Below are 72,089 nucleotides of genomic sequence, written 5' to 3'. Positions count from 1 at the left end.
GCACTTACACTGTCCTAAGGGCAAAGCTGTAATTGTACATGTACCAAAAATATTGTACTAAATTATTACTAAAATTTTTGTCTAGTAACTATCGCATGTTTATATTCAAATTAATCATTATCTGATAAGAATTCCAGCAATGTAAATTATATTCTCCCCAGTCACTTCTGTGACATTTTATAAGCAAAAGACATAAACTCAACCTAAAGGACATAAAAAAACAAATAAATACTTCACTAGACCTTTGGTGCCAACTGTCAATCAAACATGTCACTGTCATTTCCCCCCCCCCTTCTTCCCAGCCAGGGTTTGGTGTTTTAGGCTTGAAGTTTTTTTATCTTATATAATGTAACAGACTAAAATTAGGTGAATAATTTGATTTCTAACTTGCAAGACAGTAATAATTTGAATATAAACGCTATATATTTTGCAAAGAGATAAAGTATAGTTCTTGTAATAAAATTTCTTAAATTAGAACTAGAATTTTATGTCTAATGCAAGCTATAGCATGTTTATATTCAAATTAATCACTATCTTATAAGAATCTGTTAAATGTTAATTATATTCTCCCATGTCAGTTCAGTGATATTTACAAGAGAAAAGTTTAGTTACTTTTCAGGACAGATAAATAAATAAGCAGGACCTTGGCATCAATGTCAAACATATCACCTCACCTCCTCCCTCCCTCATCTCCCAGCCAGTAAAACATCAGTTGCATCCATTAATTTTAGCTGTGTTGATTTATGAGTTTTTTTGTTCTAGGAGATGGACTGAAGTGCATCTTGGTGACTCTTAAGTTTTAGTATTTTGTGTTTCAAGTACCAAACTAAATTATTCCATTGAAACAACACTTTGATTTAGTGCAATTAGGTTTAAAAGCTTAATTCTCTTGGAATATTCCCTCAGAGTAGACAATCTACTGTACTGTACAATGTACAGGGTACATATAAATGTCAAAATGTGAATGAGATCTATTTCAAGTCTTTAAAATAAAAATTCATAATTATTTATATAGCTTATTGAGGTTTGTTGTAGACTTTGGTAGAAATTAACAGTAAATGATTTATCATTAAAAATTGATTCATTTGTAAACAGAAGTTGCCCCATGAAATAATTTTCAAACTAAATATCCTTTAATTGCAAACTGTTGAAATTTTAATGAATTCCACAGATTGGACAGTGTGTGAGTGACTCTAAGGCAGAACGTATAAACAATGTGTATCCCATGAAAGAAATGAATGGTAGCGAACCCACTTCACCCAGTTGACAAAAGGACAGACTCTCCAGTAAGTGCTTCTAGTGAATGGATAGTGTTTCAGTACTGAATTTAATTGAATATACATTTTATAAGTTATTTCATGAGGGTTTTATCTTATTTATTTCATGCCTTCTTCTCACTTGAATCTAACCTAAAGTAATAGTCCCAAAAATTCTGCTACGGTCTTATTTTCCACCTTACTTTCACCTCCCTCTTCTCATTCTCATTTGCTCTTGTTATTACATATCCTCTACCATACTGCATAATGTCATGCAGCAAGAAGTTTACATCTGTGGGGTTATCAGAATCAACACAGAATAGCTACAGTATTACTATGATCATAAAATATCAGTACAGTATATAAATATCATAGATTAAATACAAAAGAAATGTAGTGATTTTCTTGTGTTTGTCTACCAGTCAATTGGCTGCCTTGCTACAAACTGTCAGTAGCAAGGTTTGAGTGAACAGACTATAATTCATGTTATTTTTATCTGTTTACAAGTGTTTTTGTGCTAGAAAAAACAACTCGAGTGGCTCCAAAATTCCACCAGGAATATTGTGCTTCTTCCTAGGTTTCTTGTAGGAAGTGGTTTACCATCTATCTGCATATATAGGGTTTCAGAATTCGTTATTCCTCTAAGGACTGATTGTATTTTCTGGATTAAATAAAGGTTTTGTTTCATATTTGGAAGAAACTAACCTTTAAGCAAGATAAATTACCAGAAATCATTTTTGCAGGTCCTGGGAATACCCCTGGCATGAAACTTATAAGGCTTATGGGTTTTCAGTTTCTATTAGTGCCACTTTGATTAACATTGCAGATTTCAGGAACAAAACCCTGACATTAAGTGCAGTCTGCCAGTAGTTTATCATCATTTACTTTGCTGTTAAAATTGTGAATGTGAAACTATATATTAGCTGCCTTTTTCAGTACTGACATAGAATTCTTTTTTTTTTTTCAGGGTAGAGCTTTTGGTGGCAATACTGGCTCTTTATTTCTTCATCAATTGGTTGATTACTGCAATACTTATTGTCATCGTTGCTGTAGGTGAAGAAACCCTGAAGGACTGGGGTATCATCTTTTGGGAAGAATGAAGTTGACTGATGATCATTGCAGTGAAGTAATGCAGTGACTAAATGATATTCTAACAAAGCCTGCAACCTAGATCCTCCTGATGTAAGGGAATAAGCATAATGAGAATCCAGTGTATGATTGTAAAATAGGTGTATATTATGTTGCAGTTTTATTCTGGGTTTCATAGGTAGGGAACTATATGGTTGTATACAAACAACCTCGTTGTGAAAGTGTTGTGAATACTATTATACTTTTTTTCACACCTTTTATAAGTTAACCTATATGTCTTGAGGTTTTGATTACCGAGTGACACAAACTTTTAACTACACAGTTATTGACATCATGCCTCAATGATGTATGCCAGTGAAATATGTGTTACTTTTAATATTGTCAAGTTTTTTAATGGAATACTTAGTGTGAAAGTATATACTGTACTGTAGTGAATTTTAAAACATTTAACAACATTCAACAGTATACAGTACAATGATGTTTAATATAAATTTTATTTGAAAAAAAAATTATGCTTGTGACCTCGTATGCACTGATTTATATTCATGTTGTATTAGTAGAAAGAAAATTACTGTACTGAGAATATGAAGTGTAGTACAGTATGTGTAAAGCTGTATTAAGTTTACAAAGAATTTGCACAAAACATTTAGGTCCCATTATTATTCACACTTAAATTCTTATATATCGAGCAATTCTCATGTTAGCTGTCTTAAACTTTGACTTTTTTTTTTAAGTTTTATACAATTATGGATGGATATTGTTATTGAATATGCAGAATAGCTTTGAAAATTAAAATGGGATTTTTTCTGTGTACATTTTGGTAAACATTTATTTTAAGTGTTCATGATGCTATAGAATCTTTAAAATCGTAGATAAGCAATATGTTTGGCTTTGTTGGGTGTGTCTGTCTATAGACATAAAAGCACAATAATTTTTTTTTTTTTTTGTAAACTTTGTTGGTAGAATTTTTCTGGAGGTCATGGTGGATTTGTTGGAATTTAGACCTTTCTAGTAGTGACCAGTCCATTGACATTATCATGGTCATTTTGGGATGAAAACAGTCTGTCAGAACGTTTTGTTACATTTCTTTTCCTTCTTCCAAATTTTGGGTAGGGTTGTTAGACTTGGTTTCTTCAGTACGTATTTGTAATTTCACATATGTTTAGAGTTCATCATAATGGTTGGCAATCAAATGAATTGAGTAGTTGTCAAATGGCTGTAAAAAAAAATAAGTTCATGTAGTACATAATGGAAAAAAGAAGAAGCAAGGAAGTAGGACATTACAAAGCTGAAGATGAAAGTAATGGAGATGATGTGGAAGATATGCAAAAAAAAAAAAATAGTCTCATGTGAAAGTGAGAATGTTTGAGGACATGGTATTGTTTATATCGGTAGCGTTACTGAAGAAGAGAACCATCATAGGAAGGAAATTGCAATATTTCATAGTGATGCTTCTGTGTATACTTGTGGCTAAACCCATGTGATTATACCAGTTGAACTTTCAGTGTGCTTTACCATACAAAATAACTGAAAATGATGTGCAAGAGTATTTGCAAATATAAATATAATAGTTGTTTTAACAGATTTTATAAATATTTTGTAAAAAGTAAGCTTTGTCATAGTTTGTGAGTAAATCACATTTTCTATTTTTTAACTTTAATACAGTATAAAAAGCAATCTTTTAGTACAGTGTTTCATTTTCACCAAATATCTTATTATTATGACAAGAAATGTGGGTTAGGTTGGCACTTTTAGAATTCTCTGTAAATAGTTTGATTTAAATTTAAGGTACTGTACAATAATATTAATTGCAAGGTTTCCTAAATACTGTGTGTATATATATATATATTATATATATATATATATATATATATATATATATATATATATATATATATATATATATATATATATATATATATATATATATATGTAGAGAATCATGCGTGTTTATTAGATACTGTGTTATATATATATATATATATATATATATATATATATATATATATATATATATATATATTTCTTTACCTCTTCGCCAGGATTGAACTGGCAGGCCTTGACTGTGGCCGAACACTAGCAGCTGGACCACCAGGATACTAAAAGCAGTCCTAGACTCTGTTATATTTCTCAAAAGCCTGTTCCTTGAGATATGGGTAGTCCCATTAGAGGTTCGCCAGCACCGAAAACAAGTTAACAGCCAACAGACCTGCCTGTCGATGCAGTCACATGTACGAGCAATCTCTAGCCAGTATATAGAATCCGTTTTTTATAGTAATAAATATATACGGATGCTCGTGTTTGGCTTGATTTGGTAGTACTCTGACCTTGATGCGGGTAGTCCCATTAGAGGTTCACGGCGCCATAAGCTGGTTGAACAGGCTTTGTGTAATATAACAGAGTCTAGGACTGCTTTTTAGTATCCTGGTGGTCAGTGGTTAGTTCCTCCTGTCCGTAGTCGTGGTTGGAATCCTGGGATTGAAATTTGATTGTGTGTGTTATATATATATATATATATATATATAAATATATATATAAATATATATATATATATATATATATATATATATATATATATATATATATATATATATATATATATATATATATATATATATATATATATATTTTATGTAAATAAATTCTCAGACTTTTCAAAATACAGTACACTAACATGAAACACATGTCATATATAAAGGCTTTTGTTTTGCTGATTGTAACCATTAGTAAATATATTCATTATTATTATTTAATTTATTTTTAATATTACCTACACCCAAATTAAATTAGAACTGAAGTAAGTTGCATGTTCATAACCTAACAATTAGATGCATATCTACCTAGCATGCACAGTGTGTTTCTGTGACCTGGTGGAAATCTACCTGCCTGTTGTTTGCCTGTACACTGATACCGTTAGGGGAAATCACCAGTGGTAATTCAGTGTACTTGTAATATATCTACTGCTTTTGTATATCGACCATGGTAACCAGGTGATACTGGTTAGCGCGAAAAAGGTTATGTACTAGTGTGACACTTCACATAGAAGTTATATTAGCTGTAATCTATATCAATCCAGCAACCAACTTTATTTTTGTATACTAATACATATATAAAACCGAATATAGCCTCTTATAATTAATCCTTCAGATCACTTACATTTTATGACTTATCAATATTGATGAGAAGACTTTGATAACAGGTTCATATATATATATATATATATATATATATATATATATATATATATATATATATATATATATATATATATATATATATATATATATTAATATATATATATATATATTATATATATATATATATATATATATATATATATATATATATATATATATATATATATTGTATATATATATATATATATATATATTTATATATATATATATATATATATATATATTTATATATATATATATTATATATATATATATATATATATATATATATATATACATATATATATATATATATATATATATATATATATATATATATATTATATATATATATATATATATATATATTAATATTATTATTATATATATATATATATATACATATTATATATATATTATTAGTGCATAACGGCATGCATATATAGCAGGTAAACCATAAGGGCGTATAAATACAATATAAGGCAAGCATATATAAATTCCATAATATATGGCCCGCCTATATATATATATGGCATATTACCATATTAATAAATATAACATAATTTATATGAAGGCACATGCACACAATTAATACTATAGAGAAATACAAGTTAATGTCCATTCAAATAATGACTCAACTTCCTCCCTCTCACACAATCCACTGCCGCTCTTTCCTCTCAGAGAAATTTTTGGGGAAAACCACTAAATTTTAATAAATAATACCTCAAACTAAAGTTAGATAATACAATTGACATTGCTGATTCCTTGTAAGACCAGGAATATTTTGAATATAAATGTCATATATTTTGCACAAAAGAACATAGTTACCTAGAGAAAAATTTTTTATCTAAAATTTGTATGTTTAATGCAAAATATATGATGTTTTATTCAAAATGATCACGAAATTATAAGATTCAATGTAAAATTATATTCTGACCGGTAATTTGTATGAATTTTATGAGCTAAAACAAATATCTTCAGTTAATAAAAATAATCTTCACTTACACTATCTGTCAATCAAAGTACCCCACCTTGCTCTTCCAACTAGCGCGTCAGTCCCAACCTCCCCCACCAACCTCCTCTCCAGAGTTTTAAATATTAGTATTAAATAATACCTCAGATTGTTAGATAATATAATTGACATTGCTGGATTCCTTGTAAGACCAGGAATATTTTGAATATAAATGTCATATATTTTGCACAAAAAGCAATATAATTTGAGAAAAATTTTTTATCTAAAATTTGTATGTCTAATGCAAAATATATGATGTTTATATTCAAAATGATCATCAAATTATAAGAATTCCAGCAATGTAAATTATATTCAGACCGGTAATTTGTATGAATTTTATGAGCTAAAACAAATATCTTGAGTTAATAAAAAAATAATTCTTCATAACAGAAGGTCGGTCGGTCTCCTCCTCTTCCCCCACCCCCACCAACCGTCCCCAAGGAGATGTGTGGGATAACCACTAAATTTTAATAAATACCTCAGATTAAAGTTAGGATAATATAATTGACATTGCTGGATTCCTTGTAAGACCAGGAATATTTTGAATATAAATGTCATATATTTTGCACAAAAGATAACATAGTTACTCTGAGAAAATTTTTTATCTAAAATTTGTATGTCTAATGCAAAATATATGATGTTTATATTCAAAATGATCACCAAATTATAAGAATTCCAGTAATGTAAATTATATTCTGACCGGGTAATTTGTATGAATTTTATGAGCTAAAACAGTAGTCAGGTGTGGGTGGCGGTGGGGCAAATTCCAAAAATAGCTGCCTTTCGAGCCGACGCCAATCACAGATATTGGAAAAAAACTGTTAAATGAAAGTTCATTTACAGGCACTGCCAGATATGAAAAACGCCATAAGTGAAAAACCAAGAAGGGCAACAGTATATATATATATATTCTGATATATATATATATATATATATATATATATATATATATATATATATATATATATATATATATATATATATATATTGTATATATATATATTATATATATATATATATATATATATATATATATATATATATATATATATATATACATACTGTATATGAGCTAAAGAAAGTCCGTAGTAGGATGGAAGTGCTGGAAAATTATCTAACAGCAGGATATCAGCCAAGATCTAGCGACTCCAACAATTGTGGTGGCGTGCGTGAAACATCGTTTGTGAATGCTCAGAGTGGAGTGAACGATGTTGAAAATTATGGAAAATACGATGAGCGTGTAGAGAAAAGAAGTATCGAGTTAAACTGCAGAGCACTTGAGTTGAGACCACAAGCTACGTCAAGTGAAGCGGTGAATTATCCAAGAGTGCCAGTATCACATGTCGGCCCACACCGCTGTTTATGACTGGCTAATTAGGTGATGCCCAAGAACAACCAATGTCAATGAGGGTAGTTCACAGCCTGTATGCTTATATAGATTCTCTGAAGTTTTGATTTACGATACTCCTCATCCCGTCGTAATTTCCATTGTAATATTTGAACTTGGACCTGTTCCATCGCGGCATCTCTGATAATACTCTGAAGTACTTTACATATTATGCTGGTCAGGCTCACTGGTCTATAGCTGTTCATGGAATGATAATCACCCTTTTTAAAGATAAGACTCGCATAAGCCATTTTTCAATCACTGGGGACCTTTTGTACATCCAGGCATTTACAGAATAGGATCTTCAGGAGCTTGGCAAACTCGTTGCACAACTGTCTTGGCACTGGGATGCACCATTTCAGGGCCGGGACTCTTATGGACCTTTAGCTTTAACAGTTATTTCTAATACCCTTTTCTGTGAACACAATGTGGGTCAGTACTGTGTCGAACCGTCTGTCCTCAAACGCAGGAAGGTTAATCGCATCCTCTCTTGTGAACGCTGAGGAAAAGAAGCTGTTCAATGCCTCAGCTTTATCCTGGTCAGAATCTGCAAAACTACCATCTTAAAGCCTCAGGTCTGATACTCCTACTCGCGTTTTTAATTTCGACTTGCATAGCGGTAAAACGCCTTTGGGTTTGACTTGACTTCGTTTGCAACAAGTCTCTGGAACTCCTTTTCAGCCCTTCTACACACTGCCTTTGCTTGGTTACTGGCTCTTGCAACATTTTTATGATTTACTTATTATTGTAAGCCTCAATCAGAGTAGAACGTCCTAGAATGTCCCGGGCGTCTGGGTTATTCTAGGATGTTCGAGAAGCATCTGACAAGGCGTATATAACTGACCGTGGGCTGACTGCTCAGTGAGTTAGTTGCTCGCCTCTGTTCCTAGTGTAAAGACTAAGCCTAGCAGAACAACTGAAGACAATTGTGCAAGTATTGTGGAATTGTTGTGATTAAAATAAAGCGAGAAAACTAAGGAATTGTACACTGGCAGTGTGATAACTAGATATTCGAAGTGTGGAGTCAAGTTGTGAAGCCATTACCCTGTTACGGTATTGTGTAGAATTACTGTTTATTAAAGAAGACTACAGTGCACAAGTGTGTTTCTGTGACCTGGTAGAAATCTACCGACCTATTGTTTGTCTGTACACTGATACCAATCGTCGGGAAATTACCGGAGACTGGCGGGACAACCAGTGGTAATTCCACAACACTTGTGAGATGTATACTGCTCTGTGAATACGACCCTAGCCGCTGGTAACCAGTGGTGGAAGGAGGAGGGTCGCAACAAGTGATTAAGTTAGTGAAGGGATAGAACATGTCAATTTTACTTTTGCAACAGTTAATGCATTAGCCAACGCTAACGCCCAATCAGCATGCTCACATGTCTCATTACACTGGTAACATACTACACACACACACACACACACACAGGCACTCTGTAGTGGATTCCTCCCCTACAAAAGTTTGTCGCTGAGTAGTCGACCCCACGAATTCCCCAGTGTATGCCTCGTGGTCTAGGTCAACCAGCGCCGCCTTACATGACGGAGGTCAACTATTAAGCCACACCTACCTCCGCTATATAAGACGTGACCTCGTGGTGACCTACCTCTCTCTTTCTACCTACAGCCAGTCATCAAGTAACACCACCTCCTCCGCTCCTGCCTGGCGGCCCTCGCTCCCGCCGGCAAGCATGGCAACCCACAAGCTGGTCCTCCTCTGAGCACCCTCACCAACCAGCTCTCTCTACTCAACGTTTGTAACCATGTTGCCTCCCCAGCACCAAGCTGCATTGTACATCCAATACAATATGTATACAGATAGCACATTATGAGTTTCCTTTCTCCATCCCATCCTGAGTGTGAACCAACATCTCATACCCCACAACTCCAACACAACAATTACAATCCACAAGCATTGATCACCATATACACAAGTTACACAAACTTGACACACGTTGGCCTACTACTTCCATTATACACATACCAGGAATTGTCTAAAAAATCTATTTAATAAAAATTTTTGCTGTATTTTAAACCATTTGGTTTCTTCCTTTAATTGCCTTCAGATGGCAGGAAATGCTGTCACAGACAGTCAAAATTCAAAAAATTTCCAGGGGGAGCATGCCCCCGGACTCCCCCAAAACTCGCGCCTTCGGCGCTCATGGTTCCATAGAACTCCTGGCTAAGCCCCCAATGTCCTGAAGGTATAGCAACGGCCCTGGTATATAACCCTAAGTCCGTCTTGGCTCCTCATCGACTCCTCCTCTCTCTGCTTCAAGGACTCCAGGAGTTTTTTGTGCTGTTCTCTGCATTACCATGCGATCTGGGTTTATGAATACAGGTACAGTATATCCCAAAATGTATCTCTCCTTGCTAAGTTTTCTGCATGCTGAATAACTTCCCATTTTTTATCCTCACTCACTAGTGTGATCCTGAGGGGTTGAGACTTGTCCTCCTGCCTTTGCCCTAGCCTCCTCACATGCTGAGTGGGAGATGATAACTTCAGAGCCTCGTCACAAATATTCTGAAATTTCAACTTGAGTGTTTTCCTCATTTCAGCTTCCTCGGACTGGCTCTTAGGGACTCCAAACACTATTATGTTGTTCCTGAGCTCGATAGGTGTGTATGTTGACAATGAGCTGAAGTTCTCGGGCCATTGCGAGAAGAAGGTAAATCAGGCAAATAAATTATTAGGTCTATAAAAAGGTCGTTCAGATATCTAGACGGTCCGTCCCTGTAATGATCTTCAAGAGTGAAGTGCTTCCCCATGTGGAGTACTGTCACCCTGTCTGGTCCCCAAGATATACTAGGGACTGTCAGTTGATTGAAAATGTTCAAAGGAGGGCCACCAGACTGGTGCCTGCACTTCGGCACCTCAGCTACCCTTAGAGATTAGAGCGCCTGAAATTGCCTAGCTACTCATTCGAGTGCCCTTACCTTGAGCTGGGAGGATGCTCGCCCCACAAAGGGTCACAGTTCAAGGTTGAAGAAGCCGCAAGTCCAGAAAACTGTGAGGGTGAACTTTTTTGGAGTGAGAGTTGTGAACTCTTGGAACAATCTGCCAGACAGTGTTGTGACAGCATTGAGTGTGAGCTCTTTCAATACCAGAATGGATAAGCACTGGAGCAGGTTTAGATACATTCAGGAGACAGTGCAAGCCCAGTACTTGCCAACAGTGGTAACAGAGACGCAACCGATCGCCCAAGCGGCTAATGAGCCGATCAGTGGTGAAGAGGATAAAAGTGAAAGTAAAATGGACAATGACCTACTTGAGAAAAAACTAACGAACAATTTGTGAAAATGAAAATATTAAAATTCAAGGGTATCAAAATCTACTGCTGTGGCTGCCCTATTTGCTTACAAATCTGTCAATCACTTGATTGACAATAATTATTTCCAGTTCTGGAATAATTTAGAGATACACCCAGAGCTATTAAGAGCACCACCCTGTAAGGTTATGAGATATTGGTTCACACTCAGGATGGGATGGAGAAAGGAAACTCACAATGTGTTCACTGTATACATGTTGTATTGGATGTACAATGCAGCTTGTTGCTGGGTAGGTAGCATGGTAATAAGCGTTGAGTCGAGAGAGCTGGGTGGTGAGGGTGCCCAGAGTGAGGGCACGTGGCTTGAGGGATGCCTAAGTCGCCGGCGGGAGCAGCAGCCGCACTGCTGGTGCGGAGGAGGAGGAGGTGTTGCTTGCTGGTGGCACTGTGTAGAAAGAGAGGCTGGCCACAGCGGTGTCAGGCCTTATAAGGCGGGGGTAGGCGTGGGTAGATAGTTGACCAATGCTCCGTGGGCGGCGCTGGAGGCGTAGGCTGGGGAATTCGAGAAGGTTCGGTGCTTGTAGGGGACAAATCCATTACAATACTCCCCTTCCCCTCCGGGCACTTCGGGAGGCTGGAGGTTGGCAGAGTTGCGTGCCACATGTGAGGCAGAACAGGTGGTGCTTGCCACATGTGGGACATAACGGCGAGGGCTTGGATGAGCCTGCCGCTAGGGGGGGGCAACTCTGTCCAGATACACTAGATCTGTGGGAGAAAAGAGGGGGAAGGAGGGTTGTGGAGGCGATGAATGTTGTGCTTCCCTCGCGACAGGTACAGAGTCCTCAGATGCGCCTGCTGGGGTGTGTGGGCCTGGGTCAGGAGCAGGGGCTGCATCAGCAGGAAGAGGGTCCATGACAGCAGCAGGGTGCATGACAGCAGGAGGGTCCACGACAGCAGCAGGGTGCAGGACAGTAGCAGGGGTTACCTGAGGAAGATAAGAGGGGTGTGTGGGTTCGCGTCAAGAGCAGGGACAGGGGGTACTGCTGGGCCGGGGGCGGCGTTTGAGGCAGGACGGGTGTATTGGGGTCGGTAGGACGTGGTGTTTGGGGCAGGAAGAGGAGTGGCTGTCTGCTTAGAGTAGCATAGCTGCTCTAGGGGGTCTATCCTGCGGTGTAGAGACAGTAGTTGTAGAGCCGATGAGAGCTGCCTCTGCGTGGGTAAGCCAGTCTTCTATGTTGCTTGAAGACTGGGAGAGTGATCAGTTTCTCCTCCATCCTGTGTGAGTGCGAATCTCCGGGGGTCACCATTTGTGGGGGTATGAGATATTGGTTCACACTCAGGATGGGATGGAGAAAGGAAACTCACAATGTGCTCACTGTATACATATTGTATTGGATTTACAATGCAGCTTGTTGCTGGGTAGTTAGCATGGTAATAAGCGTTGAGTAGAGAGAGCTGGGTGGTGAGGGTGCCCAGAGTGAGGCGTAGGGTTTCATGATATAATGTTGTCTAGCACTCAGGATGGATGGAAACTCTAAGGTGGTTTTCTTATATAATATAAGTTATATGGTAGACAGTCTGGTGCTGGAGGTGCCGTGTGGTGAGGAGCTGCTCAGTAGACACGTTCGGTGAGTAGCGTGTTGAAGGAGGTAGATGTGCAGGAGCTTCGTAAGAGAAGATGTTGCCTGTTGCTGGCCTCCAGGTTGAATGAGAACGGGACAGCGAGGAGCTTGCTTGGAGGAGGTGTTGCGTGTTCAAGAACCGAGAGCAGAATGAGAGAGCTGGTTGGTGAGGACGCTCAGAGGAGGACAGCTGGTGGGTCGCCATGCTCGCCGGCGGGAGCGAGGACCGCCAGGCAGGCGGAGGAGAAGCGAGGGCCGCCAGGCAGCGGCGGAGGAGGAGGTGTTGCGTGTTGTAGAAGTGAGGCGAGAATGAATCTCAATGGAGAGACAGAGCTTATATACCCAGCAGCCGTGAGTCAGCCGTGAGTCATGGTGGGAAACCCCGGGAAGTAGCCGGTCTTTTGCCTCCGTTGCTAGGATACTGTGGCATCTGGTGACGCCCCTTCCTTGGGCCGCTAGTTTGGTTGCTAGGGAACACGTAGCAGGTGGCATGCAGCTACGCAGTTGTAGGGGAGACGTCCACTACAGAGGGCACGCAGCTTGAGGGACGCCAAGGTCGCTGGCGGGAGCGGCAGCCGCAAGGCTAGCGCAGAGAAGGAGGTGTTCCTTGCTGGTGGCACTGTGTAGAAAGAGAGGCTGGTCACAGTGGTGTCAGGCCTTATAAGGCGGGGGTAGGCGTGGGTAGATAGTTGACCCCCGCTCCGTGGGCGGCGCTGGAGGCGTAGGCTGGGGAATTCGAGAAGGTTCAGTGCTTCTAGGGGAGGAATCCACTACAACCCTCCATGCGCTCCTCTTAGTCCCAGACTTGACAATGGAATACTGTATATTCATTTATGGTTCATGAACCATATAGTATGTTCGTGACCTTGGTCTTACTGTGGTCATTTCCTTTTCTTTTTCTTTTATCCTCTTCGCCACTGATCGGCTCGTTAGCCGCTTGGGCGATCGGTCACGTCTCTGTTACGCACTGTTGGCAAGTACTGGGCATGCACCGGCTCCTGAATGTACCTGAACCTTTTCCAGTGTTGGTCAAGTCTGGTCCTGAAAGAGTGTAGTGGATTCCTCCCCTACAAAAGCCGTTTGTCGCTGACTAGCCGACCCTCGAATTCCCCAGTGTGTGCCTCGTGGTCTAGGTCAGCAACCAGCACTGCCTAACAATGACTGAGGTCAACTATTAAGCCACGCCTACCCCCGCTATATAAGACCTCACCTCGTGGTAACCTGTCCTTCTACCTACAGCCACCAGCCAGCAACACCTCCTCCTTCGCTCCTGCCTGGCGGCTCCCGCTCCAGCCGGCGACCATGGCGACCCACAAGCTGGTCCTCCTCTGAGCACCCTCACCAACCAGCTCTCTCTACTCAACGCTTGTAACCATGCTGCCTTCCCAGCACCAAGCTGCATTGTACATCCAATACAATATGCATACAGAGAGCACATTGTGTGTTTCCTTTCTCCATCCCATCCTGAGTGTGAACCTATATCTCGAAACCCCAGAAGAGCTCACATTGTGCTGATTAAGCGGTGCTTATAGAGCACTAAAATCCCCGCAATTTGATGCCATATTTTATTTTCATTGCTGGCGGTCAAGGTGCCCTTGCAACACGTACGTCCTTAAATAATTCAGATTTCTCTGCTAAAAAAATATTAACGCACATAACTCTTACTAATATGTCAAGGGTTCGAGCCTCGGCTTGGTCATACGTGAGAAGGTGCTTTTTTTCCGGGGAATATCCCACCACAGATTTCCCGTCCCCGGTTTCCTCCTGTACTAACACTGGATAAACCGCCAAAACGGCTAGTAAGCTGATAAGTGGCGAATATGATAAAACTTACGGCTTTGATGAAATTGCAAAATAAATTCACTAAGATGAGAAATTGTCAAAATCCTCCAATATCAGTAGAGTTGATATTTCACTTGTGTCATCCTGGTAAAGAAACTGGTCGGTTGTTATTTCTGTTATGTGCTATTGGCAAGTACTGGGCATGCATAGAATGTGCCTGAACATGCGCTAGTGTTGCGTGGCGTTACGAAAAAATTATTGGGTTTTACGTGCAGTATTACATCCCACTTGGAAGATTTTGGTGGAATTTCTGCCATGTGTTCTCTCAAAGTTGTAGTTATTTTTAACCAATGACAGAAATTCAATATTATGGTGCTTCACGTTGTTTACCGCTGAATATCAGAAAATGTAAATTAAAAACAGTCATAAAAATTAAAGTTCTGTATTAATGATTTTAGTGATTAGAATTTTCTTTAGAGAAGTTTATCCTGAAGGATGAGATGTAAACACGTTTTCTGTAAGATATGCCGCAGGATTGGCTGCCTGGCATCAGTGGCATAAGATAGTCCGACGGGTGAGCAAGCCGTAAACTTACTCTGATGGGAGTTTGTCTATGTATGTTGCTCCAAGTTGCTGAATGAAGTCGATTTATGTGCTATACCCGAATAACAAGTGTCTAGATTAAATTTAGTGATCGTTTGAAGTACTCCGAGGGTTTGTATGGAGGGCGTGAACTGTTGTTTAGAAGTTGGAGGGAGGTAAGTGTGTTGTGGTTACTGGAATCTCCCACGTCATTTGTAGTAGCGATCAGTGACTAGACAGCTTGCCTGGGTTGTCAAGGGAGGCATGCATTCATTTGAATAATAAATTCCATTTTATTCATCATGTTTTATCAGCAATATTGTCAAGAGGTTATGTATTCATTTATAGTTTTTCATTATTGTTAACTATAAGGAAGTGGATATTTGGGGAAACAGTGTTTATAATCGATTAATATTTTTATTGTTGTTTTAGAACAATATCATGTTAAGCTTACAATTCTTGTAACAGGAAGGGTTTAATTCTGCAATAATAGTAATAAGACTTGTTAAATCCCATGGGTTAATATTAACAACTAAACTGTGAACGAGTTGTGTGTTTTATTGTCTATTTTCATACTTTATTTTCATCAGTGAATTCCGATATGATAATCATTTCTTGTGCAAATGCTTCGTTTAGTAGATAATTAGGTATCTAGGTGCCCACTACTTTGTCTTCTTGGCAGTAATGCAGCTGTGACATCTCATCCCAGGATGTAAACAGCCACTCATATTGACATATTTCAAAACACTCTGCCTCCTGGGCTTGATCAATCCCGATGCCAAGTGTATGCTTAAAAACTGTTCGGTATGGACGGCTGCTCTCACATCCACAAAAATCGTAAAATTGCATCATATCATAGTACCCGTAAGTCCTTTCTGTTTAATATACCGGGGGGTCCGTCCCAAGCTAGGAAGTTAGGTAAGGTTAGGTAGGTTTGTGTGGTTAGGTTGCTGAGGTCTTCTAACAGTGCTTCTGATGCTTATTTTTCATAGCAACTAAGGTTAGGTTAGGTTGTGTTGTGTTTACTTCAGAACTTACCACTTTTTTGCACATTTGCACAAAACATTATAGTGTCCACTATAAAACACAGTGAAATTGCAACTCAGCCATGTTAATATTATGATTTTTACTTGACTCTGTATCTGTGTTCTTCTGGCTAAATAAACTTCTTTTCCTCCCCTCTTCCGTCCCAATAACTCTATAGCCAACTCTTCCCCTGACAAAGCCAACCTCCTTGGCACCTTATTCTCCTCTAATTCCACCTTAGACGATTCCCACTCTATCCCTCCTACCCCTGCACCTCCTACTGAACCTATGCCACTTTCCTATAATCTCCACTCTCAGGGTTGCCGGTGTGTTATCCAGGTTGGATGTGAGTAAGGCGCATGGACCGGACGGAATACCCCCTCGTGTTCTGAGGGAGTGTGCTGAAGCCCTGGCTCCAGTGCTTGCTCGCCTCTTTTGCCTTTGCCTCAAAACCAAAACTTTTCCTTCTTCTTGGAAGCATGCCTTGGTTCAGCCCATCCCGAAGAAGGGTGACCATTCTAATCCCTCTAACTATCGCCCCATTGCCCTAACTTCATCCCTCTCTAAGATTTTCGAAACTGTCTTGAACTCCCATTTTCTCCCGTCACCTTGAACGCCTTTCTCTTTTGTCGGATCACCAATATGGCTTTCGCCAGGCGAGATCTACTGGTGATCTGCTCTCCTATTGCACCCATCTTTGGTCATCCTCTCTTAGGGATTATGGGGAAACTTTTGTCGTGGCCCTCGACATTTCCAAAGCATTTGACAGGGTATGGCATAAGTCTCTGCTATCTAAACTTCCCTCTTTTGGTTTCTCTCCCCCACTTTGTTCTCTCATCTCTAGCTTCCTTGAGAATCGATCCATGGCAGTTGTTGTCGAGGGATCGATTTCTCACTCTTTCTCTACCAATAGTGGCGTCCCACAGGGTTCTGTTCTTTCACCAACTCTCTTCCTTCTTTTTATCAATTATTTACTTCACACTACAGTACAACTAATTCTATCCATTCTTATGCCGATGATTCTACTCTTCACTCTTCCTCACATTTTCCCCTTCCTCCTAACTCTCAAACTAGATCTGTTTCTAGAACTGATATCATTAGTACTTCTATCAACGCGGATCTGTGCAGCATCTCTGAATGGGGAAATACAAACTTGGTTAAGTTTAATAGTAACAAAACTCAATACAGTATTTACCAATTACACTTTGTAAATTAGACGATCTCCCACCAATTACATTTCAGGATGCTATCATCCTCCCAAATTCTGAAATAAATATGTTAGGCCTCACCATTTCCTCCAATATGTCCTGGAAATCACACATCCTTAGTATAACTAAAGCTGCCTCCCGAAAGTTGGGAATGCTGTACAGATGCCGCAGCAGTTACTCCAAGTATATAAGGGATTCATTCGTCCTAACTTGGAGTACTGCTCTCATATCTGGGGTGGCTCTTCTTCTGTCCAACTACTGTATTAGATAGGGTGGAATCAAAGGCATTTCGTCTTATTAACTCTCCTCCTTTAGTTGATAATCTTTCTTCTCTTTCTCTTCGCCGCAATGTTGCTTCACTCTTTCTCTTTTACAGGTACTTTAACGGGCAATGTTCAGTGGATTTGGCATCCTGTGTACCACCGGCAAGGCCGTGGGTTTGTAACACATGTCTTGCCCGCGGTGCCCACCTTTTCTCTGTGGATGTTGGTCACACGAGAATAACCCGTTATAGTACCTCCTTCTTTCCTCACACAGCCAAACTGTGGAATGCTCTGCCTTCTTCTGTGTTTCCATGCTCTTACAATCTGTCTCACTTTTAAAAGCTGGTTTTCCGACATCTTCGTGGTGTAGATTAATACAGTATAACCTTTTTTGCTATATTTTCAATTTCTTTCCGTTCTTTTTTTTTTTCGCCCCCAGGCTCCGTTGTGGGTCGTTTGACCTGTGCCCGGGTGGGCTAATTCCCGTAACAAAAAAAATCGGCCACGGGTCTGTTGTCAATAATTACCATCCCATGAAATAGCCCTTTGTTATCATTTAGCAAACGGGGTATTTTACAATCTACCATTAAGGGTAATCTTGTATTTAATGAGTAAGACTTGGAATTTAACAAAGTAGCAGATACAGAGTACTGCCATAATATGCAATTTATCTTTCATAGACTGAACCACACTAACCAACCTAACCTAACCCAGATATTATACAGTACTGTATTTATGTTTAGGTGAAACTTAAGTTTGAGTAGGTTAGGTTAGAATAGGTAGTTTGGTTTGGTTAATTTAGGGACAACAAAGAATTCTGTACAGGAATAGTAGCTACCGTATCTTGTTTGGAAAGTTTCCAGTTTTGTTGAATGTCAACAATGGAGCTCTTGATTTTGTGCGTATGAAGTAAATGTAGTGGATATCGGTATGGCAGCCATACGCCACAACTCAAAGTGGATAATGGTACAGAAGCCGTATTGACTGACTGTGTTGATGGTTAGGTTACGTTAGATTAGGTTAGGTTTGGTAAGTCAGAAAAGGCCATATTGGTAACTATCATTGTGCAGTCTGTTGCACCACCTATGTGCATTAGGCTGCTGTACCAATAGACATCGACGTTTCGCATATGGCTGCCGTACCTATATCCTGTGCCTTAAAGAAAATACAAAGATCATCAATATTAGGATATACAGTACAGGGGGTATTACCTCTTTAGTAATCAATATTTCTATTCCACAAAAATGGGCTTGTACTGTACATCTAACTGGAATTTTTATTTGAAAATTTGGGTGAATTTACATTACAGTATATCTACGGCTTGTCTTGAAAATAGTTGGTTGACATAAAATATAGTACAGGTACAGTATATAAATCCTTTGTATCCTAGAATATTGATAAGGTAATGCCTGTAGTTAGGGTTTCCAGATACTTAATGAAAAAATGCTATAGAAGATAACTTATTTTGTTTCTCAAGAAGCAAATAGGGTGGAGGGAAAACACTTTTCCTATTCTAGTTTTTCCCCAATTTTCTCGTAAAGAAGCTGCCACCTGCCCACCTCATTACAATGCCATCTTTTTTGTTGTGCTTCGGTTAGTTGTGAACAGGAGCATGAGGCGTTAAAATTTTTCATAGGCATAAAAACGCTAATCCGTTTCATAGTCATTAAGAAACAACAGCAGGGGCAAACACTACAGAAAATTTTGTAATAGTTAACAATAAAGGTTTGGGTTAACCAGCTTCCTAATGAAAACCTCAAGGAAAAGCCAAATCAGGTGGAGGAATTGCTTTTTCTTACATTGATTTTTATCATAGTTTTCCTGTAAATAAAGACTGCCTGTCACATACTTGATGACACCATGCCTTCATATGTTGACACTCTTTCTAGCAACCAACCCTGAATACTATGGGATAAAACATTTCCCAGCCAGCGACCTATCTTTCTTTCCGTACTAACTTACCAAACCTAACATAACCTAACCAACCTAACATAAAATAATTTTACTGTACTGGGTGCTTCCATTCTGATATAGGTAGGTTTTGTTGGTTCACCTTGTCTAGTGTGTATGATAAATCTTGATGTAATACTGTAATAACATTCCCTAGAACAATTTTTGTGTACTTTATGGAAAAGATGATGATGACACTGCCATACTAACAATGTTACTCTGTTATGATAATTACAAATTATTCTAATAATGTAGGGAAGAATTATGTATATATCATCATTGTCTAAGCACAAAATATTTTAAGTTCTTTCTTAGTGGTATGAAATGGAATTTTTTTTACTAATGTCTATGAAATATTTAGACTTCCTCTGCTTGCATGTACAGGAATTTTTTTTTGCGGATTTTTTTTGTGATGTTCATCTATAGTAATATTTATTGTTCTTCCTCTTAGATAAGGTCTTATAATATATATCATCCAATAATGTTACTTTAAATCAAATACACTATAAGTTATTGCTAAGGAATTACAGGAACTTCACTTCATCTCATAATGTGAAATTACTAACAGTAACTCATTTCCTATGCTGAAAGTGATTTCTTATGTGGATAATACAATGTAGTGTGTACAGTAATGATGTAATAGTGTCTGTTTTTCTTTAAGGTCTTCTATATATTTCTGATCATTTCTCTATTTTAACTATACTACTGTATACTGTACTGTATATACCGGTACATGATATACAGTACAGGTAACACATTGCTTCACAGAAGTCTGGCCCTGAAAACTTATATCATTGTTCTTGTGTGCTTCTACATTTAGTATTGATTGTTTCTATTTACGTATTCCCATAGGAGAACATATTTTTATGCATATTCATTTATTCATACTGTATATACCATACAGTATACTGTACCATATTTTAACAAATATAAGCCACACTTTTTTCTTTCCTAAAAAAAATGACAAAAGGGGGGGGGGGGAGGTTGTGGCTTACTATCAGATACAAATTTTAGTACAGTGCCTGTAATGCCTCAAAAATACATGTAAATATTACTGTACCGTAATTCCCTGTGTGTTCTAGTACCACCTCTAGCAAGTCCCCTCCACCATTACACATCACCCTAAGTCAAAATTGCCATCAGTACTACCATTGCTATCATCACTCTGCATGTTGTCTACTCGTGAATTTGTTTACAAGAATGAAGGTTAGGGAACCATACCTATTGTGTCTGAAACCCTCAAAGTAGTAATAATACATTAAATTATATACAGTCAACCCTCACTTTACGCGGTTAATGTAACCCACAGGGTGCCGCGGAAAGTAAGGAACGCGTAAAGTGAATAACATAACATATGGGATTAATTGAAGTAGAGTCCGGGCCGACCCCCAAACTCCACTTTTTGACGACACACAACTATGTTGTAGTAAAAATATTATCTTAACTTGATGATGGTATGCACAAACAATTGATAATTAAGAGAAATATCAATAATATTAGGTTTTCTAACACTTACATTAGTAGAAAAGATGGCTGGGCACACGGGGATGGGCGGTTGGTTCCGAGGCAGAGGGCAGATTATTGGCCCTCACCTGCATCACTTGTATCAATTGTATCACTATCCACCATAGAGGCTTGCAGGGCTTTTTTGTCAAACCCCTCAAAGTCCATATAAGTCCATATCTTCACTATAATTATCACTATCACTGACTTGGGCCGGCTGTGGTGGGTGGCGGGTGAAGAACTCGGTAATGTTTTGACGACTGGGCGACCTTGTGTGCACCATGCTCGCGCAGCTTACACAACATGGCGGATGGCGGGAGAGATGGCGGGAGGTTTGAATCCAAAAATGGCGCGGTTCGCCAGCCGCTCTCCGAGTAAAGGGGTACACGAACCGCGGAATGTGAGCATTCCTGTTTCGGCAGGGTACCGCGTAAACGTGGAAACGCGGAATGTGGGACCGCGTAAAGCGAGGGTTGACTACTGATATTATCTTGACCATAATTGCTTATTATTTTTTCATAATTAAACTAAATAATTATTTGTATGGTAGATTTAGGAGCGTAATTATGTAAGTCTCTTTATATTTGTACCTGCGCCAGTGTTGGTCAAGTCTGGTCTTGAATGAGTTCACACTCGGTCCTGTCACATAGCAGTTAATATTCTAAGATCATAATACTGTATTATGTAATTGGAACATGGCAGCAATAGAAAGGGATGTTGACATTCCACATACAGTACATTAAAATTAATAATACCAGTACATTATCAAGCCACTATGAAGAATAAATTCTTTAGGGTGTATGTGTGTGGCAAGAAAGGTATGCAATCTGTTAACGGTAATATACACTTTTGTTCTATGGTAATTTGATGATATTCAGATATAGCATACATATTGCTAATTTGTGATATCAGATTTTTTTGTCTAACAGTATACAGGGTACTGTATTTCAAAAGTACAGTATATATCTAAAGAGCACTTGACATACCTCGTAGAACAGTTTTGTTATACTGTAATGCTCTTTGTTCTGGAGGATTCTTTTACAGGATTGGTTGATTTAAATCAAATTATTTTTTAAATCACTGATTTAAATCAGAGCAATACACAGTATGTACTCATCTTTTATTGCTAATGTGATAAACTTATGTGTGTATTTGTGTTGCAGATACTTCATGGAAGGAAGGAATTAGAAATGACTGCATTCGCAGTTTAAGTGCTTGCTTACTGGTTGTACCTAGAATTGTCACAATAATTACTGTGGTCTGGAAATACCCAGTATATATTGTGCCTTGTGTATAGCAATGTGCTAAGAATTCATGATCATATAACGGACAAGACATTTTGTGGCTAAAATTATTTTGTGAATTTAAAAGGTGAGCTCATGGTGAACAATTTGGCCAGACAAAAACTCTGTTTCTCATTTGCCCATTGCCATTGACACCAGGCCTGGTTTAAAGGAGCTAATGTTGAATCGATTCAAGACTGCCCTGTATAATGTGGTTGGGAGCTTTGACCCTGGTGATGGCACCCTTGGGGGACTGGGTCCAGGAGTAACAAATAACCTGCCAACCGCTCCTGGGGTTGTGAGGACTGGAGTTTTAAGTAGCAGCTCAAAAGAAAAGGTGAGTTTCATACTTGAATCATTTTGGTATGTATTTTTGCAGTGTTATACTCAGTTCTCTTTAATAAGTAATTAGAAGTTCCTGTTGAAGTTTGTGAAAAAAAATTCTTGTATATGAATAAAGTAGCTATTGTAACTGGAGTGCTAAATTTTGATCAAGAATAAAAAGTTCAGCTAGCAGTTAGTGTGGAAGATAAGCATATTGAGGGGATCTGAAGTGAAATATTTTAAAGTGTAGTAATGAGTGTGTAATTCAGAGATGGGTGGTACCTTAGGAGCTGGAGGAGACAACCAAAAAGATTAAAGGATGGGGTACAGGAGCAATAGAAGTGAGGCGATGGTCATCCTGGAAGCAGCAGTGTGTGTGAATGAGGAAAGGGTATGATGCTGGCATGTGTGGAGAATAGGTAAACCAAATTTTTGGTCTAGTTGAAGAAGAGAATATTGTTTCAAAATACATCATCTTTTATAGTAGTAAGGACAAATGAATGACAACAGGCAAGAAGGGAAAATATGTGAATGCATTTGCTCTTTATTTCCAGCCACCCTCCATTAAATGAAAAAAGGCTAAGGAAAAATGGTAAAGATATTAACACACACACACACCTATCCACCTACATCCTCCATACCTCCAATCTAATCTTGTGTCAGTGGAGGTGACCTCAGTGTCCCGTGTGGCCTTGTCTCTAGTTACCTCACAAGTAGAACCACTCAGCTTGGTGGTTCCTTTGAAATGTTGATATTCATTGACTTTAACTAAGAGGCTTAACGTATTAACTAAGTAGATTACTTGCTCCAGATTGATAGGTCACTAATCTTGGTAAACTGATGACAACTCAGGAATGTGTGATGTTTTTGTATTAGATATATTCTGTAATGGGAATAGACAAATGTAGTCATGAAAGTATTCATGATTATACAATACTATATTTACAAAGTAAACGAGTATGATTAGTTACGATTACAATTACCTGGACTTGCGTAATCAATTGGAATTAGATTACCCCATGTCTCTCTCTGACACACACAGTAATTTCATAGCAGTAAGAATGAATAAATGGTATTATAATGAATAGAAAATGTGTGTTTATTTGCTTGTTTTATGGCCACCTAGAATTAAGCAGGGGAAGTCTTATAAAAGTTTGTGTGCCTCCTTTAATAACAATTTAGAAAGGGGGTCTATGTCTATGGTATCATCTGCTTTTATATTACCGAATACAGTAATTCAGGATATGGTGTGTTGGGATACTCCGTTTACGTTTGGTTATTCTGTACTGGGATTATTGCTTAGAGGAGAAAAAATCTAGGCTTTCATTTGATTGGAATTTTGATGGTTAGGTTACCTTGGAACTAGGAGGAGTTGGTAAATTTCCTTTAAGGAGGTTCATTGGTGGTAGGGCAAAGTTTCCTTCTTCAAGTCAGAAGGGCTAGGTTAGGCTTAACTAGGCTCTGAATGCTTAACACTCTTGGGTTTAGAAAGGTGCTCTCCAGTGAGACACTCAGGGTCTGGTGACCTGGCTGGTCACTAACCTCACCACACTTGACTGCACCACATGAGTCATAGCAAGCTTACTATAAACAGTTTTATATGAGTACTAATCACCATAAAATAATTTTTTCTATACGTAAGAGCGAGTAGAACACAAAATTTTTGTTTACCCTTAATGAAAATGTTTATGCATCACTTTATACCTTCGTTATTTCATATTATAACAATAATAACCTTATTCCATTATAAAGTGTACATGTTTAGTAAAAAATAGTGATAGAAGAAAAGTTGTGAAAAAATCAATATTTCTTGAGGTAATAGTGGTGTACATTGTGCATTCTGATGATCACTGTTTGTTGACGGGCCAGACAAATTATCACTTGCACTAGAAGGGTCAGGGACACTGGGAGAGGCCTCAGGAGGCACCACACTATCACAATGTGGTGCAGTCTCCTTGCACTTTTTATGTTTTCCCACCCCTTCACCTTCACCAGTAACATGAGGCATGGTTCAAAACTATCACAACACTGTTATCAATAAGTGCAATCACTGTGATGAATGAGAAATCAGCAGAAGCTATGAGAAAATGGTGGGAAATGTGGGTCAAAGTTATGTCCTGTGCTGTTGAACCACAAAGGGCGACTGGTGTGGTCACTCACATAACCTTGGAGGCAGTCTACATAGGTGCCAGATCACATTGACATTGCCAAAGGTGTGTCTGGCCTATCTAACATTCATACGCAAACATAAAATAATTTTATTATAATTTTTTAGTTCATACCCAAATTTGCGTATGAAAACCCAAAAGCGGTAATTTAGATCACATGCAAGTTTGCATATGAAAACCCCAAGAGTGTTAAGATAGGGATACCGTTGTTCATTTTTTGTGGGCGTTTGATTACCCTTGAAGTGTTGATAGACTACAGCATCTTTTACAAAGTTCTGTGGGAGTCTTTACAAGGTGAATATTGAAGTAGAAGAATGAACCAAACTTTGGAGGAAATGTTCCACCAACAGAACTGAATGAAGGGGTAGTAACATACAATACTTTGTTATAATCGTCCTTCATCATATTTTGAAAGGGACTTTTCATTTCATTTTTCTCTCTCTGATATGGGAATTTGTGGCTGTGAGAAACATGTTTTAAGTGTCATATATTGTTAACGCCCATAGGAGCGTTATTGGTTTGTTGCTGGAGAAATAAACCCTCAACGTTGACGCGTACCATATAATTCGGTCAAAACCTGTTAAAGAACAATTCACATATAACAAATGCTGTTATCTTAGGACACATAGAATGAATAATACAATCAATATACAGTACATAGCCTGTTAACATCTTAAGTATAACTCACATGTTACATCTGTTGATTCATCAGGAGACAAGTTGTATAATATGATCAAATTACAGTACTGTATACCTAAATATACTTATTAAAGTTATTTAGAGTTTATATTTACGTTTTAGGGTCTTGGGTTCGACCAGCGTGTTGTTTCTTCTGCGAGAATTGGTAGACTACTGAGCAATCGCCATCCAATTGCAGCCCTAGGCGAGGGCCATCTGTTTTCTATTAGACACGACCAACAAACATGTTGTCAGCACTGCCCCCCCCCTTCTCACCCTCTCTCTTTCTCTCTCTCTCTCTTATGTTTATCTTACTGTGGCGGTAACATATATAATTGGGATCTAATTGTTTTCCATTGTAGGTAATTTTTAGATAAATGTTTTATGCTGTTAAATACCGAGCTTTCATATTTTATTACACCAAAAATTTAGCTGGAATTAACAGTTAAGGTAATTTATATATCTTAAGATAAATGATTTGTCTAAGGATAAGATACTACATTACAGTTAAAAAATTAATGGTCACTCTCTTTATGTTATTCATTCTATGGGAGTTAATCCTAGGGAGATTTTGTACCTTTTTTAAATTATGACCACAATACAGTACAGTATTAGGAACTTATATATTTCAGCCTTTATCTTAAATAATATACTTCGTCATAAGGAAGCTTTTGCTGTTTCGTGAGTTCCGGTAAATAATTTTTTAAACCTAGCAGGGATTGTTTTCTTCTGTTGCTGAAAACTTTGTGTGAATCCTCTCTGATACTTTCCATCAATTTGTAACAGAATGGTCAAATATAATATTCTGTTACCTTTTTTAGTGTTATTGAAATTGCATAGCTGAACTTTACAAAATCACTTAATGAAATTAATGGATGTAGGTTAGTTTTAGGTTTTGTGCTACTCCAACTTTAATTATTGCAAAATAGACCTTATGGGTTCCCTTTTCTGGTGTATGCATGGGTGGGTGTGTATGTGTTTTTTATTTTACAGTTCAGTATTTATGTTTTACTAACTGGTAAGGTATTTTTCAATTCATAACTTGAGAGAGAATTTTACCTGATTCATTTGTTAAGGGACATGCTGTCCATCGATATTTGGGCTGTAGATAGTGCTTAATCCTTGGTGCTTTTGTAATACAGTCTATTATTTAGCTGGGTGTTGAATTCAGAATTGCCAGTCTTTAAGAGTCTGTGTATGAAATAAAAGATTACTCTTAAAATCCTGCTTTCTAGTAGGACCTATAGACAGGTGGAGCTGGATACCCATCCTTCTATGGGTAAGCGACCTAGTCAGCTGGAACTGAGTGTGTAGCATGCTGGTTGGGCAGATTTGGCTCAATTAGAAATTTTGCCTTTGGAAAATAATTTTTTCACAACATCCTTCCCATTTTGGCAGGATGGTGTGATGGGAAGGGCAATTGTTGTACCCAAAAATTTATAATAGATAAATCCCTGGCAAGAATAGGATGGTCTAAAATGAAACAAGTCTGCTAGAAAATGGGTTTTCAGGATCAATCCCTCATTTAGCCATGTAAAATATTAATCTCTCTATTGTTTGAGGAACAGACCTTCTTTTAGTTGCATATTCAGGACAGTATTGTATGATTGCAGAATCTTCGATTCCCATACACACGACCCCACTTCTTGCAACTTGGCTCAGAAGATGAGATTCAGGTGACTGCTGACCATGCCATCAGACCAATTATATGCCCTCGTGACATATCCAGGTTACCATGGAAAAGTGGATATGCAGAGTAAGTACAGATATTCAAAAGTTCCTTGTTGTAGATCTGTGTCAGTTTACCCTGATTTCCCAGGGCATGTGAGGTACAGTCACCCACAAAAGTCTTGTCCCTTCTTTTCCTGAACTACAAACCCCTAGATTCAGACTCCTGAATTCAAAGCATCTATGGATGAACTAATGCATCAGTGTCTACTGCTTTGGGTTCACAAGTCTGAATCTTGGGTTTTGTGGTCTAGGAGGAGAGGTAACAGGACTTTGTGGGTGACTATACATAACAAATGAATGATTAGTGAGAAAGATTTATGACACTATGATTGGAGGAAAAAAAGAAGAAAACAAAAAAGACTTAGAAAGGTAGTATATGCACTAAAAAAAATTGTAGGTGAATTAATGAGGTCCAGGGTTATCACACTAATAAGGCTAGAGGAATGACTTTTGCTTGTGCAGAGTTGCTTATGGGAAATTGAAAAATTGCATTAGCTTGGACTAGACAAGGGACTGGAAGAATTATATGGTTGGAATAGTCAGAACATCTATCTTGCTCTTGTAATGTTCTGAGCACTGCAATTTACCCTTAGAGAATTAAAATAAACATATTTTAAGCTAATCCAACCTGATTTTTCCATTGTCCCATTCATATTAATTTGAAGTAATGAATAACAAAGACAGCCATGTTTTTGAAGAATGCAATGTTATTATCTTATACAGAATTACCTTATTTTTAGAACCATCAATGCAGGAAAGTCAAAACGAAATGAAGACCAAGCCATCGTCCATGTTGGCCTTCTCACGCGTCCTATTAAACAGGGTGCATCCAACTCCAAATCTTCTTCATTGTCACAAGAAAAGAATTCCTCTGTTAAATCTGAATTGCTAATAAATGGTCATGGTGATGAAACAGAACAGATACGAACAGAAGTGCAAGAACATACTGTCATATTATCACCTCAGGGATCAACACTCTCCGCTAGTCCTGCAACAGAATTGAAAGAGGATTATAATCATCCCAACAGCAGTTTGCAAGATGACAGCAGCAGTAATGGGCTTAGCAAAATACAAATTGAACAAGGTGACACAGTTCATCACCCATTAGCAGACACCACTCCTAGTCAATCATCCAAGTCACTGTCAAGACAACCGTCCACTCCCCAGCAACCATCAACTTCATCAATATCTCTTCCCTATTACCTTTTTGGTGTGTTTGATGGACATGCTGGTTGGGGAGCAGCTGTAGCAGCAGCAAACCAACTTCATCACATTATCCATGTGAGTTTTAACTTCATCAGTATATCTTGGTATGAATGGAACCAATTGAGTAGGTGTTACCTGAGGTACAGTCGCCCACATGTATTCATATACACGTTAAGGTTACTATGCTCTAATTAGTGTGGTAACACTGCTCAACCGCATGTCGAGGCATACGATAAAGCTCAACTCTACCCCCCTATGCCTCTACCACCCTTCCTCCTAACTGAAGGCTTGACATTGTATTTCTTTCGCCCCACTATCTGTTTCTTCCTTATGATCATCCAGCAGTTGATGGCCAGCAAATCAAAATGATGACAAGGACCCCACTGTGTCTTTACAGTCCTCTGCCATTTATGTTGTTTTGGTGGTTGAAGATTGATGACCACACTGGGCATGTCATTGAAAGATATTGGTATGCTGTTATAAGTTGTGATAGTGCATTAATATGCCACCTACATTTCACCATCCATGGTTTCCCTGCCCCTTCACTGCCTTTCCTCCCACCCTGTTTCACAGTCTACTTATTCACCCAATCCTGCCTCTCTCCCTAATGTTTTCCAGCCAAACTTCTCTCCCTCTTACAAACATTACATACTGAGTTCAATTTACTTTCAGAACTGTATTCTGCTTCAGCTCTTCATAGGAGCCTTATTATACTGCATGGCCCTAAATGTAATTGTAACATGAAACATTATTACAAATTATGAACTAACTACTGTACTGTATATACAGTACTTGTGGCTGACTTGGGGCAGTACGTTCGGCCGCTACATGCTGCCTTGGTTAAGCCTGCTCACGGGTTCTGTAATTACCCCACCATGATGGGGTAATTATTAGGTGGTTTCCCCATGCACCTACACCTCGCTCTTGCCCCTAAAAGGCATGGAAGTGTCTTGAAGTTCTAGAAGCTACCAAACTGAATCTGTTTTAGACAATAAACAACAATCATAATCACCATCATTTTATAATTATACTGTAATAGTACTTAATAAAATATTAATACAGGGGGTCCCTCAAACTCACGGGGGTTAGGTTCTCAAATAGCCAAATCCGCGAATAACATTTGCTGACCGGGGCTACATTTTTACTTGTGTACAAAGAAATGTATATATACACGGGTACTACGAATATTCCTATAACGAACGGTTTTACCTATAAAATTGAGAATGCTATAACGAACGAAACTCCTACAACTAACATTATTTAATTTTTTTTTCTTCTATTTATTGTTTTTTATTACAAATATTAATGATATTCTTTATTTCAGGGGTTTTGATGCATATTTATGCACTTTTTTACAATTTTTACAATTTTATATTATATTTTTCAGTGTTAAGTGGTTGTATTTGGGGGCCTGGAACGGATTAATCCTATAACGAATGAATGCTATAACGAACAAGGTTCTAGAACCAATTAGATTCGTTATAGCATACCCCACTGTACAGGTATTCCCTTTATGTTGTTTCCCCTTAGGACAATTATTTCTTTTACCTGTATTGGTATTGTATATATGTGTGTGTGTGTGTGTAGACACGCACACACACACACACTTCTCACTGTCTTGTCAGCTTTCGATACATATACCGCCATCTCGAGAAACGAAAACGTCTGTAGCTGTCATTGATTTCACTAAAGCGTTCGACCTAGTCGACCACAATATAATCATAAACAAAGCTATTGACCTCGGGCTTCGGAGAAGTCTCATACCATGGCTTACAGACTTCCTCAGTGACCGACGCCAAGCTGTACGCTTCCGAGGGGCTGTCTCCACCTTTCAGTCACTCACCTGTGGCGTCCCCCAAGGCACCAAGATGGGACCACTCTGCTTCCTTATGCTCATCAATGATGCCCTAAGAGAAGCCCCTGCTCGCTGGAAATATGTCGACGACTCCACCATTGGGATCAGCGTCAACAATTCCGCTCCCAACTATACCGCCCTTCAGGATTTATTGAACAGTCTCCAAAACTGGGCCACCAACAACCATGTCACCATCAACCATACCAAGACAATGGTTATGCACATCAACCTCTCCTCCGACATTGTCCCACCTCCTTCCATTACCCTAGGTCCGAACACACTCCAGGTTGTAGATTCCACGAAGCTCCTCGGCGTCACCATAGACAACAAACTAAATTGGAAACCACACGTCAGTGAAGTTGTCAAATCCTCCAGTTTCCGTCTCCACCTCCTCCGCCGACTCAAGTCCCTCGGAGTTCCTGCACCCGAGCTCCTCAGTGTTTACACAACATTCATACTTCCCAAGCTCACCTATGCCTCCCCCACCTGGTCTTCCTCCCTAAATGCCACACAACGTAAACACCTAGAAAAAGTGCAAAAGAGGGCATGCAAAATTATTCTCTCCCCTTCCTACTCCACATATCAAGAAGCGCTCAACACACTGACCCTTTCGACTCTCACTGACCATCACCACGACCTCATCTGCAAATTTGGTAAGAAGCTTCTACACCATCCTCGACACCGGCCCCTACTACCACCTGAGATCCCCTGTCCGAGAATTGCTGTTCGACACCACAACCGCATCCAGCCCATACGTGCACGAACTGATCGCTATAAGAACAGCCCAGTCCCAACCATTGTAAAAATTATCAATAACATGTAATAAATCAGTGTATTCACTCCCAGTAAACACTGCTCCCTACACTGTCACTATGTTGAAATGAACTGTATTTTGAGCTGATCCCCATCTAAGTTACTATATGTCTTATTTGTGTCACTTATGTCACTTGTATATTATTTGTAATTCGTAACCCATTCCCCAAATATGTAACTGTATATTTTCAGCCTTCTGGCTGCCAAGCTCTTTCAATAAACCGTTATTATTATTATTATTACACACACACACACAAAATGCATACAAATAGATAATAATGGGAAAATTCTCTCACCAATAGTCAGAAACAAATTTAATAAAAAATGTGAATCTACCCTCAAGTCCATGCTGTATTACTTATTAATAAAGCATGGACTTGAGGGTAGACTGTCACATTTTAAATAAATTTGTTTCTGGGTATTTGCTAGAGAATTTTCTCAATATTATTTATTTGCATGTGTTTTATGTGTGTGTGTGTGTGTCTACATACACACACATAATTTGATTCACATGAGAACCATAGGTGTGTATGAATACCTGTGGTTCTTAGTTTCCTTTTTTTACTCCTATCTTGTTTTTTGCTTTTTTGTTTTGTATTTAAATCTTAGGAAAATGTGTATGAGAAAAATTTTAGGATGAAAGGATATCTTTGTTTTAAAGTCAAGAAGATTGTTGAAATATTGATAGTAGATTGTAGTATTGTACCATATAATGAAAGAATTTACTAGTTGTTAGTCGGGCATTAATCTCAAGTAAAAATTATGAATGCCCTTGTTCTGAGGTTGAAATAAGCAATATCTCATAGCAATTTGCAATGGACTGCATTGTTAGGGTGTCATACGGAGGCGATTTTTTTTTTTTTTTTGAGTTTGAAAAATCGGCCCATGGTATTAATGATGTAGTTCTATGTGCAGAATCATGTGATATCTTCAGATTTGAAAAGTTTTCATTTTTGCTAGGTAAATTTTAACTTGAAATCTTATGAAAATTCAGTATTCCCACCCTTTTACCAACACCACTAAATAGCTTATTTAAAGTAAAGTAAATGTATCAGGTTAATTTATTAGGATGAAAATGATCCAGAATAGTGAAACGAATGATCTTGACACATTTATTAAATTTAATATTCCTTTAGAAAACAAAATCATCAAATACAAAAACCGGTTTTACTACTACGACTGCACGACCCGGTGTTGCTGCACACCATAGAGAACATGTCTTTCTTGCTTCTGTTTCTACTCATCACCTCCCTGCTGACCACCTGAGCTCGGATGTAGCCTTCCCTCCTCTCCTGGCTGTACACGTGACTGCTGGCCTCGCTCACTTGCTGTACACAACGCTCTATACTCTGGGTGTGCGAGGGCCAGGCAGGGACATGCATGGGGTTGTCCAGGAAAGCTTTGACTTGAACATTGGTGAGGCTGCAGGTAAGAGGCTCACTGCCAGCCTGATGTTATCCAGATCTATGAGATCAGTGAGGGTCTTGGCACTAGATTGACTTCAGGAGTCTTCCTGACCCTGAAGGAATCGGCTACCAACTGATTCGGCCATGCCCAGATCCTCTCATAAGTCTCATATCCAAGATCTTTTGACTGCCACTTTTCTCTCCTCCTCATCCTACTGCAGAGCATTGCTCCGCAGAACTGCCTCGGGATGAGCACAGGAAGATCTCTCACAGTCTGCTCCACAATCTGAACAACCTTCCTGGCTGACTCTCAGGAGCTCAAGCTGGAAGAGAACATGCTCGACCTTCTCGGAGAACGTATGACTTGACCTTGGTGTTGAACCACCAGCAAGTAGACACTCAATGCATGAATTGGACAATAAGTCTCAGGTTGTGAAGCTGGTTCCCTTCAGTTTATGATGAGCCGCACCCAAATTCTGCAGAACCTGAGAGCCGTTGTGAGCCACCTAGAATGTGAGACTGAACCTATCTGCAGGTAAGCAAGTCTATCAGGCATGACCCCAGTTTTGATGGCACTGCAAATCATGTAACCATAGTACTGGTCAGTACTCAGGTCGTCAATGACAGTATGTGCAAGCTCAACGAGTGGAGGGCCAACTGTGATTTTTCAAAGCTCGGATTTATTTCTAACTCAGTGGCAGAGTCCAGCATCTTGCCAAGAGGACCAGACCATCTGTTGTTTGAAAGAGTCTTGCCATCCAGCTCCTGGATCAGATGTCTGAGTGGCAACTCGTTGGTGTGGAGGTCACAAACAATCCAGACCAGCTTCCTCCCAATCTTCCGCCCTATCCACTGTATGACCCCCCTTGCCACCCTGTGTTCGTGTTGGTGCTGTCCCCTCCAATGGCCTGCAGGGTCTGGTCTACGTTCCTCTCTCTGAGCCAGTTCACAATGTTATCTGCCACTATCTCAGCTGGTTTCCTGATGTCATCTTTTTCTGGAGTGAAATGCCACAAATACTTCCCTCCTGGTTCACTGCAGCAGGAGTAGTGTTCCTCCTTCACCATGGCAGGGAACAACTTGTCAGAATCTCCAACTTTCATGAACACTTTAGTGTCATCCCTTCTCCCATCAAAGAACAAACAATTGATTCCATTTTCTTATCCCCTTATCAAACTCCTCTTCTAGGTTACTGACAAGTTTCTCCTGAGCTCTCCTTACTTTGTTATGATCTATCACCAGGTGAACATCATCAGGTGTTATCAAATCACCGTCAATCCAGGCAGCTGTTGCTATTTCTGCAGTTTCTCTGAGACCAGTGTGGTGTCGCATGCTGGCCAGAGCTATGCTCGGGATATCTTTCCTATTTCGAATGTTATGCCTGGAAGGTTTGGGATCATTATTTTCTGGGTTAGGGACAAAGTCACCATTCTCTTGGTCAGCACTCGGATCAGCCATGGGGAAGTCATTAAACTCTGAATCAGCTTGACTCCAATCATCGGCCTTTTTTACCTCACCCTGGGCCTTCTCAAGTCTCTTTTCCTCGGCAACTCTTCTCCTCTTCTGTCTCTCTGTGGCAGCCTCCTGTCTCTTGGACTCCGGAATATCTTGGCTAGAAATCATGAGAGCCCCTATACTGCCAGTCTTCTCTCTGTGCTTTGACAAATGCCAGTTCGATCACAGGAATCTTCAGTTCACGCTTTGCAAATACAGGAGATGGGCCCTGGATTTACAGTCACGACGATCCAAACTCAGGACACAGAGAAACAATTGGGCACTTGCAAGTAATTATGTCAAATAACTGGTCCAGTTGCTTGGCAAAAGCTGTCCTTAACTGCAAGTTTTCCTCTCCCAAGAGAGATATCTCTTGCCTTTTCCCAACTGGCTAGCAGTCTCTCACAATCTTCTTCTGATCTGTTATGACTGGAGGCTTGAACTGAGCTGCTAGCCAGAGTGTACTGTGCCAAGACAGCTTTGGTCATATTACTGGCAATGTCTTTGTTTGTGTAAGTTCTTTGGTTCTTTTCACTGATTTGCCTGATTAAAACACCGTATCTCAAAGCATCTCTCAATGTAGGCAACTCCGACTTCAGGAGCTCTCTCCCAGACCCAAGATAGTGACTGAGATGGCTGGATTTTTGGTTCCTCGTCCTGACACAAGCAGCCATTGCAAATATTATCAACTTATAAATGCATGAGAATCTGAAACAGAAAAAAATATTGTTAGTTGGGTTGTTAAAGAATGAAGTCAGAAAGCAATGTTCACTATTTAATTGTAATGCACTAATGCAGCTGTACGTTAGATTTTCGATAAATTTTACGACAAAAATTTACCTAGCAAAAGGTTGCAAAATATTGAAACTGAAATTATTTTCTGTTTATATACACTAAAATCTACCAAAAAAGTGATGGGCCATTAGTTTTAGCTGATCTTCCCTCCTATGACACACCCTACTGCATTGTGGGTGTGCTGTGAAGTCACATCTGGGGAGGGAGAGTGCAGCAGGGTGTTGAGTCGGTGACACAGTTACAGCCCCCTGCCTTCACACATACACACCTATGCTCTTCATTTTTTTATTTTAATTTTTTTTATTTTAATTTCTTTACTTCCTAGCCAGATAAATTAGTGTAATGATTTTTCCACAACTTTTATAGTTTCATTACAGGTGTTTGGAATGGAACTTCCTTCCTTACACTTGACCTTCGGCTGCTAAGAAGCAGTGTGATTTTAAAGACATTTTTCAAGGAAAAGCCGTTTTTTTTTAAACAGTTTTGTGATAAAGTCCAGAATGCGACGTCTAGCTTTGTACCTAAGTATGTAAATGCCTAGCTTTAACTTGCCAGGCCAACATACTGTACAGGCAATTAAAACATCTAATACAGTAATTACTTAAATACATAATATTAGGAGTATAGTGCATCTTATGGATCAGGAAATCCAGGAAACATTTTGAATCTCCGTTGGCTAATTAGCATAGCAGGATTAATAAATGCATCCAGTGTCAAGAGGAAATATTCTCAAGATTGCTATGTAAACCAATCTGTCTCTTTAAAGGCAGCTTGTCAATGACAAAGAGAGTCCTTACCTGTTCATGATTCATTTACCATAGTATCTGAATGGGGAGACGAAATTTACTGATTCGGTGCAGTTCAATTTAATTTCAATTTCAATTGTTTATTCCTTGATAGAGGAAGCGGGATCCTAGTGCTGTCACTAGGTACCCCTGTACAATGACACCAGAAGCATCTGGCAAGTGTGAAAAGTATATACAGTATAAATATTATAAAGGGGCTTACTAAAGCCTAAGGAAGGAAGGATATTCCTTTAACACATAATCAATATTATTTACAAAATATCTGGCCAGTATTGGGAGAATCATCGTGTCTCCGTCAGAGGGTCGTGGAGTGGTGATCCAGCAGGCATCACGGAAGCGTTGTGTGTGGGGACATCTTAGGAGGTAGTGAATAAGGGTGCTGCTGTCGGGTCTTCTGCATAACGCACAAGAGCGTTGCTCAGGGGATGCGGGGATACCAATCTCCCAAGCAAAGTCATACCCAATGATGATACGGGCAGCAATCACGTCCCCCTTCCGCGACCCTTTCCCGTAGACGTACGAGAGGTCAGGAAGTTTACGGAGGACATCGTACCAGGTGGGCGGGGAGTCCAGGGGGATGGCTGCTTCCCGAGCTTCTCTCTGTTTGCGGCGGATTTGGGTCCTAATCTGTAAGAGTGTTCGAGGAACAACGTAGTCAGGTGTGGCCTTGTTGCAGCCAGTCTTGGCAAGGTCATCTGCTGCCTCATTCCCCAAGATACCGACATGACTAGGTATCCATAGGAATGTCACAGGACGGCCTCATCCTGAAGTGTGGATGTTAACCCTCGTATTCGGAGGATGAGGTCCTTATTTTCCCCTGATCCAAATGCGATCCCGTCGAGAGCAGACCTGGAATCGCATCAGACAAGCAAGGGGCAGAAACCATTTGCTTCTTCCTCAGCGAGAAGGGCAGCAAGGAGGGCTATTAGTTCAGCCTGAGTGGAGGATGCCCCGTCAGAAACTCTGAGAGACAGTTTGATAGGCTCAGGGGCATGAGGACGGGAGATGTAGACACCAGCCCCGGCCCTACCTGTAGCTGGGTCAACAGAACCATCATTGTAGAGGACGACCCTACCTGGGGACCAGTGGGCGATCCTGGAGAGGTGGTATTTGCAGAGAATAACAGGGTTCACCTGGGATTTCGGGAGCGGTCCACCGAGGGCAATCACTTCAGGTTGAAAATCCAGCCACGGAGAAGGAGACGAACCAACAGCAGGGGTGACAACAATATCAGGCAGGAGGTCGTGTTCCTGAAGGGCTCGGATGAGTGACCCTCGCCACTGTCTTCTAGATGGAGGTCGGTCTCGGACAGCAGGAGTCAAGTTGGTTTGGACATAGTTGCCCCGAGGATCCCGTAGAATGGAAACGGCAGTTTTTAGGTAAAACTCCTGGACACGATCCTGTAAGGGGGAAAGACCAAGTTCGGTATATAGAGAAGTAGAGCGTGTCCACTGAGGAGCCCCAAGGATGATACGAGCAGCTTTCCTCTGGATAACTTCGAGACGGTTGACAGCAGTCCGACTAATGTTGACGAGGGCAGGGGCGGCGTAGTCGACACAGGAACGGACAAAGGACTTGTACATGGTGAGAAGTACAGGGATGGTAGCACCAAGGGAACTCCTGCACATGGTAGAGAGGGGAGCGATACGCCGAAAGCATATGTCTCGAAGATAGCAGACTTCAGGGATCTGACAACGTGTGCGAGTTACATACACACCCAGGTATTTTGTCTCATTAACCCAGCCCAAGGGCGTTCCTGATAAGAAAAGGGGTGGAGGTACAACAATACCGTGCCACATGGCTTTTGTTTTCGCAGTTGAAAGAAGGAAACCAAGTGAATCACACTCTCTGGAGACCAGATTAAGGGCTTCCTGCATGCTGAGGTAGTCAGGGGCTTGGAGGAGGACATCGTCGGCATATCCTGAATGGACAACTTCTGTCGGCCACGGGAGTGATGCAATGGAGTGCATAAGAGTGTTAAACAAGGTGGGACTCAGGACTCCACCTTGAGGGGTGCCGAGGTTCGTTTCTTGAACAGGAGACAGAGAGCCTTCAACACGAACCCGGGCCTGACGTCCAGTGAGGTAAGAGGCGATCCATTGTAGAAGTCTCCCTTTAACCCCTAACCGCGCAAGTTCAGCTAAAATGAGGGCAGGCTGAGCCGTATCAAAGGCTCCCTTGATATCAAGGAAGACGGAGACGCGGGCAGTCTGATTGCAATAAAAGGAAGCAATGGAGTGTGCTGTGCTGCGATGTTGAATGAAACCATTGAGGAAGTTGTGGCAGCCGCCTATGGTGTGAAGAAGGCGACGATGGAGTATCCTCTCCATCATCTTGCAAACACAGGAGGTAAGACTAATGGGTCCATATTTCCCAGGATCTCCCGGCTTAGGGATGGGGATAATAGTGGCATTTTTCCAGTTGAACGGGAGAACCCCATGTTCATAAGACATATTGTAGAGAGCAAGCAAGGGGCCGTTAGGAATATTAGTACAGGCATTGAGGACGGAGTAGGTTATCTGATCATCCCCAGGAGAGGTGTCTTTTCTAGAGCGACGAGCACTGTCAAGCTCGAACTGTGTGATGGGATGATCAGTGGGGGCAGGGGAGGTAAGAGCAGCATGAACAACAGGCTCAGACGCATCGATGCGAGCCTGCACTGCCTCCTGCATTGGATCTGGAAGTGCCTCAGGGGAGGAAGCTCGTGCCCAGTCCTCCATTAAAGAGCAGGCAAGGGAGGCGGGGTCAGGGTGGGGAGGAGGCCTCCATCGAGTACCCCGTATAGCATTAATCCGATTCCATACATAAGAGGGTGACTACTGGAACGATAGAGACCCCGTGAAGGATAGCCAGTCTGCCTCACGTATCCGACGGCGCTCCTGAGTTGCAAAGGAGCACCAATTTTTGAAGTCTTCCCAGTCAGGCTCAGGAAAGCTGACCAGGGTGTGGAGTGTAGTAACCCTTACCAGGTGCTACAGGAAGCTGGCGAGGAAGAGAAGAGGCAGGACGGTATGGATCAAGGAGAGGAAAGGGCAGTTGTACAAACCCTGCCCACAGGTAAGGTCGTGGTAGTTGGTGACAGCCAGGTGAGGTTTATGGATAGGGCTTTATGTGCGAGAGATAGGAAACGTAGGACTAGGGTGTGTTTTCCTGGGGCTGGGATAGGGCATGTAGCCGAGAGGTTAGACAGGGTTTTGTCAGGGGAGGGTACCAATCCAGTAGTGTGTCTTAGTGTGGGAGGAAACGACATAGGTAAGGTTAGGAGTGAGGAACTTTTCAAGAGGTATAGGGAGGCGCTGGGGAAGATTAGAGATAGGGGAGGGATCCCGATAGTATGTGGTGTCTTGCCTAGAAGAGGGGTTGGTCGTGAATGGCTGTCCAGGGCAATTGCTATAAATTGCCGACTGGAAAAACATTGTGCAAACAATGGTTGGGCATTCATTGATAACTGGCAACGATTCTATGGCAACGACTACCTGTACTGTCGCGACGGAGTACACTTGTCTCGTGAGGGGGTAAAGACGTTGTCTGCATCCCTGGAGCGTGAAATTGTCACTCCGAAGGGGGGGTTTCGCCAGTAGAGAGGGGTCGGGGAAAGTGGGAGTCAAAAAACAAGCAGGTCCTGGGAAGTAAAATTAGTTGCTCAGGACAAGGGGTAAAACAGGACCAGGGAAGAGTAGGTTTAAATGTATATTATACAAACAGTAGGGGCAGTTCAAAAGATATCGAAGTCTTTAAACTGCTAAGGGAACATATGGGCACGGGGGTGGAGGAGACTGCAGTGGGAGCGGGTAAACAAAGTGAAAGACTACAGGGAAATAGTGTTAGGAATGATGACAAAACTAAATTAGACAGGGAATTTAAAACTAAACGCGGTAAGGGGAGGACTCAGAACACGACTAACTTAAATGTATACTACACGAACAGTAGAAGTATGAGAAACAAAATGGATGATATTAGGGCCTTGGTATGTACCGAAAAAATCGATATAATTGCATTCACTGAAACATGGATCAACCTAGACACACGTGAGTTACCAGTCGAATACCAAATTGCGGGTTACAAACTGTTCCATACCGATAGGCAGACCAGGAAAAGGCGGAGTAGCAATCTATGTTAGGGATAATCTGAAGTGTGAAATAAATAAGGAAATAAAAACTGAGAGGAATACAGAAACAATTTGGATAGAATTAAGCGACGGTCGGGAAAAATTAATCACAGGAGTAATATATAGACCCCCCAATCTTTATAGCGTCAATGAGCGACTTATCTGGGATGAAATGCGCAGGGCTTCCATACACAACAAAGTCTGTATAGTTGGCGACTTTAACCTTGGCCAAATAGATTGGACTGACCTTACGGGTAACTCAGAATCACAGGATTTTCTCGAGACGATCCAGGACTGTTTCCTAAGTCAACATATAACCGAACCCACACGGGGTAATAATATACTGTACTGGACTTAGTTCTGTCGAACAGAGAAAACCTAATTAGCAATGTCGAGGTAGGGAACGAACTTGCAAACAGCGATCACAAAGAAATTCGATTCCAGTTAGATTTTCAGGGCAGACGTAAGGAAAATTCCACTAAAGTACCAGATTTCAGAAGGGCAAACTTTGACAGTTTAAAGAGGCAGCTGAGAGAGGGGGTGTCGCGCTTGGCTGTGAACCTGACAGATGACACCGACCTGATAACGAGATCTGAGATTGCCGAGTTCCACGACAATTTAAATAGTGAGTTACTTAATGCACAAAGGCAGAACATACCATACAAAAAACTCAGATCAGACAACAATGACCCTAAATGGATAAATAATTATTTAAAGAACATCATTGGCCAAAGGAAGGCTACAGGTAGAAGGATAAATCGTGGCGAAATTCACCTCCGGGACTATTATAGGGTATTGGCGAGTCGGGTTAAAACCGAGATAAGGAAAGCAAAGAGGAATAATGAGGTAAGGATAGCAAGGGAGGCGAAGACAAATCCCAAAGGATTCTACCAAATGTATCAAACTAAAACACGAGAAAAGATTGGACCAATATGGTCAGACTTCGGCGAGCTCACTGATAACGACGGAGAAATGAGCAATAATTTGAATAAATATTTGTCAACATTTTTCACCACCGAAAATTTAAACATGATACCCGAGGCACCGACTCTATTCGGCGATAGTGAAGAAAACAAATTAAGTGAGATAGTAGTGACTAGTAACGGTGTTAGTAAGCAAATAGACAAACTAAAGCCTAATAAGTCACCTGGTCCCGATGAGATATTTGCCAGAGTATTAAAGGAATGTAAGGAAGAGCTTAGTATGCCCTTAGCAAAGTTGTTTAACATGTCATTAAAAACAGGTGTAGTACCAGAATCCTGGAGGATAGCGAATGTAATACCGATTTTCAAGAAGGGGGATAGATCACTATCCTCTAACTACCGCCCAATCAGCCTAACATCAATAGTAGGCAAATTACTGGAAGAAATCATTTCAAACTCTATTCGAAATCACCTGGAGAAGCATCGATTGATCAATGATTCCCAGCATGGCTTCACAAGCGGACGTTCTTGCCTAACTAATCTATTAACATTCTTTTCATCAGTTTTCGAATCGGTGGACGAGGGGCACAATTATGATGTGGTATATCTCGACTTTAGCAAAGCCTTCGACAGAGTCCCCCACGAAAGACTAATTAGAAAGGTAGACGCTCATGGCATCAAAGGTGACATCCTTAAATGGATTAGGGCGTGGTTACAGGACAGGAAACAGCGAGTGAGCATTAACGGCACTAAGTCCCGTTGGAGCAAAGTCACAAGTGGAGTTCCCCAAGGCTCAGTACTTGGACCATTATTATTTATTATATACATAAAAGACATAGATATCGGCATTGACAGCAACATAAGTAAATTTGCTGATGACACTAAAATAGGACGTGTTATCAAATCTGACGAGGACCGCAAAACTACAGGAAGATCTAAACAAATTTTTCGAATGGTCTGAAAAATGGCAGATGAAATTCAACGTGGACAAATGTAAAGTACTCAGTATAGGAGATGTAAACAGGGAAACCAGATACCAGATGAACAACGATGCCATAGAGAAATCCGACTGCGAGAGAGATTTAGGAATAATGATAAGTAGGAACCTTAAGCCAAGTAAACAATGTGTTTTTGCTCGTAACAAGGCTAATAAAGTACTTGGGTTCATACAAAGGAGTGTTAGTTACAAGACTAGCGAGGTCATCCTAAAACTGTATCTTGCTCTTGTGAGACCACACCTGGATTACGCAGTTCAGTTCTGGTCACCGTATTACAGAATGGATATAGAATCCTTGGAAAGAATTCAGAGGAGAATGACAAGACTAATCCCGGGCATTAGGAACCTTGAGTATAGAGACAGGTTAAAGCATCTTAATTTGCACTCCCTTGAGAGCGTAGAGTGAGGGCGACCTGATAGAGGTGTATAAGTGGAAGGCAGGGCTAAAGAAAGGGGACATTACAAAGGTACTCAAACTATCCAACCAGGAGCGAACTCGTAACAATGGTTTTAAATTAGACAAATTTAGATTTAGGCGTGAAATAGGTAAACACTGGTTTTGAAACAGAGTAGTGGATGAATGGAACAAGTTGCAAATATCATCATTAACTCGAATACGCTGAATTGCTTCAAACATAGGTTGGATGCTCATATGAGCAATAGGGGTTGGGTGTAAACGGGACTGCCCAGTATGGGCCAATAGGCCCGCTGCAGTTTCCTCCATTCTTATGTTCTTATGTTCTTATGTCCTCTGGAGACCGAGACCTCCGTATGGCAGAGTGGAGATCACGGGTTACCTGCCGGAGATGTCTCATGGCAGGGATACGATACCAGTAGTTGGTGGCACTTCTGGGGTGACGGGGAGGGCGTGGAGGGGTAGCGCAATTGACAGAGTCATACACGGCATCAACAAAATCAGTGCTGTAAGAGTCAAGGGACTGGGGGACAACATAGGAATCCGCCCAGGTAGAAAGGTATTGGGTAAAGGAAGGAACAGCATCTTGTGTGAGACGAAGGTGAGGGGATCGATAAGGAGTTGATGTCGAGGCAGAGAAGGAGAGCCTGAGATGGGTAGTAATGGCAAGATGGTCACTATACAGAGCAGGCTCGGTGCAGACGGTAGGATGAAAGGAGGTATGACCGTTCAATAGTAAGCCAACATCAAGGAAACTATGGGGGAGGTGAGTAGAATTGTCAGGACAAAGAAAGCGAACATCATCATCCCCATTAAGAAACTGTGAGAGATGTGATCTGTTAAGGGTACATGGAGTGGGATGATCCGGAGTAAGAGTGGGATGGTGGGCATTAAAGTCGCCAAGAACAATAGTGGGAACCCCATCATGGAGGTCGTGAAGAACCTGGGGGTCCAGAGAATCACTCTTGAAATGAACATTGACTACACGAAGGGTCCGGTCACCAAGAGTAAGGGAGACAGAAAGTAATTCAGACGGGGGTCCATGTGAGTCAGGTGAAGGGAGATGAACAGATGGAATGGTGTTACGCACAAGGGTGAGGAGGCGACGAGCCTGCCCACGGTACTGAGGCAGGGTGTAAACAGTATAGCCAGAGAGGCGGAGTGGAGTAACATCGTCTGTGATGGTTTTCTGAAGTAGAGCAACATCTACTTGATGGGAGAGCACAAACTGGGCAAGGTCTAAGTCCCTGGATGTTCCATTGTAAGAAGAGGAGGGAACGGCCTCCGGTGTGAGATGAGTCGGAGGGGCTAGACAGGGCTCCAGAGGAGGTACCAAATTCTGTTGAGAGAAATGGAGAGGGAGGAGTGGGAGAGTGAGGGATGGATCCTCCATCTCGGGAGATGGAAGGAGGCGGGTCATCAGGGCTTGCAAAGTGCGCCCCTGTTGGGTCAGGGTGTCCAGAATGAGTTGTTGTTGCTTCTGCAATGTCGCAATTGTTTTCACAAACAAGTTGAGTTGGGCTGAGAGAAGGTTGATTTGCTTGGAGTGGCGATCCAGACGGAGAGTGATTGTTTCCATAGAACCAACTTGGTGTACCTGTGCAGGAGCTGGAGGTGGCAGCGAGGATTGCCGAGGGCCCGACTGGGCATGTGGTGGTGGTAGCGACGGAGAGGGACGGTGAGGGTTCAGTTGAGTAAGAGGTGGTGGTGCTGGTGAGAGACAGCGGGGGTCCGGGTGGGCAGGAGATGGTGGTGACTGTGTGGCAGGGCCGGCAACGACCTTGTTCCAAGAACGGTAGGGAGAGGGAGGGAGGGGAGAAAGGATGGGTGGTAGGGGTGATAGAGGGGGTGGTAGAGGAGAGGAGATCAATGGGAAATCCTTGGTGGATGGAAGAGGCGGTGGTGGATAGGATTGAGGTTTGGTTGACAGGGGCTCGTCAGAGACGAGGGCGGTGGTACAAGGTAAGTTTTCCCCGGGCGAGTGCCAGGACGCTGTGGGCAATTGGCATTCCAGGCGTGGTGACTGCCATGGCAATTGACGCACCGTGGAATAACTGGGATTTTGTTCTGAATTTTCGATTTGCATTCCACTGTTTCGTGAGGACCTGCACAGAAACCACAGGCGACCATCCTCGTGCACTCCCAGGTGCGGTGTTTCCACGATTGGCAACGACTACAGATTTTCGGGGTTCCGATAAATCGGTCGAGAGGACAGTTGTGAATTGGTCCTACATTCACCTTCGGGGGGAGGGGGCCCACCCACCAGCCGATGAGTTCGTTGGATGGACGTTTGGAGACCGGGTTGATGCGGTGTTCCATGTCAGTAGTTGTGGGAGAAGAGGGCAAAGATCGTCGATAGGGATCTCCCAGGGTACGTGGCGAACCATTACCTTGGTACGACGAGTTTCTGGGGTGATGATGGTGAACTTCAGCATCACCTCCCTCTGGGGAGCAGGAAAGCCCACCTGAGTGAGCAGGCGTACCGTCTCGTCCATTTGTGTGGTGACTCTCACGGCTGTGGGACCTCGGCGGAGGCGAAGTGTTGAGTCCTGAAGTGGAGAGCAGTGACGGAAGAACCAGGTCGTCCGTGTGCTCAGAGGCAAGTCCCGAGGGAAGGCGAGACGACGAAGGCGCGACGGGGCAGGGAGACAAAGGGAATCCCCTATGTCCATCGTCGGCGGAGGGTTGGTCATTGAGCCACATGTAGGCTCACTTGGGGACCCCGATGACAGGAGGAGTCCACCCTCTACAGCCCCAGAAGGAGTGCAAGGGGGAGCCGTGGCCTCTGCTGGAGACCCTGACTTCTGAGGTTTCTGCTTCTTCTTTGACGTGTCTTCAAGAAGAAAGTCGTCAGCATCACTGTCACCTACTGCCGCCGTTTCCAACGAACGGGAGCGTTTAACGGTGGGCATAGGGCACGTTGGCAACACTGCAGTCAGGTGAAGTGGTAATGACGTCACTGCTATGTCACACTATCACATTGCGCATGCGCAAACCTGAAAAAACTTTGCTCAGAGGGATAGGGTGGTAGGACCAGATGGTTTATCCCCCAAAAATGACAAAGTCCAAAAGTAAAAAAAAAATATATGCCACTGTGCTGATAACTGGGTCTTACTATAGTTGTTTGCACAGGCTGGGATTGGTAGACTCGCTGAATTCGTCAGAAATACGAATTTTAAGGAGCAGTCTCTTACAGCCTTTGTTGACACTATGCACGCATGCGCGTTCCTGTCTTCGGTGCAGTTGGTGTTCATTTTTCAGGGCTAGACCTGCACTTAATATCTCCTGTGCTGTATTATATTTTGTGTCATGGAGAAAATGGGAAACCCTTTAGGGTGTGTGTAGGCATTGACATTGTATTGGATTGTGATTTGAGATCAGTTAAGGCTTAAGACTTATTTACCTGTTTGTCTGATTGATAACCCTCACATCATTGCCAACCAAAGTGGAACTCACCTGGAAGATGAGTTCCACATCCTAATCTCAGTGCACCTTGGAAGATTTTCTACCTTCAATTCTTTAAGTAATTTCAACTGATTATGTACAAATACATTCATTGTGCACTGCTCCCATGCCATAAAAAAAAAAAAAAAAAAAAACTTGACCCCTGTTGTATTAAAATTTTAGCTTCCCAGTTCAAAAAGTGCCCAAAAAATTGCCAGGACAAGCAAGTAAGGAAGACGAAAATAAACAAACAAAGCAGCCATTGAGTACTGTACTCCTCTTTTGGAACTCATTTCATTAGGACACACACTTGCCTGGCACCTGGAGATGGAATGTGGAGGCGGTGTACAATAACTAATTCTTTGCAACTTGATTAATGTCATCACAGTATGCTATGGCAGTACACAAGATTGATTGGTTAATCTTAATGAAATGCTGCATAATGAATGACTTGATTTAATTAGCTTGTATATGCCAACAACACTGTGAAAATTATAGCTACTGTACTATTGTTCAGCCTCATCACAAAATTTGGCATCTGCATGGCAGTGTATTACCTACTATGTAGATGTCTGATTAGGAACCTAACCCTTTTTTTTATTGAACAAAATTATCTGCATTAGTGGGGTTTTCCAGAAATTTTACCCTTTTGCATGTGGAGGGCTGACTGCTTATGCTAAAGGAAGTTGTATGATGAAGAATATTTATTCAAGAGTTGTGTAATGGACTTCACAGTACTGTATATGTGAAGGGATTATATTTTAACCACCATTCTGCACAGCAGAAGATGGTGTTACTGATAAAATATGCAGTATATATATTTTATAGCAAAGCCTTCATAGTGCTGACAATTGTTTATTATAAACAGGAGAAATTGTGTGATGTACTGGACATTCTGATTCCTGACCCCTTTGACGACAGGAGTTCCAAGGTACAAGCTCCTTTATGGGCACCTGAAAAAGAAGTAACAGTGGAAAGTGCAGTAACAGGGGCCCTAGAAAATGCCTTTTGGCAAATGGTTAGTGAATTCACTGTTACTGTTTTTATTTTAATTCAAGGTGTAATTGTAATGGTTAAACAATTTGCCTAGAAACCTATAAAACTATCTAGTTATAGCTTATTTGAAACTTTGAATGTAAGCCAATGAGAGATACTCCTTGGGCAGATCTGGGAATTCAATCCATAATAGTTTTCAGTATTGGAGTCATATGCTTGGGTGTCTGATGTACTTGGCCACCCTGAATCACAACAGGAAAAACCTTTTAACATATGGGAAAACAATGTACAGTACATGCAGTATACTGTACTTATACTTTTTGACCGCTTGACTTTTTTTTTTACATGCCAAACTGTTAATTGATTATAGTTGCAATTTTTGTTCCAACTAGATTGAAAACTTAATATGGTGTTCATAAAAGATTTATTTCCACAGGATTCCATTATTGGGGAAGATAGGCTCAAGTTCCAATTAGCAGGTGGATGTACTGCTTGTGTGGCTGTGTTTATTCATGGTAAACTGTTCATTGCTAATGCTGGAGACTCCCGTGGGGTATTGTCTCTTAATGGTCAGCCATTCCCTATGTCCTTTGACTTTACCCCAGAGACAGAAACTCAACGAATTAGAAAACTGGTAAGATAGACTCAAGTATTCTGTTGATACATATGATGTCCAGTCCAAGGTCATTAGTGGTTATGAATAGGAAGTTATAAATAGGAAGGTTATTTAGTCACAGATTGGGATTGCAGTGCTGTACTAGATTGTCTTATTTGTTTTATAGTTTTAAATACTGTACAATTTTGTATAACTGTTACTTACAAAATCACAACTTAATTTTCCCACCTGTGCAGCCTTTCCTTCCCAAGTATCTCATATTGTATAGTACCTGTACTTTCATCCTGTACTCCTGCTTCCTGCTTTCCTACTCCTCTGGTGATACATTATTCTGCAAGATTTTCCTCCATGCTTTTTGTCCTTTCTATATTTGTGTTTCGGCGTGCTCCTCTACATTATTTATTTCTAACTACTGTAATTTATTTTCTTATAAAGTTACTTGAAAATATTCCATTATTGCTATCCTCCCATTGCTTGTTTGTCATCGTTATATTCTTTTTTTTTTTCTGTTGCCTCATCTAATCCCTCCACTTTCTGCCTGGGATTATTTACAACTTGATAAATACTGGAGGAAACAGTGACCTAGTCTCCCAAGACCTGCTCTTGAAAACTAGGCAATTCAAGGGTTGTCTTATTAGATGAAAGATAACACATTGCAACCTCTTAAGGTTTAGTGATATGATGTGAAATCTGTAGAAGACTAGAATTAGCATGATCATTCATGAAAATATTTGGGCAATTGAATCAGTTTAGGTCTGCTCCTGTAAAAGTTACAGTGAACCTGACAGAATCTGAAGTGTCTCCAGAAAGTGGTTTTTAAGGTTATTTTGTATTGTGACTAAATATTTTGTTTTAAGCTACAGTACAATCATGTGATTACTGAAAGTTCACTTTTGGTCCACTCAGTCATTATTAAATTACACTATTATACTTAAATTAAGGTTTGGACTGTATTTATTATTTTGTATGTACTGTACATGCAACTTTAGACAATTTGTGTGGTTGGTGGAGAAACTACTTGTCTTACTCCACAAAATCTACTACAGTATACCACAATGGACTTGATCCTAAGCATTGCACAATGCTGAGATTCTGTGTGCAGTTCTTAGGTTTTGATAATTTTGAAATGGATGTAGTCTTTATTGTTTCTTTGTTGTATTTTCACCTGGTTTATTTAAGTGTGTATCTTGAATCATTCCAAGGGGGCCATGCATCCTGAGTTACTTGGAGGAGAGTTTACCCATTTGGACTTTATACGACGACCACTGAGGCATGACCTAGGCAAACGAGTGTTGTATCGTGATCACTACATGAGTGGATGGGCTTACAAGACCCTAACACAGGATGATTTGAAGTACCCATTGGTCTGTGGTGAGGGGAAGCGGGTGAGTTTTTTGTTTATGTTATCATTGAGATTGACTGGCTCTATTGACAAAAAGTGTCTGATTTTATGTGTTGATATACTGTACTAGAATTTTATGTCCATGAATGTTCTCATTCTAACCTGGTGTCAGTCCAAGAAGACAGGTATATGTTATGCCAGCAAATATTGTACAAAGAATTTAAGTTAGGGTTTACCTTGGCATTCGTGGCTAAAACTAAGACAATTATTAAATATCTCCCATTGCAAGTGTCACCCTCAATAGGGGGGATTAGAAGTAAGAGTTCCCTGAAAGACTGATGTATGAGTGAACCTTGGTGCTACAACAACCTACATATGCACCTTTCTTTATTATTGTTTGTTTTCTGGGAATTCCAGTAACTATCTTTGCTTCAGCTGTTTTTCTGCTATATGCAAGTCAGGTTCTTAACTGGATCAGCCATGTTAATATTGTTATTATTATCCACTCTGTATCAGTGTTTTTTCTGGCTAAATAAACTGTTTCAATTATTATCCACATCATAACATTACTTAGCTTACTCTCCATATGTGTAGCTCATGGGGATAGACATAACTATACTGCACAACTCTTGTATTATTTGTATGGTAAAGTGAATTTCAGCATTTGTTTTGGGTTATAACAGTTTCTTCAATTGTGTTGATGACCCAAACTGCTCCTAGTTCATCTTGAATGTGGTAAGTGGTACCAACCATGCCTGTACACTAGGGACCAAGGCTAACTCTGAAATGCACTGTGTAAGTAATTCAACGGTTTCTTTGGGAATGTATTTTGCTAACCAAATAATATACAGTGGTCCCTCGATTAACGAACGGTTCAATTAACGGAATTTCGGTTGACGAATTAGCTCCCATAAGAATTTTCAGTTCCATTAACGTACAAAACTCCAATTAATGACAGCCTTATGAGAAACACGCTTTGTTGTGGGCATCAGCTGATCGGCTAGTCCGCCAATACAGTAATCCGTTCTATGTTTACATTTGTTTCCAGTGGAGTAAATCTCAAGAAAGTTGTGATCTTCAATATTTTTGCATTTTTTATAATAAAATTATTGGTCATTCTGAAATTTAGTTAACATATTGATAATATATTGATAATATATGCAGTACAGGGAACAGTTTTTGTGCGCCCATCAACTGATTGAATCACCCACCAACACTTCTCAGTTTAACTTTGTTTACAGTGGAGTGAACATCGAGTTTGTTGGTCTCTTGAATATTTTTGCATTTTTACATTAAAATTATTGGTCATTCTGAAATTTAGTTAACTTATTGATAATATACAGTGCAGAAATTATTATGAAACACGAAGAAGGCATTAGAACCAATGCACTCTGTAAAGAATATGGCATGCCATCATCGACTGCCTCCACAATGAGCTGTTTGATATGTAAACAAAGTACAGTTGGTCCTCACATTAAGCGGTCCCGCATTCCGCGTTTCACCGTTACCGCGGTGCCTTGCCAGAACCTAACATTTTCACATTTCGCGGTCGCGAACGCCATTACGCGGAGAGTGTCCGGTGCGACGCTATTTTTAGATTTTCCCCACGCGCCACGCGCCACCCGCCTGCCCGCCTGCCTGCCTCTCCCTCCTCCTCCCTCCGCTTGGGCAAGCGGCGCGGTAAGGTTGCGCAGTGTGTCTTTGTTGCGTTATCACTGACGTCATATGACGTACAAGACCTGTGATTGGCCATGCATCCCTACCCTCCTCTGCTGCTAGCTGTAATTGGCTTAAAGTATTATGACGTGTCCACCCGGGGCAGGGAGGGAGGGAGGAGAGACGACGCTTGACCTAGCCGCGACAGTCTCATCCCTCAAGGCCACTCCGTGTTAACGCGCATCCATTGTTCCGTAAAATGGCTTCCGCCGGACCACCACCCCCAGAGAAAAACCTTTCCTTACCTGGACCCAGCGGCACTAAGCCAAAGAGGACACGACGTTCCTTAAGCTACGAGGTGAAGTACCAAATTATTCAAGATTTGGAGAAAGGAACACGGCAAGTTGATCTCGCGCGCCAGCATGGCGTCAACGAATCTACGATCCGGACTATAAAGAAGGATTCAGCCAAGATAAAGGAGCACATGAAGATCACAAAGTCTACAGGTGCTTCTATGATCAAGTATTTTCACAACCAGGTGCTTCTCAAGACAGAAAAATTACTTGTGAGGTACTTGGTGCGTCAGGCGCGACGGAACATGGCGGTCGACACGCGCTCTGTGAAGGACTACGCACGTGAACTGTACATGGCAGTGGCACGAAAGATGGGAATTACAGAGCCCAAACCCTTTACTGCTTCCTCTGGGTGGTTACAGAGGTTTAAGATCCGGAACAAGATCACCAATATAAACATTGGTGGTGAAGAAGCGAGTGCTGATCGTGCTGCGGCTCGGGAATTTCCTCCGTTTTTACGTGAGATTATGGAGGAAGGACAGTACACCGACGACCAGGTGTTTAACATGGACGAATCTGGTCTTTTCTGGAGAAAACTACCTTCCAAGTCCTACATTGTGAAGAATGCCAGCAGGATTCGGGGCCGGAAAATGCAGAAGGAACGCATCACCGTCCTGTTTGCCACCAATGCCTCCGGTACCTGTAAGCTCAAGTTATCGGTGATCCACACAGCCCGCAAGCCGCACGCCTACAAAACCATGGACATGACCAAGCTAAATGTCCACTGGCTGACAGCACGTAAGGCATGGATGTTCTCTACACTGTCCCTCTCCTGGTTTGATGACTGTTTTGTTCCCGATGTAAAGAAATTCTGTGAGCAACAGAATGTCCCATTTAATATTTTGTTGCTGCTGGACAACGCACCAGGACACTCGCCCCTACTGTTAGATCGTCACCCCAACGTAAAAGTGGTCTTCCTTCCTCCCAACACTACGTCTATATTACAGCCCATGGACCAGGAGTTGATTTGCAATGTGAAAGCTGCATTCTCAACAAAAAAATTCCAGCTCCTGAACGACTACACCAACACCAGGGAAGAGTTGCGTGACCTGAGTGACACCACCACCGATAGCAAGAGCGACGAAGATGAGGAACAACGGTTAGAACAGCAAAAAATACTCTTCAAACAATTCTGGAGAATATTTAACATCAAGAAAGCTGTGGACATCTTGGTGGAGTCATGGGATCAGCTGTCTATTGCTACAATTCGTCACGCATGGAGACATGTGTTGCATGGAATACCAGGTGAGAGGAGGAGTCAATCTGTGACTGGTGAGGTTCAGAATGTTGCAGTAGCAGTGGACCTTGCCAGAGAAGCTGCGCAGACTGTTACAGTTCCAGGCTTCTCCGAGACCACCAACGACGACATCCTGGAGGTGATCAGAGATCCTGAAGTGACTGCCGACGAGATGATGGAAGAAGAACACGTCAGTGAAGAGGAGGAAGAAGGTGCGTCAGTCTCCGAAGAACACAGTTTAAGTCATAGTGATATTAAGTGTGCCATGGAGTTTGCAGAGAAAATTAAGTCCGTCCTTTCCCGCGACAATGACGATGACCGCTATGAAGTCTTCCATAACCGGCTGGTGCAGGCTATGGAGCCGTACATCAAGGTGTATCACGACAACATCAACGCCAGCCGTCAGCAAAGCATAACAGATTTCTTCACCCGCAACCCACCACAGCCAGCCCAAGCCAGTGATAGTGACAGTGAAGTTGACTTTGAGGGATTTGTCAGGGAAGCCCTGACAACTGTAAGTGACAGTGATGATGATTCACCTAGTAATGGTGATTCACCTGAGGGCCAGTAATCTGCCCTCTGCCTCGGAACCAGCCTCCATCCCCGTATGCCGACCCATCTCTTCTACTACCGTAAGTGTTACACCAAATTTTTAGTTTTTTAACCTATTCTTTATTTTTCCTATGTTAACCTTTATCTTTCCTAACCTAACCTCTTCTATATTACTTGTTTTTTCATACCATCATAAAGTTAAGATAAAATTTTTACTACAACATAGTTGTGTGTCGTCAAAAAGTGGAGTTTGGGGATCGGCCTGGACTCCATTTCAATTAATCCCATATGTTATGTTGTTCACTTTCCGCGTTCCTCACTTTCCGCGGGACCCTCCGGGTTACATTAACCGCGTAATGTGAGGACCAACTGTATTCTATTGTTTTAAATTTATTATTGTACAATATACTGTACAGTACTGTATTTAGTTTATATTTAATGTTTTGTTAATTCTATTACTGGTATACAGTACAGTACTTTGTATGTATACTTTTTCTGTGAGTTGGAACCAACTACAGTGGGGTATGCTATAACGAATGGATCCTACTACGAATATTCCTATAAAGAACGGTTTTACCTATAAAATTGATAATGCTATAACGAATGAAACTCGTACAACGAACATTATAATTTTTTTTTTTTTACTAATTTATTGTTTCTGTATTACAAGTATTAATGATATTCTTTATTTCAAGGGTTGAGATGCATATTTATGCACTTTTTTACAATTTTTACAATTTAATATTATATTTTTCAGTGTTAGGTGGTTGTATTTGGGGGCCTGGAACGGATTAATCCTATAACGAACGAATGCTATAACGAACAAGGTTCTAGAACCAATTAGATTCGTTATAGCATACCCCACTGTATATGTATTTTCGAGTCCCAACGTTAGTGATTGTGCTGTGTACTGACAAAATTTTTGTTTGTAATTCACTTTAAAATGGCTGGCAAGCTTAAAAGTGAGAGTTTTGTGGTGCTGAGAAGAAAAAGAGACACCCATTTTAGATTTTCTATGTATTATTTTCGCATTTTTGACGTACGACCTGGATTTGGGTCCCTAACCCCGTCGTAAGTCGGAGACTGCCTGTAGAAATAATAATAATAGTAAATAAAGTCAAAGAAAAAATTTTGCATTGCCATGTCACAACATACAGGACACAAGACAGTGAACCGAGATCCCCGATGCTGCTCCCCCTCCTACACTCTCTGTGCTAGCTCCCATGTATGTAAGAAATGTTTATTCCCTTTATGTTTTTTATGTTTTTTTTTTTGCACATTCTGTATGAATGATTGTGTGTGCATGTAATAGAAAAAAAAATAACTTAAATATGTCTACCGGGTTCCCCTGCTGTGTGATAACTCTGGCACATGTAAGAAATGTTTATTCCCTTTATGTTTTTAAATATTTTTTTTTCACACTCTGTGTGAAAGATTCTGTGTGTAAGTGACAGTACAAAAAAAATGTATGTCTATCTAAAATTACAAGTTGAAAAATAACTGCTTTGAGTGCCGAGTCTGGCTCTTTGTGGTTTCAGGAACGGAATCTCTTTTTCCCCATAAGTTATGAATATCGATATACATTTGATCACCTTACGATGGATTTTTTAAGTCCCTAACCCCATTGTATAACGGTCAACACCTGTACTTCCAAAATGAGTGGCAGGCTACATTGTTCATACAAAAAACTATTGTGGCCAATGAAAAGCACTGCTAATGATAGAATTTCCAGTACAGTATCTTCACCGCTCTTTGGGCAACCAATGTCTCACACTCCTCTGTATATATACACCTTGTTTTGTACTTCCCTTTAGTCTGTAGTCACCCCTATATATATATACAGATAGACCCCGACTTACGACGGGGTTAGGGACCCAAATCCAGGTCGTAAGTCCGACATAGATAAAAAAAAATTAAATTTTTTTTTTAATAAAAAATCTACAATGAAATACAGTACAGTGAAAGTAATAAATAATGAGGAATGGATACAGTGTGACTGAGCACTTACCTTTAATGTAGTCAGCTGAATGCACATGGGGCCCCCATAATTTTCTAATTATACATGGAGACTACATTAACTGGAAACGTTTCGGTATAGAAAATGCGTGTCATTTGATTTTTTTTTTAATAAAATCTGCAGCAGTCGTAAGTCAGGGGTCCCAGTCTGTATATATATATATATATATATATATATTATATATATATATATATATATATATATATATATATATATATATATATATATATATATATATATATATATATATATATATATATATATTTTTTTTTTTTTTTTTTTTTATATAGGTACAAAATACTATATGTTCAACTGTAATAGACTTTTAACCTGTAAATTATTGTAATTAACATTATGAAGTTTACAGTTTTCCAGCTTAAATTTCACCAATGTAATGACACTGGATTGTAGTACGTATTTTAAACTCATTTCAGTTTTTAAATGGAGATACTGTACCCATATAGAACAAACTGTCTTTTGTTTTTTCTTAAGAGTCGTGTCTTAGCTACAATTGGAGTTACTAGAGGATTTGGAGACCATGATCTTAAGGCCCAGTGCTCCTCAATACCCATCAAACCCTTCCTTACTCCTGAACCACAGGTATGTTACTTACCCTTTACTTCTTTTTAGTAATTGTTTGTACAAAATAACAAAGTAAATGATAGTTGTGATAAAAGCTTATTCTGATATTTTTTGTGGCCTATTGAGCCTAGTGAGTGATCTGAATTATGGGGTATTGCTGTAAGTACTGAAGACATTGCAGCTTCCCACCTGTAAAATCTATGACAGTCAACACAAACCCATAGCTTTATCAAGAACCAGTGGAGATTGTTAGTTTTCTATTTATCATTTAGACTTTAGAATGTTTATTTGCTCACTGCAACACTGGAATTTGTGAAAATATAGTACAGGACAAAAAAATACAGGGAAAATACCTTTATAGGCAAAACTTGTCATGGCACCAAGGCAGTGATCCCATAGTGGTCAGCTCCATGGGCTTATAATATCGCCATATCTTACAACATAATCATATTTCCATTATGATAGTCTGGGCCATTTTATCTTCCTGGCATCTCTCTGTACTGACAGGTTGTTCATATAAAGTGCTCCAGCAAAGCTTCATCAAAATCATCTACAGTACCTGTATATCACTACTTTTCCTCAAAAGTTGATCTATTTCAGCCTGCATCACCTTGCATTAATGTTTGTGTCTACCAGATGCACATTTTGATATAAATGTCCTTTCTCCAAATTATACACAGCAGCTGTGAAATTTCCTGAGGTGAGTTATTACTGCTGGTGACATGGCATTATTGAAAGGCTAATGGCTGCTTCAGGATATTTGAAAAGGGGTGGGAAAAATCACACCATGTCTCATATGTGTGGAGGACTCTGATCCTAAGGACTGAAACGGTTAAGCGAGGACTGCCGGGTGCTGGTACAGTACTGTAATTCACACATGATCAGCCAATCTCAAGTCACATACCCTTGAAGGTTGTAATATTGCAATTGTGATAATTGATTGTTTAAAGATGACTAACAATGGCAGTTATGGAGCATTTAAAATAAATGCTATTTATACATACAGTCGACCCTCGTTAAAACGGGCTAATAGGGGGAAAGGGTGTCCGTTTTAGCCGATTGTCCGAATTAACCGATTTAGGGGTTAATATTGCATAATATTGCATTTTACAGCTATGTGTATGTTTATTTGAGTGCCCCGTCATAGGAGTCCGTTTTCTCTCACTTCAGGACACCTGAGTCGTCCGTTTTCTCTTAATCTTAGAGTGCACCAGACTTTGTTATTTCTTAGTAGTGACACAGAATTTGATATTGCAACTGGGGTTGCAATTGTTGAGGCAACTTAGGTATGTCTGATTACAGTTGGAATATTCAAGATCCATTGTGAGTGATGTTTAAAGGTTCAACTGTCTTTATGGTTGGTAAAACTTGTCAAGTCTGTCAGTCTGAGTGGCATGTGTGAGGCCTTGTGTTTGTACAACCGCTAAATATATAAATATATAATGTTATGGTTATTATCAGAAACACACAGAGGCATGACTAGGTTTATTACAAAGTGATGAAAAGGATACTGTACAGTGGGTAGTCAACAAAACATGTAGCCATGTCTCTTTATTTGAGTGCTCCGTCATAGGAGTCCGTTTTCTCTCACTTCAGGACGCCTGAGTCGTCCGTTTTCTCTTAATCTTAGAGTGCACCAGAGACTTTGTTATTCCTTAGTAGTGACACAGAATTTGAAATTGCAACCCCAATTGCAACTGGGACAATCCCAGAACCAGAAATTTGACATGGACAGTTCAGATTTCGTCCGATTTATCCGAAATCCGGATTAAAGGGGTCCAAATTAACGAGGGTCGACTGTATACATATTTCCTAAAGATTTCAATCGTTTACTTAAAAATTTAAGGGAATGAGTTTACAATATTAAATTTTCAGTACATCTCTGATTTCAAACCAAGATTGTTATAATTGGGTGAAGTGTATTGAAACCATGATGAATACCAACAACTATTCCCCTGGTAAATATTAGGCAGCAAGTCACTGTTAACAGACACTTTGGGCTCTAGCTTTTGCCCCATTGCAATTATGAGGAGGTTACAAACTTTAATCACTGTTGCCACATTTGCAGTTAGACAGACTGGGTAATTTTAATAAAATGATATTGTATAAGAAATTATTTTTTTTTTACTTTTTAAAAGATCTTAATCATATTTCAGGTGAGAATATTCGATGTAGCATCAGCAGACCTAACAGATGGAGATGTATTGGTTCTGGCTACAGATGGTCTGTGGGACATCACGTCCAATGAAGCAGCTGTATCGACAGTGGTTAAATCTCTCTCACATTTCCCAGCTGAGGATCATGACAAATACAAATACAGGTGAATATGATGTACAATTTTTCATGATATGCCTATTTCTGTTGTTGGTAATTATAGATTGTTTTCAGTAGTACAGTACAGTATAGGGGGCCCCCAAATTCACGGGGGTTAGGTTTTCAAAATGGCCGCGAATCGCAAATTCTGTGAATAACATTTGCTGACTGGGGTACATTTTTACATGTGCGTGCGTGCGCGCGCGCACAAAACACATACAAATAAATAATAATGGGAAGCATGGACTTCAGGATAGACTGTCACATATTTAATGAATTTGTTTCTGATTGTGTTTATGTATTGTATAAAATTGTATTAAGTATATGTGTGTGTGTGTCTACACACACACACACACACACACACATATATATATAATACAGGAAAAGGAAATTAATGTCTCTTGAACAAATGGCTCCCTGTCCCAGCCGCGAAAATGCCGGCAACTTTAAAACTACCCACAGGTATTCTTGGGTACATCCAGAGTGTCATCCACGAATAATAGAGGACCGTGAAATAAAAATCCGCGAATATGTGGGGCCCCGGTATTAACATTTCCTCCCACCTGGTTATAGGAAACTTCTCTTCAGGGCAAATTTTATTTTAATATCGTATAGATTTCCTGTTGTACCAATAGTCATGATCCTGATTAGTAAAGATTCCCATCATCCTAGAATTCCTTGAAGACTATGCAGAGCATCAACTGTATATTAACTATCATACCGGCTCAGATAATACAGCAATATCTCCGTTAGCAGAAATCCCTCAAATCTGGAAGTCTCCAATTGCTGAAATTGAAATTTGTTTGGAATTTTTTTGGAAACTTCTCTGAATTTTGGTTTGAGAACAAATTCTGAGGTTGAAAATCAGGAGCATTTTTTGGAAATAAAAAAAATGGAAAATTTTAACAGACTTTTATTTTTGGGTCTGAGAATAAATTTTTTGGACATTCCAAAAGATGCTTCAATGCATCCCTACATGCCAGATGCGTGGGTGGCCCAGCTACTTGGATCATTTAGTTCATAGTCTGCTGTCATTGTTTGTTCCCTCGCTAGCTGCTGTTTTTGTGTACAATTTTTGTTGTGCAGTGCTGTACATTATTGTACCAGAACAAAATCAGCCAAGAATTCAGGGTTAAAGCAATGTCAAGAACGAAAAAAGTGATTACTGTTACGTATACTATACTGTACATTCAGCGAGTGGGAAACACTGGAGCACCTTACCATTCGTCTTTATTCAAGACATGTTCAGGTCATGGGACCCACTAATCCCCCACCCCAACAATGGGTGACCTGATTTTGCATCAGGTGAGGTTAGTAACATGACCCAATAATCTCCCACCCAACCTCCATCGCAAGTGTTAAGACGTGATTACAGTTAGCTGAGTGAAGTGTCTGCCTACTCTAAGCTAAGGATGACAGGATCTGCTGATGAGTACAATATATACAATATAGTAGTACAGTAGTATACATTATTATGTTTACAGTATGACCAATATTGTATGTTTACAGTATTGTTTGTGTAAATAACTACAGCTCCTACACTGTAACACAGCTCTATTCACGTCTGTATTATGTAGATTATTTTGATTAAAAAAAATTGTGTGTAACGAAAGTAGAACTGATTTTATTGACTCCAGTATCAACATTTCTTAATTTTCTGTATAAAAGAATGGAATTCCCATCATTATATCATATCAAAATATTTCGTTTAAGGGTATCTTATTAGTAACGTCACATAGAATTTATTAAGGATCATTATGGTATCAAATTCATCTTCCCATCACAATTAGCCACGCTTGAGTGAGGAAGGGGGACTGACCGCACGACCCTCCTCCTCATCCCCCAAAAAGGATTGACTCTCCCACTTTCACCCCACACCACCCACACTGCTACACCACCCACACATCACACATGCACCCGTACATCACACGCACACACACACACACACACCTACATCACACACAGAAACACACCCTCCAACAACCATTACACACCTTCCAACACCATCCACACACCCCTACATCATCCACACACACCCTCCAGCGCCACTCTCACCCCACATCACATAAACACACCCCAACTTCACACGCACGCACGCACGCACGCACGCACACAACGGTTGGTGGTCAGGTCAGATGGTCAAGTGACCCGGCCTTCTCACCTGATCACAAATCTTCTTAATTACAAAATTGTCCAGCTTGTACATGCCGTTACTCAAATTCATGTTGAATGCTTCGGTATGTTTAATAAGACTAGATTCTATGATGTTCCTACTGTCAATTGACTTACATGGTAATATTGAGGAGGCATTATCCCAGTCAATGCAATGCTTGTTATCCCTCAAATGAACAAACAGAGCATTGGATTCCTGGCCTGTCCTAACACTGTATTTGTGTTGTTTAATTCTAGTTGCAAGATCTTTACCTGTCTGGCCTAAGTAAAACATATTACATTCCTTGCAAGGAACTTTATAAATGCAACCAATTGTGTTGTTGGGGGAGTTCTTGATTAACATTTGTTTAACAGTGCATGAGTTTTTAAATGCCACATTGACGTTCCAGGTTTTTAGCTGTGCAGGAATGTGTGAGAAATTTTTGTGAAATGGTAATATTAAGATATTCTTATGGTCATGGGTGGGCTTGGGATCAGTTCTATAAAAAGTTTTCTTAGTAATGTTTAGGCATTTGTCTATGAAAGATCTAGGGTATTTAAGGTTTGAGCCAATATTATATATATATTTGTATTCCTCATCGATGAATTCCGGATTGCAAATTCTCAAGGCACGTAAAAACATTGTTGAAAATACTGACTGTTTGACTTTATTATGGTGGGCAGAATAATAATGAATGTATGAACACACATTAGTTGGTATTCTATAAATACTGAACTTAAAAGTGTTACCTATTCTGTGCATCAGACAGTCTAGGAATGGCAATTTACAGTCTTGCTCTAATTCCACAGTGAATTTGATCGAGGGGGCTAAGTTGTTAAGTAGTGGCAGGAAAGCTTTTAGGTCCTCATTACATGGCCAGAGACATAATACATCATCAACATATCTAAACCAGATTGCTGAGGGTGGTAAAATATTACTTAATAGTTTCTTTTCAAAGAATTCCATATATAGGTTGCTTAATACAGGTGAGAGTGGATTACCCATTGCCATACCAAATTTTTGAGCATAATATTCTCCATTGAATTCGAATTTGCAATCCTTAATACATAGTTTGATGAGTTCGATGAAGTCGTCTTTCGAGACGGGCAGTGAAATATCATCCAGGGAATCTATGAGGAACTCTAGTAAATCATCAACTGGGACCTTTGTAAAGAGTGATGTTACATCAAAACTGACCAGTTTAAAATCATAATTAATGTGTAAGTTATTGAGTTTATCAACCAGATCCATATTATTCTTGATATTGGAGTTAGAAATGTTGCCAACTAGGGGATTTAGTTAAGAAACTAACCATTTAGATAGTTTATAAGGGATTGACCCAACTGAGCTAATGATGGGTCTTGCTGGGTTATTGGGCTTGTGGGTCTTGATTACACCGTACATGTATGGCAGTGGAGGGGACGTTGAAGTAAGATGTTTAATGAGAGTAGCTTTGCCTCTCAATAGGGACTTCAGTTTTTTGTTGAACTGGGTGTTGACAGTGTTGAGAGGATTATTTATGAGTTTAGAATATGTTGTAGTATCACATAAAAGGTCATTCATTTTTGAGATATAGTCATCTTTGTTTAAAATCACTACTGTGTTGGCTTTATCTGCTTTAGTGACATGTAGATCCTTATTTTTCTTAAGGGCTTGGATTGCTTTGGTGAATCTTTCTGGACAGTTTGGAATGCAAGGCTTGGACATAGATGCATACACAACACCTTTACACATGTTCACTTCTTCACTTGTCAAATTACTGAATTTCTCCAAATTGCAAAATGCTCTGGCTATGTCAACACTGTCAACTCCCTTGTTAGAACCATCAAAACTTAAACCATAGCCGTGGATGAAGTGGATGAAGCCTTCCATATTGTAAGACAAAAAATGCGTGCTTTTAATATGACCATACCGAGTTATTGGGTCAGAGGTAGGAAACAAAAACATTTTCTTTCACTAGAAGATCGGCTTTTGGATGTGCCGAACAATTGTCTAAAATAAGAAGTATCTTGCATTTAGGGTCTAGTCCAACTGAGTTACAGTGAGCCCTGGCCTCAGGAACAAAACATTTATCAAACCAATCCAATGTAATATCAGTGGTAACCCACCCCTTCTTGGTGGCACGGTAATGGACAGGAAACCGTGTCATACCCGTAAAGGCCCTCGGATGTAAACTTTTTCCGATAACAAGCAACTTACATCTATGGGTACCCGCAGCATTAGAGCAACACATTACCGTGACACGATCCTTCGAAGCTTTAAACCCCGATGGCGATTCTGCATCCTCAGTTGTCAGAGTTCTTTTTGGCGTACATCTCCAAAATAAGGCAGTCTCGTCAGCATTGTACACTTGTTCAGGACTTAAATGTTCATCACTAACTAACTTTGCAAATTCATCCACATAGGCACTAGCTGCATCCTTGTCTGCTGAAGGTTTTTCACCACATACTGCACGAAACTGTAAGCCATGTCGCGACTTGAAACGTTGCAGCCAACCTTCTGTATAGTCACACTTGTGTTGCAATCCCAGCTCTTCATGAAACACTTTGGCTTGTTCCTTTAATAAATCACCAGAAATTTCCACACCTTCACTAACACGAAGTTTAAACCAGGTTATGAGAACTTGGTCTAGTTCCGCTATGAGAACTTGGTCTAGTTCCGCTATGAGAACTTGGTCTAGTTCCGCACTTTTTCCCTCCGACATTGACTTCCTTACAAACATTTTCCTTTTTGATCCATTGTCAGAAAAGAACTTTAACAGTTTTTCTTTCTGTTTTTTAATATCATACACTGTTGAAGAACCGATGCTGTATGTTTCACAAATGGTTCGCACAGACACGCCGCTATCAAGTTTTTTAAGCACTTCCACTTTCTCTGCGATCGACAACGCACTATGTTTACGTTTTACGCCACCGCTTTTCTTTGCTGAATCCATGATGGGGCTATACAGCAGCAATTAAATGATAAAATTAGAAGGAATGAGCATGAATGCTTGTTAGCAGGTGCAAGCAAGACCCAACAGCTGATTCTGGAGTACAGCGCTATCAAAACAAAAACGGCGCATGAGCCTACGAGACATTCGGGGCCTACGAAAAATAAAACGAGAACTTTTCTTCCCCTTTTTCTACAGGTTATTATTAAATTGATACTGAGGTACTTTTTTTTCCATTTATTTATTACTTAATCCTATTAGTGTCCACCAGCTAGCTGTGCTTCTTGTAAACAAAACTATTTCTGTACCTGTACTGTACAAGAACAGCTGATCTAACCCATTTTCTTTTACTCAATTCATGGCAAACATCACTGAATCTTATTCTTTCGACATCACATTTTATAATTAGGTACTAGCTTGTGTTATTAGTGAATATGCTGTCAAATGGGGCCCCATATCTTGGAGGTGCCTAAGGCCTACGAAAGTCTTAACCTGTCACTGGGCGCGTCCAGAAAACAATGGTGCGCCAAGGCAGGAAATTTGAAAATGGGCTCCGAAATCCATGCCGGAAAACTGAAGGTTCCGGTTTATCGATTGCCAGATTTTTGACGGTCAACCTTACTCTGAGATTGTTGTAAAGAATTTGTTTCAACAAATAATTTAATAAAAAAGAAGTATATCCATCATTCTATGTCTAGATTTGAGTATGTGGCATTATAATGCATAGGAACCAGATGAGGTGATACTGTCATGATGAGTTTCTCTGCTAATGCTGTTTGATGAAAAGTTTACTTCGGTGTTTCGTATCCTCCTTACAAAATTTTACTCTAGTTCAAAGGTAATTACAATTTAAATACAGTAAGCCATCCATATTCATACCCACATTGAGAATCAGGTGGGGCAAACACAGCTGATTGCTGCTTGGTGCTCTTACTTGGTTCTTGGCCCTCTGCTGTTGCTTGCAATGCATCCAAATATGCAATACTGTTTTAGAAAAATCAGTGACACTCCATGAAATTGCCATAATGCAACCATATGTGATGCAAAAACTTGCAATCCATCACGTTTGTACTGTACAACTTTTCATGCATGGAAAGTAGGAATAGTTCTGAAATGGGTGAATGTATGAATAATTAACAATGTTTAAATTAATAGATGTGGGGAGTGATCAATAATTACAGTATATTAGCTTCTTGCCAGTTTGTTTAATAGTTTTAATTCTGCATTGGTCATATATCCTTTTAGATACACAAGTGCAGCTCAAGACCTTGTAATGGCCTCTCGTGGAAAGCTTCGAGAACGTAATTGGCGTACCAGTGATGACAAACATGCAACTATTGATGATATTTCTGTCTTTGTCATTCCTCTGAAATCTTACCAAGAGGCCTACCAAGAATGGACTTCAAAACAAGAAGCAAATATTGGTGACCCCAAGAAATCCTCCTCAGGAAACAGCAATAATGTTAATAGGACATGTGATGCTAGTGAAGTGAATGTGGTATCTACAGAAAAAAGTTCATGCAAGGAAGAGACAGATTTATGTCCCTCAGTCGTACAGAATAGTGAGGAATCACTTATTCATGAGAAAGATTCTCTTGAATTCAGACCACAAGAAGATTATTTCAAAAAAGAAGTTAATCAGGAAGCACAAACAAAAAGACATTCAGATGAAGTCCTGGAGTCTTCATAGTAAAAGACTTACCGATGAAGTCTTGGACACTTGTTTACCGTGAGGTCTCATAGTAGTTTGGACAAGTATACTAGTCCTTGTTTATTACTTTGCAGGGTTGGAACTCCTTGGATGATAATAACCAAAGAGTACTTCTCTTGTGATTATGCATGATACACACGTAATTGTTTAAACATTTGTTAATGGCTTTTTAAGAGAGTCAAGAGTATCTTTTTTTCTCTCTTATAGAGCACGTTCTTTTACCAAAGTATTGTTGTATTATTTAAAATATTTATTCTCAAATACTGTATATGATGGCAAAGTTACAAATCCTATCATGGGTTTTATATGTCATTAATGAAGACAGAGGTTTTACATTGTATTTCATAAGGATTGATAGAGGTGGCTTAGAAATATGTGAGTGGAAGTAAAAGTCTTTGGACTGTCACAATATCATCAGATATGGTACTGAATAAAATTATTTGTTAATTTGTTTAGGAACTGTAGTTTGTCTAGGAAATTTATTTAAAGAATCTTGCAATATGCTTAACTACTGTGTGAGAAAAAATAGAGAGCATAGGGTACTGGTATATTGTGCTGCGATTAGAAACACGCCAAGGTCAGTATATGAAGAGAATGATGCAGTTTATAGCTTTTCTTGCAAAATATCCCATGTAAATTCTAGGGTATTAAATGTACAAATGAAACTTTAATTTGTTCGTGTAACAAGATTAATGGGGCAATGCCTAAAAATAGATTAGTAAGACCTGTTGATGATTCAAATGTACTGTACTTAAAAGAATACAACTTTGCCATATCTTTGCTCAAGCTTGTATAGTTTGATTAAGCTAGGGAAATTAAGCTTTCAGTTTGGAGGCATGATTTTTTTTCCTTGGGTACTGTATATGGAAGTCTTAGGGGAGGTTAATTGTGCAGTATCCTGAACACGCCTTTGGTAAAACAGTGTATTGCAATGGATGTCTTAATGAATGTAGTGATTGGTAGTTTATATGGCCCAAATTTTAGGGGGAATTATTTGTCATGGTTAAAAATGTTGATTTATTCCTTAAAGTTCATTCCTCAAACTTGTTCCAAGGGATTAGTAATGCAGCCGTTTGTTACTCCTTATTTATACTCGTGTGAATCCTGAGAATTATCATTTGCTTCTTCGGAGGACTATGTATGATGACAGATGACAACTCCAAAATATTGCATCACAAGAAACTGAGAGCTTGGTTAAAGTTTGTACTCTCTTGAAAGGTTATTAGGTATAGGCTCACTTTCCTATGAAATATGTTGTATATAGATGGTGCTGTTATTTTTACTGAATTTGAGAGAATGGCGAACTATTTTGATGATGCAGAAGAAGGAAAGGCTAAAGTGTACAGTATTAAAAAAAGAAACATTCTAGTTTTCAAAAATGATAACAGAGTCATAGTAATGTTTGCTTGAGTAAAGATAAACTAAAAAGTAGTAGATGATGTAGGTATTTGATGTCTATGTTTAACAAGACTGACAGTGGGAAAATTGGAGATGAAAGTAAATCTTTGCAAGAAAGGTGTGTTACAGGTACCTTGTGAATTTTGTTGAATGAGGTAAGTAATGTGTGGAATATGAGAGAAGCCAGCTTGAGGGATATGAAACTCGGAGGTTTCAAACTACTAGACATAAGTAAAAAGTGAGAGCAGTAGGAATGAATAATTTGCTGAAGTAGCTACTTTGGCAATAATATTGAGGTTAAACAAATTCATGTAATAAAGAGTGAAGTAAGAAATATATTTGCACAGTGAAAAAATCCCTAAGAAAATGCTTGGAAAATACTGTATTGAAATAGGATTGGTAGGGTGTATAAAGAATGAAATGAGATTATAAATCATTGAAGGTGGTATTTTGGAAGGTTGGAGGTGGGAAGGTAAACAGTACTGTACAAGGGACTGGTGGGCCGATAATCAAATTTCTAATTATCCAGGAACATGTCTCTGGAAATTATGAGAGGAGTGAAAAGATTGCACATAGTGGAGAAGAGTGTTTTAAGAAAGTAGAAAAATTAATGCAATTGGAAACCTCTCCAACACTCGGTTTAGCTAATTAGGTATAAAGAATACAGGCAGTATAATGTACTGCAGAAGTTAAAAAATTTCTTTCGGTTCTTTGACTTGGTTGTTTCATCTGTCCCACCCCACTTAGGTGTGAAGGGAATATTGGTGACAGATGCAAGTAACATGTTAAGAAGACTTATCTATGAGATACCAACCCAGTGGAGCTTAGTAGATAATGAAGAACAAAACTCAGTTCCTAATGTCAAGATGAATATGGGGCCTCAAAATAAAAATGCATGGTATTATGATAGACTTACTGGCAGCCAGTACTATGTTGTACATTTAGAATAAAAAGTGGGATTCCGGTTTCTCATCCGATTTTTTTTTTTTTTTTTTATCGTTATGTCTTGGGTACTAATAATTTATTTCTTGGGTCCTATTTTCTGTACAGGCGAGTCCTCTTTGCAGATGTTGACGATATATGTAGAATTATATATATTTATATGAGTGTAAAGGATTCTGTTCAGTTTACTTTTCCCTGATAACTCTTTCGTCATCTGTTGCAAAACTTGTGCTTTATTTTCAATGATTGTAGAACGATTGTGATATTATGTAGTGAAATATAAGCTGATGTAATGCTATAAAGTTATGATTAGTCTTGAACTAGAATGTTCTTTTTACATGTTTTTAGTGCATTTATTAGATATTAAACACACAGTACTAAACTTTTAAAGATAGGTGATGGATGAGTGTTTAACGTTATGATAAGCATATGGTGAATGATTTCAGATTTGGTTATCCCATTCCAATAATTTTGTAGCTGTGAGCATTTGTAGTGTAATATAATTTAGTTGCTCTAGTTAGTGAAGGAAGGAGTATTTTTTTTTTTTTTATTTATTTGTATTCATGGCCAGCTCGTGTGGAAGGTTAGAGCCTCCTAAAATTGAGAAAATTGTTTAACTTTCAGACTTCCTCAAATCTTAATGGTGTAGAATAATTGTACCAAATCAAGAGGCTTTCATTGTCTTAGAGCCTTATTAGTTTTTCTTCTGTGACAGACACACATGACACTTGGAGGAATTGTTCTGAAAGGCCCAATTCCTTTGGTTTATAAAAACTCTCAAACATTTACCCCATTCATGATGGTGAAACCCAGCTTAAGGACAGAATATGTGCTAGTGATAGAAATTATAGAATTAACCTTGCATTACTAACCTCAGTAAGGTCATAGATGCTTTAAGATTACAGGGGGTCCCCGGGTTACGAATGAGTTCCGTTCCTGAGGATGTTCGTAAGTCAGAATACATACCCTATGTGCACTATATTATAGCCTAAATCCTTTTATACATCTCAAATCACTTAATTTAAGCGAAAAAAAGAAAATGAGTGATAAAATGCAGTAAAGGAAAGTAACAATTAAAGTTTAACACTTACATTGAAACTTGGGCTGGCTGATCTTCCACCCATATCACTAACAATCTTTCCATTTTAATTAGCAATCCATTTCTTTTCTTTTGTTATCACAGTTGAGTGCATCGGTGCAGATCCTTTTACATGTTCAAGAATTTTGTGTTTGTTTTTCAAAATTGTTCCAATTGTTGACCAACTGAAGCCTAATGCTTTACCAATGACTGAGGGTGTTTTGCCTTTTTCAGAACATTTAATTACATAAACTTTCACTTTTATTGTAATCATTTTTCTTTTCTTGGATGCATTACTATCACTTGCATCAGGTTTGCATTTGGGAGCCATGATGAGGACAGAAAAATAGCGTTAAAAGCAAAAAACAACAGTTTGCACTTGACCATACATATTACTGAGGTGAGGGCAAGGCGGCGTACCGACGCTCCCTCAAAGTGCATGGCTGGGTGACGCATTATTCCTTACCTACCATTACAGCTCGCCGCTATGCCATGCAAACTAGTTTTCGTACGTTAATACTGCGAACTAGTTGTACCTATGTCGAATTCTGAAAATAATTGATCTTATGGGACCTCGTTCGTATCGGCGGGTGTTTGTAAGTCGGATATTCGTAACTCAGAGACCCCCTGTATTGTTATTTTAGAGTTTGGCATTTGATGACAGTAGATTCATGTAAGAGAACTGTAAATACGAACAGTGTCTATTACAGTACATATCATCTAGTTAGTCAATAATATCTTTGTCATCATTTTATTTCAAAGCTCTTTGTGAAGGTATATTTTCAACAAACAAAAAGTACCTTTTTTATGCCAGAAGTAGTGATTTCACTGTATATATTTTTTTTTAAACAGGAGCCACAATAGTTTTTTTAAGAGCAGAACAGGCTTTCCCCACTTATGTCGTACAAGTGTTCCGGTAAAACATAGTGTTGTGTGAAACTATAATACAAAGCACATTTTCCCATTGAAACCACATACAGTATTATCTGAAGATGCATTCCTGATCAAAGATTCTTCACAAAACAAGAAATACAGATTACAACATATATACAGTATATATATATATATATATATATATATATATATATATATATATATATATATATATATATATATATATATATATATATATATATATATATATATATATATATATATATATATATTTATTTATTTATTTATTTATTTATTTCAGATAATGTACCAACTGTAATAGTGCATTATAGTAGAAACAATAAATAATTAAAACAAGTAAACAATTAAAATGAAAGTTAACACTCGCCATCAGTGGAACCGATGACTTTTTTCCTCATACTTTTGGAGTAGTTCTTTCCTTGTTACCTAATCCACATTTGCTAGCCATCTTGCAGAGTGTATGCATAGTACAGCACTATAATGTAAAGGATGAACTAGCCTTTAGATATTAAGCAACATAACACTGCAAATTAAAAAAGTGAATAGAAGTCAGCTAATCTTGGAGCTTACAAGAATATCATCAAACACTGTCCCAGGTTTTGTAATTATAGTTATGGTATTTTTTTCTTCAAAGTTTACAAAAATGTAAGGGGTAAAATGATTGATAATTTTAATGAAACACCAAACGAACTCCCATTAAACGAGTGAAATGAATGGCAAACTGGTGTAAACAGATGCCTGTAAAATGAAACCGGTGTACCTGTACATAGATAGTCTTAGAGCTTTTACAGGAGCACTAACAGATGCCTGCAAGGGCACTTTTAATTTTGGCTATGATAAATCTTAAATTTTTGGCCAAAAGATATCTGTTATCTACTTGCAAGTAGGTTTTAGTGGGGCATCATGTACATTTAGCAAAGAATTGTCTTAACTTGGTATTTACATTACTGTATTCAGGAAAGATATATATACTGTAAATACACCCAGTCCTCGCTTAACGTCCCGGACAAGGTTGTTTTGTTATAACGTTGCTACTCTTTAGATACCCATGATTCTGACAATGTTGTTTTACGATTTGACCGATTCATTATAATGTGATCACCCAACACGGACTACTTTGTATGGTGCGTCACCCTCTCTCATCTTGGCGTGCTACTCTCTCTTGCGGAGTGTCACAGCGCCCCCAAGCATTTTCTCCCCAGTCTTTGTTAAGCTTCCACAGCGTAAGTAATAATAATAATAATTAACGGTTTATTGAAAAAATTCTGCAGCCCGAAGGCTGAAAATATACATTGGACATAAATGACTTATTACATACATTGGTGGTTTAACAAAAGCCTTCATTAGAGAAAGGTAAAGGAACATACAGTGAACATACAGATTAATGTAGGTGTTGAACAGCAAACTCGTAGTGTGGTAACTCCCTCTCAGATGGTGTTAGGAGGAACTCACGTGGTGTAGTAGTTCCCACAGATGGTTTTATGAGGAACCTCGCGTGTAGTAATTCCCTCGCAGATAGTGTTATGAGGGGCCTCACGTGGTGTAGTAATTCCCTCACAGATGGTGTTATGAGGGACCTCACGTGGTGTAGTAATTTCCTCACAGATGGTGTTATGAAGGGCCTCACGTGGTGTAGTAACTCCCTCACATATGGTGTTATGAGGGGCCTCACGTGGTGTAGTAACTCCCTCACAGATGGTGTTATGAGGGGCATCACGTGGTGTAGTAATTCCCTCACAGATGGTGTTATGAGGGGCCTGATGTGGTGTAGTAATTCCCTCACAGATGGTGTTATGAGGGACTTGACGTGGTGTAGTAATTCCCTCACATATGGTGTTATGAGGGACATGTGGTGTAGTAATTCCCTCACAGATGGTGTTATATGAGTGAGGTTTGGTCTTAAGCCTCCCTATCGTAGATGGATTAACACATCGCTGGTTGTTGTTGGGTCTCATGGGCCGTTATCACTGGGTACCTGGGACCTCACTGCGTGAAGGTTAACTTGGGTACGACTGTTACTGTGAGTTGTTCTCACTGACTTAAGCACTGTTCACCACTGTTAACCTCTGTTTAACACTGGTTCCATTCCTTTCCTAAATGAAATTGTAACTTCTGGCGAGAACTTGTTGATATTCCGGTGGGGAGGAGGGTTCAGGAGAGGGGGTTGGTATGGGCCAACTTAACAGTTGACCTGGCTGCTCCGAGAGGAGCGCCAGGTACGTCTTGACCCTTCGGTGGTCAAGGATGTAGTGCTTGCTTAAATGTTTTTGCTATACATACTGTACTGTAACCATTCGAAATGGCTCCCAAGCGCCCGTCAAGTGTTAGTGATGCTTGCCAAGGGGGAACCCCAGTCAGAGTGGGAAGGGGAGACCCCCTCCAGGTCTCAGTGACTCACCACCCTCCTCCACTCCACTACCCACCACACACTCGCTCCACTTCTGCCCATCAGTGAGTACAATACAAAATGATTGTATTATCTTATTAATTAAATATTAATTTAGTTTATTTACATTTTTGGATATATAATATATATTTCTATAAAAATTCCGTTGAATTTATGCATAAGTAATGTATTTTATGGGGCAAAGGGAGGCCAGGGAACGTAACTAGCGTATTTAATCTATTTCATATTGGGAAAATTTATTTCGTTAACGTTGTGTTTTACAAGACCGTAACTACGACATTAAGCGAGAGCCTCCTTTATGTAGTACCGTAATTTAGTGCCATGGTTTTTATACCATACTTTTTCTGATTTTTTGTCCCAAGACATTTTTAATAAAGTGTTTTAGTAAAATTTTGATATACCTGTAGTATAAGAAATCATATAGGTGACAGATTTATGATTATTTTGTAAACAAATGACACATTATTTTCTTAACCAAATTGGCTCATCAGAATCACCTGTCATAAGTTGTCACAAGTGTCTTAGTAATGAAGGCTCTATCTGTCCCTCCATTTCTTTAATAAAGGAGGACTCATCCCATCATCTTTGTTATAGCCATTTTGATGGGATGTAAGTGGTGGCATTTTCTAATGGTCCATCAAATGTTCATACCCATTCCATAGTTTTTGAACCTCTGAAATGCATTGAACCTAACTCTAAACAAATGTGTTTACACCAGCCATGTCATAGGTCAGAGTCACAAAAGAAACAATGTACAGTAATATTAGTCCCATTACTATTTTCTACTTGTCCTCTAGAGATTCTGCACATAAAATTTTTACTTTCCATCCTATTCAATTGTTATGATGGACTTATTGTGCTTTTAGCAGTTTTTTTTTTTCTAGAGGTAACTCAGTGGTCCCTGTATAGAGAAAGGATTTAGTTCAGCAAGGTCTTGTTCTTATATGAATCATTCTCTGTCAAATTTGATATCTTTTAAGGATGTATTCATGGGCTTATTTTTTCTTACTCCCTAAAACTATATAGTAAATAAAGTTCAAAAATTATAATCCTAAACTTTTGCAACTCATACAGTGGTTACTTTCCCTTAAAGTTTCCAGTAGCTGTCTTTATGTTGCTTTCACCATGCTTCTTCAGGCAGTCAATAAACTCATCTTTCTTCTGGATAAGACACTTTTCTTGGCTGTGTGTATCTATCAGAATTTTGGTTTAAATTAGAGGCTGGCATTACATTGAAACTTTCTGTACAGCGTAAACTCTATCGAGAGTCTGAGGTACTGTACTTGTAAGTTGTTTTCTTTCAGTATTTACTCTTT

At 39.7% G+C, this 72,089-nt stretch overlaps 1 protein-coding gene across 3 annotated transcripts; it reads left to right on the top strand.

The window, feature by feature from the left end:
- The first annotated feature begins 15,151 nt into the window (after positions 1-15,151).
- On the top strand, positions 15,152-66,693 carry LOC121874686 (protein phosphatase 1J-like). Of its 3 annotated transcripts, none has more exons than XM_042378930.1 (10): positions 15,152-15,211; positions 22,292-22,748; positions 27,195-27,337; positions 28,053-28,593; positions 46,443-46,592; positions 47,007-47,204; positions 48,389-48,571; positions 54,836-54,943; positions 57,082-57,245; positions 63,568-66,693. In XM_042378930.1, exons 2-10 carry the CDS (start codon positions 22,590-22,592, stop codon positions 64,010-64,012), a joined length of 2,091 nt encoding a protein of 696 aa, XP_042234864.1. In that variant the 5' UTR covers positions 15,152-15,211; positions 22,292-22,589; the 3' UTR covers positions 64,013-66,693. The 3 variants fall into 3 exon arrangements, with proteins under 3 accessions (XP_042234864.1, XP_042234865.1, XP_042234863.1); XM_042378931.1 differs by having other exon boundaries at positions 15,161-15,310; XM_042378929.1 differs by having other exon boundaries at positions 15,161-15,354.
- The last annotated feature ends 5,396 nt before the right edge of the window (positions 66,694-72,089 follow it).

The sequence above is a fragment of the Homarus americanus genome, unplaced genomic scaffold (genome assembly GCF_018991925.1).
Source record: "Homarus americanus isolate GMGI-L3 unplaced genomic scaffold, GMGI_Hamer_2.0 scaffold34360, whole genome shotgun sequence".
Lineage (NCBI taxonomy): Eukaryota > Metazoa > Arthropoda > Malacostraca > Decapoda > Nephropidae > Homarus > Homarus americanus.
The sequence above is the reverse complement of the archived record's forward strand: the minus strand, read 5'-3'. Positions and strand labels throughout refer to the sequence as shown.

Bases quoted from the DNA above. Each gene is read 5' to 3' on its own strand.
- LOC121874686 (XM_042378930.1), top strand. From the start codon at position 22,590: ATGTTGAATCGATTCAAGACTGCCCTGTATAATGTGGTTGGGAGCTTT. The intron at 48,572-54,835 runs GTGAGTTTTTTG...TTTTTTCTTAAG, and splicing joins TCTGTGGTGAGGGGAAGCGG to AGTCGTGTCTTAGCTACAAT. The intron at 57,246-63,567 runs GTGAATATGATG...ATATCCTTTTAG, and splicing joins CATGACAAATACAAATACAG to ATACACAAGTGCAGCTCAAG.